The sequence below is a fragment of the Taudactylus pleione genome, unplaced genomic scaffold, assembly GCF_031769625.1.
Source record: "Taudactylus pleione unplaced genomic scaffold, aTauple2 ptg000021l, whole genome shotgun sequence".
Lineage (NCBI taxonomy): Eukaryota > Metazoa > Chordata > Amphibia > Anura > Myobatrachidae > Taudactylus > Taudactylus pleione.
This window is the reverse complement of record NW_028284423.1, coordinates 6340073-6412161: the sequence shown is the minus strand read 5'-3', so window position 1 is coordinate 6412161 and position 72089 is coordinate 6340073. Positions and strand designations below refer to the sequence as shown.

The following is a 72089-nucleotide window of genomic DNA, read 5'->3' as shown; positions in this document are numbered from 1 at the left end:
CAAATCCTAACAGTTGGTCATATAATGTACATTTTGTTGCTTGAAGTCTCTGCGGTCCATAAGTTGAGAATGCATGTTGCGATCTCTACATCAATGTTACCAGAATACTGTTGAGAGAGTACGCATCAGTACAATAGCAAATATGGCTTATTTATCACGTATAAAACCTTAGTTACAAAATAATCTTTATTTTATAGCAATTATAGTAAATGTGCATGCTTGAATATTATACCTTAAAGCTTATGGAACCTTGTATGTGGATATGTAATGTGTGAGTATGTGGGGTTTGATGTAAAGACGCTAGTTAACTTGGGGCAGATGTGTGTGCATGAAGCTAATATTCGGCGTTTTATCCTATGCATTCGCTAATATGCGACTAGTTAACTGCTTAATTGTGCGTATTAATGTGTGTATGAGAAATGGTGTAAGATGCAATCGCATGATGCTAATAGTAATATCGCCACATGTACTAAAGTGTGAGTTTATCTAAAATGGCTCTTGGGCGGCCATTCGCAAAATGACGTCTTGCGATGTCAGTTCCAAGATGGCGTCCTGCGGCCAGTCGCAAGATGGCGTCACTGCGATTCAATTTTAAACTGATCTTGTCTCAGCCAATAATCCAGCTTCGACACTATATTGAACAATTTAATATTAATAACATGTATTTGCTCATTTGGTTCTATTTGCATTAGAATATGGTTTCATTAGAATTGTTATCTTATGGAAGACTACTGTGCCCCAGTGTTTTCTTCTAATAGTACCAGCGTTCTTACTGTCCTATATGTGTGTCTCCAGCACCATCGCCTTGGTGTGTCTCCAGCCTATCCCCTCTCATGTGTTTCTTCAGCGCTATTCCCCTGCGCCTCTCCATGCCACCCCCAATTATCTCTGGCACCATCCGCCTGTGTCTCCCCACAGTGCCATCCTCCTGCATCTCCTAGTCGCTATCGTTCTGCATCTCAGTGGTGTCTTCCTGCCCTAGCACAGAATAGCCCTTCTTTCTCACACACAGATCATCTCTTAGCACAGAATACCCCCCTCCCCCACAGATCATCATCGCCTCTGCCCCTAGTATAGCAGACCCCCTCTCCCCCAGATAGATTATCTCCCCTGCCCCTAGTATAGCACACTCCCCCTCCCGCACAGACAGATCATAATCTCCCCTGCCCTTAGTATAGCAGCCTCCCTCCCCCAGACAGATCATCATTATTTATTTATTTACTAACAGTTTCTTATATAGCACAACAAATTCCGTCGAGCTTTACAATTTGAATTAACATACTGGGTTGTAAAAGACATACATACATAAAAGATATACATAAGGGTAAGAGGGTCCTGCTCGCAAGCTTACAATCTCATCTCCCCCACCCCTAATATAGCAGATCCCCATCCCCACAGACAGATTATCTCCCCCACCTCTAGTATAGCAGAGCTCCCATCCCCACAGACAGATCATCATCTCCCCCACCCCTAGTATAGCAGAGCACCCCTCCTCACAGACAGATCATCATCTCCCCCACCCCTAGTATAGCAGAGCACCCCTCCCCACAGACAGATCACCATCTCCCCCACCCCTAGTGTAGCAGAGCCCCCTCCCCACAGACAGATCATCTCCCCCTAGTATAGCAGCCTCCCCTCCCCCACAGAAATATCATCTTCCCTTAGAACAAAATGAGCCCACCCCACATACAGATCATCTCAGTATAGCAGCCCCCCCGCCCTCACCCACAGAAAGATCATCTCCCCTTGGCACAAAATAGCCCCACAGACAAAATAACCCCACAGACAGATCATCTCCCCCCTAGTATAGGAGACCCCCTCCTCCCCACAGAAAGACCATCTCCCACTAGTTCAGCATCTCCCCTGCAGATCTCCCCGCCCCCTTAGACAGATCAACTCCCCTCCCCCTTAGACAGATCTCATTTTCCCCTGAGCAGGGCCCCCACCCCAGACATCCCAAGTCCAGTCTCCATCTCCGAGCCCCATTGCCCTGCACTGCTGCAGCTAGCCAGATTGTCTCCTCTCCGCTCTGCCCTCTCCGCAGGCTGTGAAATTAAACTTTACACTTCACAGCTTGAGGGGGGAAATAGTAGAGAGGAGATGATCGGGCTAACAGACTCCCTGGGCGGCCCCCCACCCCCACAGTAACTTACCTACCTCACGGTCATGCTAATGGCCGTTGTCACCTGCGGGCCATGCCACTTCCCATCTTGAGGCCTCTGCAGTGAGTGACACCGACAGCATGCTGGGTGGGGCTTATATAGGCTGCCACTGTCCTCGCGAGAGAGACAGAGCTAACAGGCAGCCGGGTGCCTGTGAAAGTGAGTCTGTACAGGAGCAGGCGGGTGACGCAAATAAAGGAGCGGGGTCTCACAGAAAAATGGCCCCACAACCAATTGGCCCACCAGGATTTTTCCCGCAGAAAATACCTGCCAATCCGCCCCTGACTGCAGCTCTCAGATAGTGCCAGCTTTGTTTTCCTGTCTTATTTTACTGCAGTGAATCCTAAACTGGGAGCGGTGACACCCTGGGGTGCTGCATGGCACTTAAATGGGTGCCACAGGGCACTTGCAGGGGTTCCACAAATTAATTGTCCAGTACCAAATAAAATTATTGTTGGTCAATGTGATAGGCAAAACCAGTTCTGGTGGCTGCCAATCATAAAATATATGGACAAACAGAAGCACAACCTTGTCCACCACCACATAATGAACCTAAGGATGACAAGTAAGCACAATTTACTTAACTTAATAGTTTTATTGAGTTCTCAATAAGAAATTTTGGTATAAGGGTGCCATGGAATAATTGATACTATGGGGTGCCATGATTCAAGAAAGTTTGGGAACTACTGCTTTACTGTATTCACTGTCATTAGTGAACGTCTACTATAACAAATCAAATGATATTTATTCAATTACAATGAAACTTGAAAAAGAATACTGTAACTGTTTTAAACTAGATTTTATCCTTAATAAATACTAATTGGGTCTTGTTTGGCTAGACATACAGTAGGCTTGATTTTGTCATCATTATAATCATATTGTTATAAAGATAAGTGTAATCCTTCCATTTTATTGCCATCAGACATTACTCAGGCACATTTACTATGTTTATATGGGGCTTAATTTCCTGCCTGCAGCCAAAATTATTTAATACAGTATACTATTCCTGATGAATAATACCAAATATGTTTTCCTTTCAGCAGCTTCAGAAAAGCATATTTCATATATAATTAAGAAATAAAGACTGGATTGTACACTGGAGATTTTTTCCAGTCTCCTACCCCTCCATTATATGAGTTTACTGGTCTCTAATAAAAATCATTTGCTGCTCTAGAGCAGAGTAATTGCTAAATAGATGAGGTAGCTATAACCCATATGCTTCTTCATTTTATTTACTTGTCAACTCTGGATTTACTTATGCTTGTGTTCTGCCTTATTCTCATCTATTATCCCACTGAGCTAGGGCACACATGCTCTGTTTGTCCTATTTGGTGCTGAAGGCAGGGACAGCTGAAGGGGTGGACTGACAGGGCTATTGCCCTGGGTGCTGTGGTCTAGGGGCACAGCCGTGGTCCTCCCCATTTGGCGCCATCTAGTCTGGCGCACGCCGGGTGCGTAGGCATAGCTGCACTTACTATTGCAGTCAGAAGTGAACATCGAGACATCATGTGGTTCCGCGATAGTCTCTGTGGGTTTGGTACGTGGCTTAATGTATGATGCAATATTGAGGAGAGACTTTGCTCACTTCTGGAAGTTGTGGGAAAGCCAATTTTGCACAGAGGTAAATTGCCCTGACTCGTTTGAGAGGGTTACTGGCGTAGTAGCAGAGTCAGAGATGTTCCCTTTTTCTAGTATGATTGGCGAACTAGAGAATGTGGAGCGTGATGGTGGCTCACCAAGTAATGTGCCTCCCACTGAGGTGGGTAGTGTTGTTGAGCCAATTGATCATCTGCCTGATTTAGAGTTCAGAATAGAGGTCTTTGCCGTGGAGCACTTAAATGACCCTACTCTGGTAAAAGCCAGGGAGAATGTCAAGGTGATCAATGGTAAACCCATGGCAGTATGTCAGGATTTGTTGTATAAGGTGACTAAGAAGTGGGAAGATATTGTGGAACAATTAATAGTTCCCAAAGCATACAGAAGAACAGTGTTAGATCTGGCCCCTAGTCATATAACGGCTGGCCACCTAGGGGTAGAGAAATCCACTGAGTGAATTATACAGAGGTTTTTTTGGCCCGGGGTCCATAAAGAGGTATCTGACTATTGTGCATCCTCCCTGAATGTGAGAATCATGCTCCAAGGCCACATTTCAAAAGTCCCCTAGTTCCGTTACCCATTATTGAGGTTCCGTTTGAATGCATAGCTATGGATTTGGTTGGGCCATTAATGAAATCTGCCCAGGGCCATCAATATATTCTGGTGATAATGGATTACACTACCAGGTACCCGGAAGAGATACCATTACGCAATACGTCAACCAAGACCATTGCTAGAGAATTAGTCCATGTCTTTAGCAGGTTGGGTATACCTAAGGAGATCCTGACTGACCAAGGTACCCCATTTATGTAAAAAATCATGAAGGAGTTATGCCGCCTGTTTAAAATTGACCAGCTAAGAACCTCTGTACCATCCCCAGACCGATGGGTTAGTGGAGAGGTTTAATAAAACTTTAAAACACATGCTAAGGAAAGTAGTGGACAAAGATGGTAGAGATTGGGATTACTTGTTACCTTATTTGCCTGATTTATTGTACGGGAGACATCCAAGGGGATTACTTGACATTGCCAAAGAGACATGGGAGGGGCAGTCCAGTCCGTATAAAACAGTTATTGAGCATGTTTCTCAAATGCAAGAAAGAATTGCTGCTGTGGTGCCGATAGTAAAAGAGCACTTGGAACAGGCCCAACAGGCACAGCAGAGGGTATACAACCGCAATGTTCACTTACGCAACTTTGCTCCTGGGGACAGAGTGTTGGTGTTGGTTCCCACAGTAGAAAGTAAACTTTTGACTAAATGGCAAGGAGCCTTTGAAATCTTAGAAAAAGTGGGGCAGGTCAATTATAAAGTTTACCAGCCAGGGAAAAGAAAGCCAGAACAGATATACCATGTAAATCTTATAAAACCCTGGAAGGATAGAGCAGCACTGTCAGCTGTTTGAGCCCCTCCAGTAAACCCTGGGCCCATAGTACCTGAAGTGACAGTGGCAAAAACCCCGTCAGCCAATCAAAAGCAGGAAGTTAAGGAATTTCTGATCAGAAATAGGGTGCTGTTTTCTGACCTACCAGGGAAAACCATGCTCATTAAACATGACATAATCACTGACCCAGGGGTTAAGGTTAACCTAAAGCCCTATAGGTTACTAGAAGCCCAAAGAGAATCAGTGTCGAAGGAAATTAAAAAAAATTTAGAGTTGGGTGTAATTGAAGAATCGCATAGTGAGTGGTCAAGTCCCATTGTGCTCATTCCAAAACCCGACGGGAGTGTGCAATTCTGCTATGACTTCCGGAAATTAAACAGTGTGTCAAAGTTCGATGCCTACCCTATGCCTAGGGTGGACGAACTAATTGAAAGGCTAGGGACAGCCAGATATTTAACTACTCTTGACTTAACCAAAGGGTATTGGCAAGTGCCATTAACTGAGAACGCCAAAGAAAAGACAGCTTTTTCTGCACCAGAGGGGTTGTTTCAGTACAGGATTGGCTACATGGGGCACCTGCTATCTTTCAAAGAATGATAGATAGGATTCTAAGACCCGATAGACAGTATGCTGCTGCTTATCTGGATGATGTGGTCATTCATAGTCCTGATTGTCAGTCTCACTTGCCCAGAGTACAAGCAGTGTTGGACTCCATCTTTAAGGCAGGTTTGACAGCCAACCCAAAGATGGGTTGTCTGGGGATGGAAGAAGTCAAGTACCTTGGGTACACCATTGGCAGAGTTTTGATAAAGCCACAGCTCAATAAGATCAAGGCAATACAAAACTGGCCACGACCCCTGAATAAGAAGCAGGTGAGAGCCTTCTTAGGGATCTCTGGGTATTATAGGAGGTTTATACCCAATTTTGCCACCATTGCAGTCCCACTGACTGACCTTACAAAAGACAAACAGAAAGTCATGGTGGAATGGGGTCCTGAAGCAGAGAAGGCTTTCCAGAAGTGAAAAATAGTGTTATGTACCCAACCAGTTCTGATGACCCCTGATTTTGACAGAGAGTTTGTGGTACAAACTGATGTTTCAAATGTAGGCATTGGAGCGGTCCTGTCCCAAAGCAAAGAGGGTGAAGAACACCAGATTTTCTTCTTAAGCCGGAAATCAAATGTACATGAAAGAAACTATGCTACGGTCGAGAAAGAAGCATGGGCCATAAAGTGGGCGTTAGAGACTCTCAGGTACTACTTGTTGGGAAGCAAGTTCAGATTGATCACTGACCATGCCGCTCTGAAGCGGATGTCAGAAAACAAGGACAGTAATGCGAGAATAACGATATGGTTCTTGGCATTGCAAACCTCTAAATTTACGGTAGAACACAGGCCAGGAAGCCAGCTGGCCAATGCAGTTGTTCCGCCTCACAGGTCGAAACAAAGGGGGGGGATATGTGATAGAAGCACTGGTAAAGTAGTCAATGGCGGGTACATTTGTCCTAGGTTTTTGGCCTATGTGTTCTAAAAAAATTCCAGGAGAAGTCTGTTTTGTAAACAGACCAGAGTATCGGCTTTTGGAAAATCTGGTTTGGGTCCTGGGGGTGTGGATGTGAGGAGAGGGAGGGCTCCATCCACAGGCCACTCCAGGTTTTGGGCCTTTCATCCTGGTAGCAGGCTCATTAGGTCTTACACCTGGAACTGGCTGATGTAAGCTGTGTTCAGTTGTAGCTGAGTGTCTCATACCTGGGAGAGTAGGCCGCAGGTCACCTTGCTCTGAGACACTCTTGGCTGTAAACCAGCAAGGTACTGTGGATGGGGATTTTGTTTAGTGTTCTGATAGTGAGGGAACTTACTGTCTAGTTAGAACCCAGACGGGTTAGGATTTTGTTTATGTTTTGTTTTATTTATGTACCTGGCACAATAAAGACTGTCTCCGACCAGCTTGTACGAGAACCCTAGAATTGTGTCCTGTTTCTCTGGCTGCGGTGTGTGTAAAGAGGGAGTCCGTCTACCCCAGGGGGGGATCCCTATCCCGACTGTGTCACAAGATATATATATGTATATATATATATATATATATAATGATCAAGGGACATACAATGGTAAAACAACAATAGTTTGAACAATGACTTTACTGAAAGCATGAAACACCCACATAAGGTAAAAATATTTGTGCAAATGTGATACTCAAGTAAGTAGTATTGTGTCGTACAGTGTCTTCCTTACCAAAACGTATTATTCTGTTCTGCAGCTACAGTGCAGGTTCCACTGTTACTCAACAGAGAAGTAAAGCAGGATCGTTGCACACAGAAAATATTACAATATATAATAACTTTCACAACAATAATGTTTTATACAATTTATTTAACTGGAAACTTGACTTAGTAGACTTCTTTTGCTGAAACAACTTCTGGTTAATCAGCATAACCTTTCAATAAATGCTTTGTAATATTACACTTATGCAGTTATATTATCCCTATAATAAAACACTTCTATAGCAAAACAAATTTCTTATACTTACAACCAATTTAAAGCATTGCACAATAACAGATCACAGTGTCAACAATATTTAACATGGAACAAGGCAGTCATATATATTAACTTTAACTTGGGGGCCCTATAAAGTAAGATATATTAGTTCACTACGATGGAGCTCGGTGGTGCACTCGCCAGGACGTATTTCCTCCGTCTAGACTCTATCAGAGTTACGGAGCCTGTGATTTATATATGTTACACAGCACATACTGTGTTTGCTAAACTGTGCTGAATTAAGGACTAAAGTGTCTTAGTTTTACATAGAAATAGTCGCAACACACTGATGTGATCTCAATTGAACCTTTGTAAACATCCAAGCAGTAGCAACAAAGTTTAATTTAGTACTGTGCTCCAGAAAGTCTCTAAGAATAATATTACTGGAAAGTTTGCTGGCTGAAAAGATGTTAATAAGATTCTGGTGCTGTTTCTTGGTCAGGGCTGAACACTGTACCCTCTCTGTACTGACTGGGTACTTTCATTATACTGCCCAAGTCCTGGCTCCTCCTATGAGGCGCAGCTATTAGCTCTGTGCAACCAGCTGACTGACTCTCTATAGTTTTTCTGACACACTCAGAGGAACTGTCTGTTACATTATGGCAGTAACTCCTCACTCTGTGGTATTAACAACACTGTTATGGGATGTAGCAAATAGTTGAGGCTCTGCTTTGTTCAGCTAAAGGGTTATACTGTCTCTGGCATTGTCCCTCTCTAATATGGACTTGGGCTGTGTGTGGATAGTAATGCAGGACTACCAACCTGTACCATACAGTACACTAACACTGGCTCCAGCTGGCAAGATGTCCTCTTTATCTGTTGTCATTGCTCTCCCCAACTGATTGGATGCCTTCTTCTGCCGCCCACCGAGTGTTTGTCACAGGAGAAGCCCTCCGGTCACCGGGAAAAACCACTGGGAATCCGGTGAAGCACACACACCGTGCAGCTCTGCTCCCACCGGCAGTTACGTCACCACATCGCAGCCACCAACTGCCATTTTCTCTAGTTCAAATCCTTGAGCCTGCCACAGTACTCACTGGTCCCCTAATGTCCACCATGGCTGAGGGGGCAGTGCAAAAAGTCCCTGGACTCTAATGAAAACAGTTAAATCATGCCCTATATTAGACAAAGGCAGGATTCACATTCTAACATTACACATTTGTAGGAACACCTTAGCATGGGTATGCACGCAGGGTCTTGGTGGGGTGCCACACATGTAAGAAAAACAGCCTCTGGTGACTCGCACCTCTATCTCTGCATTCCTTGCTGATAACCTCGAAAGTGGATGTGGTGAAAGCCTCCTTTTTAGTGCCAGTGATGTCACTTCCACATACAGCTCTGCAATCCTCCCACATGTGTTTCATCACTATATGGACTTCGTCAGCGGGTGTGTCCAACTCGAACACCACTGATGTTTATATAGCAGTCCCAATCAGCTAATTCATTACACTAACTTTTCATCAATAACGCAAGACATTTCAATTACAACTTATTTGACAATAATGATAAAATAACATATACAAACAACACAGGGAGGGTATTTTGAATAAGTTTGACATAATATTAAACAATATTAAAACTTTAAATAGGCACCATGTCTTTGGTTATCACATAAGAGACAATATAATAGTGACACACAGGTGTCATTTTCTTGGTTATCATATAAGCAACATTGTCATAATAATGCAATAGTAATACACAGGTGCCATTTTCTTGGTCATCAAATCAGCAACATTTTTATTTAATACTGATACGCCATATAATTGATTATATTAGATCCTAGCATAGATTTTTTTTCTAAAAATACCTACCAATAAAACATATATGTATTAATATAGAACTTTATTTTTCATCGCAATATTATCATCTTTTTTCTCATAAAAGATATATAAAATTATTAACAGTACTCATCCCTGTTTACATAAATAAGAAAATATTATACTGTATAAAAATGGTATCCAAAAAGTAATTACTAATTACATAGAACCACAATAAATAACTACTCATAGACAATGTTATTGGGAATCATAAAGAGATGAGAACAACCAACAACTAAGTAATTCAACACTGTCCAAATAAACAAAACCAAGAAGAAAAGAAGGATAAAAACATCTTTAGTCCATTAAAAAAGGATGGGGTATATTTACTAAAGTGCGGGTTTTTATAAGTGGAGATGTTGTCCATAGTAACCAATCAGATTCTAGCTATTATCTTTTGGAATGTACTAGATAAACGATAAGTACCATCTGATTGGTTGCCATGGGCAACATCTCCACTTCTAAAAACCTGCACGTTAGTTGATATACCCCTATGTCACACCCTTCATTAAGACCATAAAAGAACTAATGTATCTCATTTATGAATCTAAAAGGTTTCATGTCTTGCTAATTTCTTTAAACTGTCCCCTTTTCTCTCATCTTGAACTACATGTTCAATAGATTTGAACGAGAAATTGGTCAAAAATGATTTTTGACACTCTGCAAAGTGTCTTTATTTTATTTAGAATATGCTCTAAGATACGACGCTTAAGCTGTCTTTTGGTTTTGCAAATGTATTTTTACCGCATTGGTATTCAATTATATATACAACAAAGATGTTTGACAGTTCATCCAGGTTATTATATCATTGTTTCTCGAGCTATTACAATTTCCAAAATTATTTTTGCCTTTACTACAAAACTGACAAACCTTGCAGTGGTTACAGGGATGGAAACTTTTTATTTTGGAATACAACTGGGCGTAGATTTAAGTGTAGGAAAAAGGCTAGGAGCTATCGAACCAATTGTGGTTTCTTTGGTAGTACTTTTCCTAACACAGGGTCCAAAGAAGGACATCCCAATGTTTGTTTCTGATCTGTTTTTCTTTACTATTAGAAGTGGTAGTTAAAGGAACAAAAAATGAATTATTCCCAAACCTATCCTCTTTCTCTTTACAGGTAAGTAGTTCATATCGTGGAATCTTTCTCGCTCTTTCCATACTTTCCTCAATAAGCTTCTCTGGATATCAATTTTCTATAAACCTTGAGCTTTATATTCCTACTGTACCTGTTTAGCAAATTTCCTTTCATCTAGTTAAGTCTAAGGCCCATATTCAATTCCAGGCGAAAACCGTTATCGGCGATAATTTATTGCCGATGGCGTCATTTTGCCTACTGTAATTATCCCCGTATTCAATTACAAAGACTTTTCGCTGGTGCGAAAAAATGGGGATAAGTTTTCTCCAGCCTTTAGCTGGCAAAAAAGTGCAGAATTGGGGTTTAGGGGTGCAGGCTTAAATAAAATAGCCTGCACCCCTGTGAATGCCCCCTAAAAACAATGTGTGTCAAAAAAAGTTTAAAAAAATCAGGACACCCCAAAAAAATTATTTGAATTTTGGGGTTTGAAAAAAAAATGGGGAACCAAATCCTAAAGTAGCTAAAAAGATTCCAGAGTGGTTCCAAAGCATGCGACAGGTGTTTTCTTCATTGCGGGTAGTAGCGGCAGGTGCATTTTTGAAGAATTTTTACAAATAATTTTAAGGACTTAAAAATATGCATGCACCCATTTTCATGTACCCCAAATTTGATGGGCATAGTTATTTTTCCAGCAAAAAAATCCTAAATGCTATTTTTCATCAATTCTTCACAGGCGCATTTATGCACCTGCCATGGCTATTTAAAACCCAACTTCCCTTCAGCAGGTAAAAATGGGGGGTACCCATACTGATCCGTCATGTCTGGACATCTTTAGGGGGGCCAAGGATGATTTCCCGAAAATTAATTTTTTCGGTGCTTCAAGTTTCGCCGGGTCCCGTTTTCCCGTCCATAGGAATTAAATACGGGAATAATCGGGCACACGCGTGATACTTTTCCGCCTGGAAAACAGGCAGGAGGCGAAAAGTCCAGCAGGCGAAAAGTCTGGACTTTTCGCCTCAAATTGAATACGGGCCTAAGTCTAACAAAGTGCAAACAAGGAATATTGGATTTCCACTTTCTAAGATGATAGCTGTTGTAACGAACATAACTGTTACTATCAACTAGTATAATGAAAGTATATGTGTAAATTTTTCCACCTATTTCCCAACAGGACGTATCAAGGACCAAATCCAAAAACTCTATTTTACCACTGTGGAAGTTATGGGAAAATTTAAGATTATAAGCATTTGTGTTGAGATAGGCCAAGAAATCCAAAAATATCTCCCAGCTCCCCTCCCACACAATCAAAGCACATTGAAAACAAGGATACTTTCAATAAAGTAATTTTTAAAACTTACAGTACTTCACCATTGTGCGCACCTTATTCTTTATTCTCCACATTACAGATACGGCATTTGAGGATGGGCTAAGGAGGAGTGCTTCACTTTTGAGTGGGAACTTGTGCAGGAAAGTGTAAAGTATAGATGTGTAAAGATAATAAATAAGTGTTTATATAGTAAGAAAGGATTAAAATTACATGAATAATAAAATTGTTTATTATTTCTTATTTTTTATATATATACTGCTTTATTTTTTGGTGTATAGTTTACATTTAGTGGCTGTGTTTTAGCCACATTGTTAGTGTCTTAATACTGTTTGTCTCATTATATTTATGGTACTCTTACATCTATGGTATCTTATCTACTAGATAGGGGATGCGGTTATTATACCTATGGCCGGGATGCCGGTTGCCGGAATCCCGATCAGCTCATGAAGACCGGTGCCGGAATCCTGACAAGGCTGGAGATGCCAACGTCGAAGGTAGGGAGGGTTAATGTTAGGGTACAGTAAAGGAGGGTTAGGGGTGAATATGGCAGGGGAACACTACTTAGCGTTCCCCTGTCAGGATTGTCGGCATTGAGAAGCCGCTATCAGTCTATTGACAGCCGGCATCCCCAATATCGAGATATCATAATGATTTACTTGTCCACAAAATTTTACACTGTTCTTATTATACTCTGGGATCGGATTTGAGCTGATTTACTTGTCCGCAGAGTTTTACAATGGCATAACCTGTATTTGTTTATTGTCTACCTCCAGTTCATGCATTCCACCATGCAAGAACAATTTGTATGAGTGGATCAGGAAACTGCAACAACCATTGCTATTTCTGGTATTTTTGCCAGAACTGCCTGATGGCCAGTCTGGTTGTGCTTTTATACATACTCCATACATTACACACCCAGAGCAGGTACAGTGTATATATATATATATATATATATATACCGTATATACTCGAGTATAAGTCGACCCGAATATAAGCCGAGGTACCTAATTTTACCACAAAAAACTGGGAAAACTTATTGACTCGAGTATAAGCCTAGGGTGGGAAATGCAGCAGCTACTGGTAGCAATCCCCCCCTTGGTACTGCCCCCAGTAGAGAGAGATGTAATTAAAAAAAAAACACTTACCTGAAACCCCGCTCCTTGTCCCGACGCTGCTACTGGCTCCTCCGGCCGCTTTGCATTATGGGAGAGACGTCGTCATGACGGCGTCTCTCCCATTACCCACTGTGGGAGCCGGAAGATGGCTCCCGCAGTGGGAGCAGCAGCAGCCGATGAGAGTCTGACAGACTTTCATCGGCTGCTAATTACAACAAACACACAGCTGCCGGCTCCGGCGGCTGTGTGTTTGGCACTGTGTATTGCTGACCGAACTCCGTCCGGTCAGTGCTACACACGCGGTGCAGCTGTGTCACAGAGACACAGTCTGCACCGCGGCCCGCATGGTACGCTACTCATCTGCGTACCATGCGGGCATGACTCGAGTATAAGCCGAGGGGGTGCTTTTTCAGCATGTGCTGAAAAACTCGGCTTATACTCGAGTATATACGGTATATATATATATATACACCTCTAGTTTTCAGGATACCACTGTTGAGTGCCTGTAATGTAAAATGCCCTTTGTTTGTATAAGATATGTATTTTACTGTATAACTATGTATGTATGAGATGCTTGTAACTGTATTTGGTGATATGATTGTATTGGGGACTGGCATCGATATGCCTCATTCTTGGCCAAAACGGACTGCCCTGATTCCCCCCAGCTAGTGGACTTTTCCCTCTGCCTTGAACTATTAATAATGGTGGGGCGCGAGGCAAGGACTTCCCCACCGGACTTGAGAGGGAGAGCCCAGCATGTCCTCAAGCCCAGTTGCAGTGTACAACATGGAACCCCAGCGGGAAGGAGAGCCGGTGCGTGTACAATACCCGGAGGAAGGTTATATATGTGGCTGCCTGACTGGTTGCATCGTTGCCAATTCCGCTTATAACAAGCGGAATTGGGCTTGTTTTTTTGGATGGTTGCTTGTTGCTTGTTTTTGGGCTTGACAGCCAAGTCCCACTACTAAGGTGAGCAAATGTTATATAGCTCTTTCACCAATCCATTAACGTTTAGCTTTCTGTCTGTATGTATATCTCTCTGTATATGTAGTTATATAGATTTGGATAACTAGAATGACTCGTTTAAACGCTCAATAGAAGTTACATTTTCCAATATGTCAGTTATTTTGTTTTGCTTTGTTTGTTTAAATAACTCTTTTGTCCTGTACTTTACCACGCACAGAGGACCTGATTCAACAGTGCACACTAGTTGTTCAGGAATCTGCACAGGACCCATTCTGCACATGTGCAGAACGGGTCCTGCTATATCGCACAGACACCTGTATGCATTTGCCTGATTGACAGGCAGAGGAGTTTGTGGGGCAGATACGCCCTGCGTTCCTGGAAACGGGGGCATGTTGCCTCTGTTTTCTGCATTCCTGGAAACAGGGGCATGTAGCCCCCATTTTCCAGGAGTGGCAAGGCTAGGATCTGTATCCATGGACGCAGACTTCCTGGTCTTGCATGATGACAGAACACGGCCAGCTTCAGCTACCGCGTCCTGACCAAAGGTGCAACCATCGTGATCGATGGTTGCAATGGTGATCCCAGACTGCAACCTTGGTCGCAGCCTGGGATTGCAGATGCAGCAAGGAGATTTCAGGCACCTTCTGCTGCATTTGCATTTTAGGAAGGACAGAATTACAAAGCTGCTTGTGTGCGGCTTTGCAATTTCATCCTATGCCGAATCAGGCCCCGAGTGCCCTGCGATTTATTTTGCACAGTCGAGTCTATTCGTAGAGCAGGGAAATGCCGTGTTTTGCAAATATTTATATGTATTTTAATAAAATGAACAATAACTTTGTGGTTTTCATTAAATTACCCCCACCCCCGTATCACCATATTACGTTGGGCTTATGTTTTGGACTTTATCAGATTGGATTGGGCTTGTTTTGGGCTTGTTTTTGACTAAAGAGTTGCTTGTTTCTCATTTAAGAGTTGGCAACAGTGACTGGTTGGTGGGCAGTCCTGAAGTGCCGGTGAGGGGATTGCAGCCGCCCCGGGGCACTTACCATGAAGCTGCAGCCAGAGTGAAGAGAACTGGCTGACTGAGGAGCCAAAGTCCGGGAACTGACTTCCTGGACAGCGGGGAAGCTCCGCAGCTTGATTGACGGCAGCTGCTGGAGGTGGAGCCGGGACGGACCGGAGGAAAGCCAAGCCAGCCCTCCCCACAGAGCCAGTAGGCAGTCAGGAGGCCAGTCAGGGGTGGCGGCCAAGTAAGGAGGCTGGTGCAGGATGGAGCTGACTGAGAGATGCCCACTGCTGCATGAGTGACTTCAGGGGAGGTCTGTAATTACACCAAAGGCAACATCTTTATGCCCAGTTGATGAAGTAAAAGTCACAGTCTAGTATCTAGGCTAGACTAGGAAGCTTACCACTCTTTATAACACAGCATCTCCCATATAAAGTTTAGTCCGCACAGCTACATATATCTACTCAGTAGAGGGACCAAGACTATAAGCACCCAAGCTACTCTACACTTAAAAATTGTTTGCAGATTCAGTTCCCTGAGCAGCCCGTTGATCACCCTAATTAACTGTCAACTGCCCCCTTGAGTTGCAGATGCACCACTTATAGACAAGCATCTGCACTTGTTACTGGACACTTAAATTATCTCCTATTTATTGCTCCATTTACCAGGATTATTTAGGGTCAACTTGGAACTACATTAGTTATATTGCTACTTCAGGATTACTTTCTGGCTACCTTAAGCCATTGTAACTAAGTAACTCCGCCTGGTTGGTAATAGGGAGCAAACAACGCCTCATTAGGCAGCGTAGCTTAATCAAAAAGACAGCACAATAGAGGAGCATAGAACTACACAAGTACCAGCGTGCACCACCTCTAAAGTATCACCTGGCCAGCAATGAGTACAATGTTTTAATTTGAATAAGTATACAATTTTTAGGTAGATTATATGTTCCTTAGAATGGGACCTGATTTGATGTGTTTTTGATTTATGTTGCATGCCATGACCTAACCAGTTTTTGGCCCGACAGATGCACAGGAAAGACTGTTCCAGTATAATAAAAACATTATTTTGTGTATTTTATGTACAACAACTGTGATTGCATACCTTTGTTCAAATCTTATAACGTTATCAAAGTAATTGTTAAAAATAAAACTAAAAGTGTTGAAGTACCAATTGACTTGTTACATTGTGGGAAGACCAAGAAATTGTACCTCATAGCAAAAGGTAATCCCTAGAAGTGTTACACTGTTAGAAGATCTGTGACACCCCATAGCAGGTTATTACATATATATATATATGCTATTATTACTTATGTACTCTGTAAACACACTGTATACATTACACACCCAAAGCAGGTAAATTGGTCTGTTCATATACACTCTTATATACTGTAATGCATGGGTTTTTTTTGGGGAGAACGGAGGTGGTGGACGAGAAAATGGGAAAGAGAGAGGAGGGTGTGGGAAGAGAGAGAGAATGATGGTGTGTTGAAAGAGAGAGAATGGGCGGGACACTCCTCAATGCTACCTAGCAACCTGGTGAATGTCAGGTCTAAATATGTATATCTACACTATTTTGACTCATGTTGCAAGGAATCTATTCCCCTAAATCATGTCACATTGCCTCTGCTCATAGGAATGTCTTCATGGTCCCCCCCCTCCCCCACCACCACCTTTAATTAGTATCCTGCATTCATGTTCAATAGAGATTCCCTATTGCAAAGCAAATATACATTTTCTGTTTGTCATTGTATTATAGAAACTAAAGTGCCTAACCTTCCTCTATTAACTAAATGCACTCAAAGCAGTGTTCATATTACCTCAGTATCTACAAATAATGCTACACTAATAGCATTGAATGACACTGAGTAAATGACAATGAGAATCCTGCTGTTACCTCTTATTAATTGTAGACATAACAGGATACGGATTCTTTAGCTCACCAAGTACTGTACGTACAGTAATTAAGTCCATTAATCAGACAATTACTCGTCATCTGCATGATGGAATGATCCTCTGCTTTCCCAGCTGCTTGGTAGGTCCAGAAACTTTTATTTGTTGTGATTATAATAAATAGTCACATTTCAATAACTTGGCCTTGTGAATTTATCAACTCTTCAAAGCTTTTCTCCATGTAAGGCTGCATGTACTACATGTTTACGAAATGATGAGAAAATATACAATATACATAATGTAATATAATTCCCTTTCATCTTTATAGGCTTGTTAATCACTGAGTGTTGTAGCTTTGCTCCTCATTTTTCTTTGACAAGCCCTAATAAATACATGCTACCGTCTCATTGTAAGTAATATTTCCTGCTGTAGATGACTATTAACTTTTTTTTATACTTTTAATTTTCCAAATTATTTTAATAGATATTTTGAATTTGTGGCACCTGTGCTGCAACATTGCTGGAGTTTCCACTCCTCCCTAGTGTAATATTCTGTCTCACTGTACTGCTCCAATGCATATGTTTACATTCAGTACATATATGGGTGCAGTCTGTGTGGGGCATACAGGCCCCTCTTTACGCACACCCTGCGTTTGGCCTTTAAAATGATTCCCGTTTTAAAAATACAGGAAGACTCGCAGAAGATCCAACACTGGCTGCAGCTCAAACCCTATTACATGAGCCCCTGAGTTGTACATACGTTTTGGTCTGTTATTTACACCCAGTTGCAACTGCTGTGAGTGTTCATATATATTCTTAATTCCTTTTAAGTCCTATCACTTTCATTAATCCGTAAGCAAGCAGGTCTTTCTAGTCTAGTCTTGTGAGCAGGGTCATAAATAGGGCTGTTCGACAAGGACAATGGTTCTAAGGTTATTGATATTGTAAGCTAATTTGGTTACTACTGAGGGCCGTTATACCAGAAGCTAAATTGTTTATTTACAGCTATGATTATGATTGGCATTATTTTCAAGAGTTCTTTGATTTTGGTTTATATTCATGTAGTCTATGCCTTTTGGTTAATTAAGACGTAATACATATAAAGGCTAAGGTACTTTTTTTTTGTTTACTTTTACAAAGCTTACTCTAAATGCCTGATGAAGAAGCTTGTCAGTGATACATGTTTGGTAGACCTGTTCCAACGAGACTGTCTCTTGGTATGATTGACATCCTATAACATGCTTCCTTCCTGCTTGTTTCATATTAAGGGCGGTGTCACACTGGTGCTTTGACAAAAATGGTTTTCCAGCCAGAAAAGTATTATCATTTAGTGCATTAAAATCACTTGTGCTGCCACATTATTCCTCTCCTGGCACATGGATACTTGCATGCATCGTATTCATAGCTTAATCCCTCGTGTGTGCATTACTTAGGGGTATACAATCTATTCTGTTTGACTACACATAAGACACACAGCTTCAATACACATTTTAACAGTTTTACTATTTATCTGGGTGATACATTTTCAGTTATACATATTGTATACAGTATTGTTATTCTTCAAAGTGTTTTTTTTTTGTTTTGTTTAAATGAAAGCATCTCCTTTAGGGTATACAATTGGGAAGCCGGCTGCCGGAATTCCGGCAGCCGGCGTCCCGACTGCTTTATCCCCCTACTCACCTTACCACGATCGGATTTCCAGCGCTTTCGGGCTTCCGCTGCCGGGCAATGCTGTTTTGTCGGGCTGCCGCTGCCGGGATTCGAACTCCCGGCCATGCGGCAGCCGGGATATCATACCGATTCCGTGTGTGACAAATAAATGAATAGAGGTATGTTTGTTTTTTTGCTATTTCCTACAGTATTTCAGTGTTGATGATTTGATTGCAACTTTGTGGTGTACAGAGCATATAGCTTTCTGGTGATAATAACCCTTTCTTGTTTCTGTGAGTATATTTGCCTCCTTCTTCTGTTTTGGGATAGAGGAACACCCACAGCCTCCAGTTGCCACCATGAGATTGCACTGTTTTCCTTGATGGTGTCAAAAGAGAATATGGTTAATACATTCTCTGGATGTCTTGATCTTTGTATGTCCGCATTACTATTATCTTTGTTGTACTGTATGTTTTTCTATGTATTGCAGAGAATATGGTTTAATACATACTCTGGATGTCTTGATCTTTGTATGTCGGCATTACCAATATCTTTGTTGAATGTTCTTTCTCTGTACTGCAGTGTCTTATAAATAAAAAATATTTTTAAAAAAGAGAATATGGTTTAATTCATTTTTCAAGAACCAAGGTATTGATTCCGCACAGGACTTAAAAGAGAATTCCATGTATAAGTGAAATAAAATACCAACAAATATCAGATGCATCTAGTGCAACAGTTGCTACTGTAGGTAGCTTTCCAAAAAGTTGGTGGTGCACCAGGGAGTAGAGTGCGGTTATACTCAAAAAAGGGGTTGATCCAACAGATGTGAATCACAAAGCTAAATTCCTTTTTGGTTCACTCTTATGAAGAAATTGTATTAAAACGTAACATTTATTAAGTTTTCATAAAACATTTTCCACATAGACGACAAACAACAAAAATATTCAGTAACGGAGGTGAAAAGCTCACATGAGCCGATATAGGCGAAAATTCGTACATTTAATGTCTACAAGACACTTTCAAAATAAATATATTCCAGTATATAGTTGATAATTGATTGTAATGAAGTCATATTTACTGTAATGGAGATCCGGTTAATATACCGACGGAGGCGATTCCGGCTGTCAGAATGCCGGCGTCGGAATCCCAACACCTGTCAGAATCCCGGCGCCGGCATCTCAACCGCCAGAATCCCAAAGGTAAGAAGAGGGGTTAAGGGGAGGGTTATGGTTAGGGTTGGGAGGTAGGGTTAGGCACCATGGGGGGAGGGTTAGGTTTAGGGTGCCAGGAGAAGGAGGTTAGGTTTATGCAGTAGGAGAGGTTAGGGTTAGGCGCCAAAGAGGGAGGGTTAGGGTCGAGAGGGGGGGAGGGTTAGGATACTGATCTACAAAGTGTCGGTATTCTAACCCTGTTGGGATGCCAGCAGCAGGATTCTGACCGCCGGGATCCAGAATGCAGGGATCCCGTACCCATCCCATTTACTGTATGTGTATTCATCAGTGTCTTCTCTACCTTCTATTTATTAATATAGGTCTTCATTTAGCAACTTGTCAGAGGTTTTTTTGTGTATATGTGCATAACTTCATTACATAATTAGGGGTTAATACGGTTTACCTTTATCTACTTTTGCATGAAAATCAGACTATGGATTAGCTACATAGTGGATTACTTATTTGTATATACTAAATGGCATGTAGCTCACTAATTGGTTACACAGCTGCTGACTGATTTACATATGCCCAAAATCCTTATAAGGAAAGCTCCAGTTGCATTAGCCTAACTGAATGTGACCAAACCGAGGCAAAATGTGCATCATCACAGTGCCGCGCTTTCGGGTATGCGTATAGTGCTCACATGACCTGGATGCAGCAGGACACAGTCATACAAATAGAATCTCTGCACAGAGGCTGCTATAGATCTGTCTCTTCACATACACCACCGTCGATCAAGGTATTTCAGCACGCTCTCTTATTTGAAGTGTACCAGTGACTGCTCCTACAATGTGGCATTTACTACATCACTTCAAACAGCAGAAGCAGGCACACTTTCTTACTCCCATTCATGCTGGGTGAATTACTCTCTCATTGGTCCATCCACTGCCTGGACACTTGGACCAAAAGTAGTAATGAGTCACCGCTATAGCATTGGGTTACTCTCTCTCTCCTCTTATATCCACCACTCACATGAGATTTAAGTTATGCAATGCAGTGGAAATGAAAGAGTGGAGCAGTGTATTGATGATATATTTTCTTATGCCTTGCTCACCTTATCTTAAGGCAGGGGTGGGGAACATCCTGCCCCAGGCCGTATAAGGCCCGCAAAATAATTTGGTCTGGCCCTTCCAAGGCAACCGCATGCAGGACTTGAAATTCAAGAAATCCAGGAGCTTTTTTCACAGCAATCATAATTGTGGTGGCCGGGTTGTGGCTCTTTCAGCATTGATACCACAGTGACACTACTCAAGTGGTCGGATTCTCCCCCTCAGCAGGCTGTGGATGTTACTATGGCAGTGCAGTGGGCATACAGGGCTGTTATCAGCGCCGACGGGCTGGTTACATCAGTGCTGGTGAGAGGACCTCAGGGCTGCCCCTCCATCTTGCCTGTCACATGATCAGGAATCATCAGGACTGCCCCTCCAGACTGTCTGGTGACATAAAGACACACAACCTCCCCCTCCTCTTGGCTGCCCAGAGCCCATCAAAGGAGTACCGTATATACTCGAGTATAAGTCGACCCGAATATAAGCCGAGGTACCTAATTTTACCACAAAAAACTGGGAAAACTTATTGACTCGAGTATAAGCCTAGGGTGGGAAATGCAGCAGCTACTGGTAGTAATCCTCCCCCCTGGTACTGCCCCCAGTAGTAATCCCCCTGGTAGTGCCCCCAGTAATAATATCCCCCCCTGGTAGTGCCCCAGAAGTAATCCCCCTGGTAGTGCCCCCAGTAGTAATCCCCCACCTGGTACTGCCCCCAGTAGTAATATCCCCCCCTGGTAGTGCCCCCAGTAGTAATCCCCCCCTGGTAGTGCCCGCAGTAGTAATCCCCCCCTGGTAGTGCCCCCAGTAGTAATCCCCCTGGTAGTGTCCCCAGTAGTAATCCCCCCCCTGGTACTGCCCTCAGTAGTAGCCCCCCCTAGTAGAGAGAGACATAATAAAAAATAAGAAAAAACACTTACCTGAAACCCCGCTCCTGGTCCAGACGCTGCTACCAGCTCCTCCGGCCGCTTTGCATTATGGGAGAGACATCATGACATCATGATGTCTCTCCCATTACCCACTGCGGGAGCCGGAAGATGGCTCCCGCAGTGGGAGCAGCAGCAGCCGATGAGAGTCTGATAGACTGTCATCGGCTGCTAATTACAACAAACGCACAGCTGCCGTTGCCGGCGGCTGTGTGTTTGGCACTGTGTAGTGCTGACCGGATGCGGTGCAGCTGTGTCACAGAGTCACAATCTGCACTGCGCCCCGCATGGTACGCAGCTGAATGAGGCGCTCTCCAATATGTGATGCCCTACTCCGCGGCGTAACAGGAGAATGGCCTCGAGTATAAGCCAAGGGAGAATTGGTCACTCGAGTATAAGCCGAGGGGGGGCTTTTCAGCACAAAAAATGTGCTGAAAAACTCGGCTTATACTCGAGTATATACGGTAACTAAAATTATGGGAGGTGGCGGCAATTACGATGTGCAGCTTACCTTCTGTAATGGGGTCGGCCCGCCCCTGCATATGATTACATGATGGGACAGACATGTATGCTTCTCATTGACCTTACCAAAGAGAAGAAGTTCCAGCCATCACATTAGGGTGAGTTCATTAAATTTTTGACCAAAAATAGTAGGTTAATTTTTAAGTTGATCATTTTGTATGGCCCGCAAATGAAGTTATAAATACCAAATGGCCCTTGGCAGAAAAAAGGTTCCCCACCTCTATCTTAAGGGGACAACAACTAGTATGATCTGAATGTATAAGATCATAACAGATCAAATTCATTTGTATATAACACTGTTGTGATAGAGACATTTTCAGTGGTTATACTGTATATCGTACTAAAAAGCATCTACTATTGCTAGCGATCACCTTACTTTTACACATCGCAGGGATGGGATCCTATAAGAGCCCATGTCCCTGGACATGATTTTTGTTGAATTCTGGCGATCCCTAATTTCATATTGCTGCAAGAAGTGGAGATAACAGAGCCCCAATAATTCATAAATATGCCCCAGAGGGGGGTATCCGATTAGATGTGTTTTTTCTGCTATTCTCCCAATAATTTAGTTTTTGCGGCTATTACGATAAAAACGTCTACTTTCGTAGTTTTCTCTGTATCCAATTGCAAGCAAACTTCCATAAAGATCTTACAAATACAGACCAATCGTGGGATTGGGGAATGGGAACTTATCGCACTATATAAGTGCAACTTTGGCGTAGTCCTTGCACCATTTTGACCAGCATGTTTCCATTGTTTGCCTACACTGCATAATTTTCCCTGAAAATGTTTATTCCACTTTAGTATATTCACTGTATGTGTTCTCTTGCAAAATTAATTTTCTATTTAAATTGGCGGTGCATAAAAATGGATAGAAGTATATATTTAGGTCATTTTAAGCCACTTTAAAAAAAAAAACTTAAAATACACCTGAAACACCCACCGGCAAACTTAAATACACCAGTCCCACTCATACAGCACCCCCATATACCTGGCCAACATCAATTAACCCATTTTCCTGCACTTTGCACTTTGTTACCCCAAAAATGACATGTCATTACTGACCAAATTAACCACTTGCCTGGCACGGTCATATCAGATACGACCGCACCAGGCCGGGCTTTCCCTGACATGGTCGTATCTGATACAACCAGTCAGAAGTGCCCACTCGGCGGCTGCGGGAAGCTAATCTTCCCACAGTCGCCTACATCAGAGGGACCTCACAGTCCCTCTGCACCCATGGCTGCCCCTCCACAATGTCCCAATCACTGCTGGCCACAGTGATCGGGACCCGCGGCATGCCCCCCCTGCACTCCTGCAAGCGTTCCATATACGCAGTGGCTGATGCTGTGTCCCGATCACTGTGGCTAGCAGTGATCGGGTAGCCAGCGCTGCATCTTCCCCATTCAGCGTGGCTGCCTGCTTACCTTTGTGTGGTCACCCCCTCCATGCAGCGCTGCGGCGGCCCATCCACCCCTCTCATCCGGCGGTTGATCCGTGTCCTGGCCGTCTTCCCAGCTGGCTCCTACCAGTGCTGCGGCGGCTTGGCCACCCCTCTCAACCCAGCAGTTACCTCCCAACACTGCGGGTGCTTGGCTAGTGGCCACCCCTCTCATCTGGGTGGCCGCGGATCTGTGTCGCCGGCCATCCTCCCGGCACTGCGTCCACTTGGCCAGCCCTCATCTGGGCGGCTAATCTGTGCATGTCCCCAGCCATTCCCCCGGCACTGTATCAGGTTGGCTGTGTCAGGTTGGCCACCCCTTTCACCCGGGCAGCCGCTGGTCTGTGTCCCCCCGCTCCTCCCAACACTGCATCATCTCGGTAAGCCCTCATCCGGGCAGCTGATCCGTGTCCCCGGCGCTGCTGTCCATAGTTGGCGGCACCCATACTCTATCCCTCCCATTCAAGTTCCGCCTCGGGTCCGCGGCCAGTGTTATATATATATATATATATATATATATATATAAATGTGTATATTTTAGGGGTGAGCGGGTTCGGATTTCTGAAATCCGAACCCCCCCGATCCCCCCCGATCCGAGTCCGATCTGAGTCAGGCTCGAGTTTTCCCGCCTGACTCGGATCTGAAATCGAGGCAAAACATCATCATCCCGCTGTCGGATCTCGCGGGTTTTGGATCTATAAAAGGTACCCGCGTCGGCGCTATTTTCTCACTTGGCTGTGGACAGTGAAGAGGGAGGGTGGGAGTTAGGGCTGGCTGAGCTGTATAGTGTAGTGTAGTGTTGTGCTGTGTTGTGCTGTGCTGCGCTGTGCTGCTGTTGTCCATAGGGGCTGTGTCCACTCCTCCAAAGTAAATAGGGGCTGGCTGTGTTGTGCTGTGCTGCTGTTGTCCATAGGGGCTGTGTCCACTGCTCCAAAGTCCATAGGGACTGGCTGGGCTGTGTTGTGCAGTTTGTTGTCCATAGGGGCTGGCTGGGCTCTGTTGTGCAGTCAGTTGTCCATAGTGGCTGTGTCCACTCCAAAGTCTATAGGGGCTGGCTGGGCTGTGTTGTGCAGTGTCTCATAAAGGCTGTAGTCCTAAAGGGGTGCTGTAGTGTTGTCCAGGGGGTGACCTTCCATCAGGGGTGCTCCCCCCAAGTGCAAAAAAACCCCATAGTGCACGCCAAAAAAATATAATAAAATATTTTCTGTCTTTGTGAATTGAGTGCGCAGTAGCCGCACATGCATCAGCATGCGCCTGTCATAAATCAAGGGCCAGCTGGCTCGTCTGTTAAAGGGTGGTGTAACCCATAGTGCACGCCAAAAAAATGTTATCAAATATTTTCTGTCTTTGTGAATTGAGTGCGCAGTAGCCGCACTTGCATCAGCGTGTGCCTGTCATAAATCAAGGGCCAGCTGGCTCGTCTGTTAAAGGGTGGTGTAACCCCCAAAGTGCGCTCCACAAAAAAGAAACAATTCTTTTTTTTCTTTGCTTGTGTGCGAAATGTATGTGCAGTAGCCGCACGTGCATCAACAAAGGAGCAGCGCCAAGCATGCGCCTGTGTCCAATAAGTGCTCCAAAAAATAAAAAACTTTTTCTTTTCTGTGTTTGTGACTTGTGTGCGCTGTAGCCGCACGTGCATCAACAAAGTAGCAGCGCCAAGCGTGCGCCCGTGTCATAAGTCAAGGGCCGGTTTGGACATCCGGTCCGGACTGAAGGACGTGGCAACAATTTCTGACATGTCTACTGTCACTGCATATGATACTGTCACCACTGACAGAATGGTGGAGGATTACATTGGTGACAGCATCCAAGTAGGGATGTCAGACATTCCGTACCTGTACTGGCAGGAAAAAGAAGCAATTTGGAGGTACCTGTACAAACTGGCTCTATTTTACCTGAGTTGCCACCCCTCCAGTGTGTACTCCGAAAGAGTGTTTAGTGCAGCCGGGAACCTTGTCAGCGAAAGGCGTAGGAGGTTGCTTCCACAAAATGTGGAGAAGATGATGTTCATAAAAATGAATTATCAACTCTTCCAGGGAGACCAGCCTCCAGAACTTACAGAGGGACCTGTGGTGGTGGATTCCAACGGGGACAAATTAATACTCTGTGAGGATGAGGATGTACACAACACTGAAGAGGGTGAAGAATCGGTGGATGAGGAGGATGAGGACGACATCTTGCCTCCGTAGAGTTGTGCAGGGACAGATTAATTGCCAGTTTGTTTTGTGGGGGTCCAAACGAACCAATCATTTCAGCCACAGTCGTGTGGCAAACCCTGGTGCTGAAATGATTGGTTTGTTAAAGTGTTCATGTCCTGTTTGGGAGGGCCCATTGACAATTCCATCTTGCACCTCTTTTTTTTCTTTGCATTATGTACTGTTTGGGGCCTAGTTTTTCAAACTGCCATCCTGTCTGCCACTGCAGTGTCACTCCTAGATGGGCCACGTGTTTGTGCCGCCCACTCGTGACGCTTAGCATAGTCATCCAGCTACCTCGGTGCAACCTTTTGGACTAAAAACAATATTGTGAGGTGTGAGGTGTTCAGAATAGACTGGAAATGAGTGGAAATTAATGTTATTGAGGTTAATAATAGCATAGGAGCAGAAAACCCACAAATTCTGTGATTTTAGCTGTTTTTATGCATTTTTTTCAAAAAAATACAGATCCAAAACACAAAACCCAGAACCCAAAACACGGAAGGGTGGTTTTGGCAAAATCAATCCAGATCCAAAACACGAAGAAAGATCCAGATCCAAAACCAAAACACAAAACACGAAAAGTGGCCGGTGCACACCCCTAGTATATTTACAGTCAGGTGCATAAATATTGGGACATTGACAGAATTTTCATATTTTGGCCTCTATTCACCACCACAATGGCTTTGAAATGAAACAAACAAGATGTGCTTTAACTGCAGACTTTCAGATTTAATTTGAGGGTAATTACATCCAAATCAGGTGAACGGTGTAGGAATGACAACGGTTTCTATATGTGCCTCCCAGTTTTTAAGGGGCCAAAAGTAATGGGACAAAATAAACAATCCTAAATCTAACTTTCACTTTTTAATACTTTTGTTGCAAATCCTTTGCAGGCAATTACAGCCTGAAGTCTGGAACACATAGACATCACCAGACGCTGGGTTTCATACCTGGTGATGCTCTGCCAGGCCTCTACTGCAAATGTCTTCAGTTGCTGCATGTTCTTGGGGCATTTTCCCTTCTGTTTTGTCTTCATCAAGTGAAATGCATGCTCAATCGGATTCAGGTCAGGGGATTGACTTGGCCATTGCATAACATTCCACTTTTTAGCCTTAAAAAACTCTTTGGTTGCTTTTGCAGTATGCTTAGGGTCATTGTCCATCTGCACTGTGAAGCGCCGTCCAATGAGTTCTGAAGTATTTGACTGAATATGAGCATATAATAATGCCCGAAACACTTCAGAATTCATTCTGCTGCTTTTGTCAGCAGTCACATCATCAATAAATACAAGGGAACCAGTTCCACTGGCAGCCATACATGCCCACGCCATGACACTACCACCACCATGCTTTACTGATGAGGTGATATGTTTTGGATCATGAGCAGTTCCTTTCCTTCTCCATACTCTTCTCTTCCCATCACTCTGGTACAAGTTGATCTTTATCTCATCTGTCCATAGGATGTTGTTCCAGAGCTGTAATGGCTTTTTTTAGATGTTGTTTGGCAAACTCTTATCTGGTCTTCCTGTTTTTGTGGCTCACCAATGGTTTACATCTTGTCGGTGAACCCTCTATATTCACTCTTGTGACGTCTTCTCTTGATTGTTGACTTTGACACATATACACCTACCTCCTGGAGAGTGTTCTTGATTTGGCCAACTGTTGTGAAGGGGTTTTTCTTCACCAGGGAAATAATTCTTCTGTCATCCACCACAGTTGTTTTCCATGGTCTTCCGGGTCTTTTGGTGTTGCTGAGCTCTCTGGCGCGTTCTTTCTTTTTAAGAATGTTCCAAACAGTTGATTTGGCCACACCTAATGTTTTTGCTATCTCTCTGATGGGTTTGTTTTGATTTTTCAGCCTAATGATGGCTTGCTTCACTGATAGTGACAGCTCCTTGGATCTCATATTGAGAGTAGACAGCAACTGATTCCAAATGCAAATGTCACACCTAGAATCAACTCCAGACCTTTTACCTGCTTAATTGATAATGAAATAATGAGGGAATAGCCCACACCTGTCCATGAAATAGCTTTAGAGTTGATAGTCCCATTACTTTTGGCCCCTCAAAAAGTGGGAGGCACATATAGAAACTGTTGTAATTCCTACACCGTTCACCTGATTCGGATGTAATTATCCTCAAATTAAATCTGAAAGTCTGCAGTTAAAGCACATCTTGTTTGTTTCATTTCAAAGCCATTGTGGTGGTGAATAGAGGCCAAAATATGAAAATTCTGTCAATGTCCCAATATTTATGCACCTGACTGTACATATATACTACGGATGGCCACAGCCCATCGATGGTTTGCAAACCATCGATAGTCTATGACAAGTGTTTTTTTTTCCATCGCTGACGGGCACCGTTGCTGCACCAACTATGGCAGCCACCAATTGATGTTAAGGAAACATCAGTGGCTGTGGTCTCAAACCATCGATAGTTTCTATTGATGGTTTAATTCATTGGCCACCGATGGTGCAGCTGTCAATGGCTATCACTACAGTATACCATAAAATTTGCTATTTTTATGGTATACTGTGTGTAGATTTTTTAATTTTTTTTATAAAATCGTGCTGGAAAAGATTTAAAAAGATCTTCTTGACCTAATTCAATAATAAAAAAAAACGATTTCGGAGCGGATTTTGGGAAAAAAATATTGTCAGTTAAGTGGTTAAGCTAATTAAAAACAATATTTTGCCTAATTAGTAATCAAGTAATGTTTCTCAGCGGTTGTGCACCAAGCATATCGCTCACAAGCGGGTTGATGGTCGGACAGTGCGCACGCGTGGCGTGCGCAATGCGCATGTGCGAGCCTCGAAGCGAGTGAGAACTTCAATCGCTCCAGGGCTCGCTACAAAATGGGGCGGCTGTCGATGTTGATCGACAGCTCGCCCCGTTTTGTAGGCGGGGGGGTGGCTGGACAAACGGAGGCGTTCCCGAAGGAATGCTTGCCGTTTGTGGGCGGCCCTACTGACATAATTCGTGAGGTCAGTAGTGAACTGCCTGCATCGCCATGCCACTCGCAAAAGCTGTGGGTGGTCACCCACAGCTATGCGAGCAGCCTGGAGGCAGAGTTTTTTTTTTTTTAAAAACGCCCTGATTCAGAGCGAGTGCTCACAAATAGCGAGCGCATCGGAATCAGGCCCCAAGTCCTGACATTTTTAGCCACAAATAGGTGTTTTGCACAACTTATCACCTGCTTAGAGGTGGTAAAAAGAAATCGCAGATAAAACCAGGCCATACGCTCAAAAAATTCTCACTCGCTTGTAATTGGATAGCTTTTATGCAAAAAGGCAGTGTTTTACTATGGAGAAGAGTTTTCTCCCAAAGGAAAATTAGAGAAAACTTCTCTAGAGAAGACTTCTCTAGTTTTCATGAAAATCATGTAATAGGACAGGGAGAAAAGTTATCTCTCAAAATTGTACCATGTCTGCCATGTGACCGCAGGTTAATGGGAGAAAACGAGTTATGGCATCTAATTGGATACCCCCTACGCATGATTAAACTGTGAAAGGCCTATTACACTCTTCCTTTTGCCTCCCAAAGTTTAATTTGTCTATTGTTTGATAACTCTGGTGGGCAGCCCTCAATCGACTCAACTGCCCACTCTAATTTGCCAACAAGTTGTATACCGTAGTCAGCTCTATATCAGCTGCATGTAATACACCCTACACATCATCCAGTCTCCAGGTAGCTACATGTAGTACACCCTACACATCATCCAGTCTCCAGGTAGCTGCATGTAATACACCCTACACATCATCCAGTCTCTAGGTAGCTACATGTAGTACACCCTACACATCATCCAGTCTCTAGGTAGCTACATGTAGTACACCCTACACATCATCCAGTCTCTAGGTAGCTGCATGTAGTACACCCTACACATCATCTAGTCTCCAGGTAGCTGCATGTAATACACCCTACACATCATCCAGTCTCCAGGTAGCTGCATGTAATACACCCTACACATCATCCAGTCTCCAGGTAACTACATGTAGTACACCCTACACATCATCCAGTCTCTAGGTAGCTGCATGTAGTACACCCTACACATCATCCAGTCTCCAGGTAGCTGCATGTAATACACCCTACACATCATCCAGTCTCCAGGTAGCTGCATGTAATACACCCTACACATCATCCAGTCTCCAGGTAGCTGCATGTAATACACCCTACACATCATCCAGTCTCCAGGTAACTACATGTAATACACCTTAAACATCATCCAGTCTCCAGGTAGCTGCATGTAATACACCCTACACATCATCCAGTCTCCAGGTAGCTGCATGTAATACACCCTACACATCATCCAGTCTCCAGGTAACTACATGTAGTACACCCTACACATCATCCAGTCTCCAGGTAGCTGCATATAATACACCCTACACATCATCCAGTCTCCAGGTAGCTACATGTAGTACACCCTACACATCATCCAGTCTCCAGGTAGCTGCATGTAATACACCCTACACATCATCCAGTCTCCAGGTAGCTGCATGTAATACACCCTACTCATCATCCAGTCTCCAGGTAGCTGCATGTAATACACCCTACACATCATCCGGTCTCCAGGTAGCTACATGTAGTACACCCTACACATCATCCAGTCTCCAGGTAGCTACATGTAGTACACCCTACAACATCATCCAGTCTCTAGGTAGCTACATGTAGTACACCCTACACATCATCCAGTCTCTAGGTAGCTACATGTAGTACACCTTAAACATCATCCAGTCTCCAGGTAGCCTCATGTAATACACCCTACACATCATCCAGTCTCCAGGCAGCTACATGTAGTACATACTACATATCAACCATTCTCCAGGTAGCTACATGTACTGTAGTACACCCTACACATCATCCAGTTTCCAGGCAGCTACATGTTGTACATACTACATATCATTCATTCTCCAGGTAGTTACATGTAGTACACCCTACACATCATCCAGTCTCCAGTCAGCTACATGTAGTACACACTACACATTATCTAGTCTCCAGGCAGCTACATGTAGCACACCCTACATATCATCTAAAGGGGTATTTACTAAGTTTTGTTAGGAGATAAAGTGAACAGAGGTAAGGTACCAGCCAATCAGCTCCTAACTGCCATGTCACAGGCTGTGTTTGAAAGATTACAGTTAGGAGCTGATTGGCTGTCACCTTACCTCCATTCACTTTATCTCTTAACAAAGCTTAGTAAATAGACCCCCTAGTCTCCAGGCAGCTACATGTAGTACACACTACATATCATCCAGTCTTCAGGTAGCTACATGTAGTATACTCTATACAATGGTAGTGTATACTACATGTATTAATAAGTGGCCACAATTCTGCATTAATAAGTGGCCACAGTTATTTTCCCAACTTTATAATTAGAGAACTGGATGATGTGTGGTAAACCCAAATGAATTTATATCTGTTGTTTTGTGCAGATGATGTTTTAATGGCTCTTGGGATGCCAGCACTGTTTGGCAACCCTTAGATACAAAATTGTTGATGGTATTGCCCCATACAAGAGAGGTAGAGATAGCAATAAAGCTTTATTACAATTATAGAGAAATTTAGCTTTCAATTAACTACTGTCCATCCCTTGGGTCTAAATGAAGTGTTGTCTTACAATAGTTTCCATTATTTATTTGGCTGTGGATTAACAAAAATAAAATAAAAAAGGTCGACAGTTTCTAGATAGACACCAGATGTTAGGCAGTCAATAGGTGTACTGGGTCAAAAGGTCGACACACTAATGGTCGACATGTACAAATGCTTGATATGATCAAAAGGTCGACATGAAAATGGTCGACACCTTTTTTATATAGCCCTAATCTTCACCCTAACCCTCCCTTGCTGCCTAATCCTAACCCACCCTCCTGGTGCCTAACCTTTACCGTCAGGGTAGGTGTCTGATCCTCACTGTCCTTTCTAGTGCCTAACCCTCCAGTAAGTGCCTAAACATAACCCTCCCTCCTGGTACCTAACCCTAGCCATTGGGGTAAGTGCCTAACCCTAAACATTGAGGTAAGTGCCTAACCCTCCGGTAATTGCCTAACCCTAACCATTGGGGCAAGTGCTTAACTCTAACCGTTGAAGTAAGTGCCTAACCCTAACCATTGAGGTAAGTGCCTAACCCTCCGGTAAGTTCCTAACCCTATAAAAAAAATCATGGGTCGACCATTTTGATGTCGACCTTTAGACCCTGTTGACCATTTTTACCTGTTGACCTTCTTACATGTCGACATTTAGTGTGTCAACCTTTTGTCCCAGTCAATCTATTGACTGTCTAACATCTGGTGTCTATCTAGACAATGTCAACCTTTTTACTGTTTGTCTATACTGTATATTGGAACCCATTTAATTATTTATTTATTTATTTATTTATTTATTTATTAGCTATTATTTATTTAGTGCACACATTTTCTGTAAGAATGTTTGGCCAGTCAGATCAGTTCATGTCCCAGTGGAGCTTGCAATCTATATTTCCTACCACATATACAGAATATGGTTAATTTTTTTGTTAGAATATTATTAACCTACCAGTATGTTTTTTGGATGGTAGGAAGAAACCTACACAAACACAGGGAGAACATACAAACTCCACAGTTAAGGCTTTGGTGGGAATCAAAGCGAAGATATCATTGCTAACCATTACAACAAACGTTCTGACCTTTAGATAATAGATTCTTGACAGAGGTTCCCTAGTGAGCCGAAACATGCGTTGACAACGAGGAATCTGTGACTTTGTTTATCCTCCAAGCTTTTGAGGTATGTTTGCTGGAACACAAATTGTTTTGGAATAATAGATTTTTTACCTCAATGCTGCAATATTTGATATTTTTACTACCATTTTATTGTTCATGCATACGTTTTTTTATATATGGCATGATATACATCAATGCTATTTTTTGTTATTGATATTCATTGAAGCTATCACTTTTCATCCTATTTTTAACTTGGATCTGTGTTAATCAAAATAAACAACTTTTTTTTTAACTATTCAATTGATATATTGAGAGATATTTTATCCGGTATGGATTATATGGTGAATCCAGTGGCGTATCTATAATAGGTGCAGTGTGTGCGGGGCACACAGGCCCCTAGGTCCAGGGGGGCCTCGCACACCCTGCACCCATATTATTTTAAACTTACCTGTCCGTGGTCCCGCGGCGGCTGTCAGCGCTGCTTAGAACACCGGAAAAATGTCCGCCGCTGTCATTCTCCCGGCGTTCTGCGCATGTGCAGTAGACTCCGGGCACACTCTAGTGCCCGGAGTCTACTAACGCTCCGGTGGCTGGCCAGCCGCGTCAGTCGGCTGCCGACAACTGGGGGAGAGGAGGGGGCCCCGAAACGGGGAGTGCACACGGGCCCCCTACTCTCTTAAGACGCCCCTGGGTGAATCAGTGTTGAACAGCCCTGCTGGGTCAAAGAAATCTGGATGTGCAGGATCTCACTTCCCTCAGAGTGAGTTTAGGTACGTTACTTTCATATAAAAAGATACCTTTTGTGTTTATTTTCATTCTATCATAAGTGAGTCATGGTACAAAGAATATACATCTCATATTTCCAATAACACTGGGTGAAGCTGAAGCTTAAAGATACCGTTTGAGGAATTGTTATCCATTTCCTTCTGTGAGTGGGGTACGCACGTTCAGCACGTGGGGGTGTTGCATGTGGATACACTCTGTCTCTTTTTTGTATATGACAGAAAGTATAGGTGACTGATACATTGGTAATTCTTGTTTTACATGCTATACTTAATGCAATGAGGAGAGGATACACGTCCGAACCCACAGAATAATCAAAAGAGACAAAACTTCACACGAGGAGCTACAATTCTAAGGAATGTATATTGATTGTATATTTGTGACATTTCATTTATCTTAAAGCGCCCAATTTTGGTTCCCCTTTCCCATTTTTATGTGTGTAGTGATTGTCATTGTGGAGTGGGTGACAACCACACAGATTTGGGGAACATTTGAGGCTGCTCTGTGCAGTTCGGTTGACGCTCCTAGTTCTCTTTGTTCAGATTCTTGATTATACTCATTCTGAGTCAATATCTGATATCATTGTTTAGTCTTCTGTATTCATGATTTAGGTGGCTGTTCCTTCAGCTCTATAAGTATACTCCTAATATAAGAGTGATATTATTCTGTATCTACAAGTCCCTGAGTGTGATCCATCTTGCCTGCACTATTATACTATCTAGAAAGGGCACCTGGGCACTTCATTAAGTATTTAACTCGTGAGTGTTTTCCCACACTTACTGAACAGGGTATTTTATTTGAAATCAACTTACTCATCCCCTACACTCATTGCAACCACTCACTGGAGGCCATATTAAATAATACACATTCTTTTTAACCCTGTCCATCCATGCCCAACCCTTTTTAGTGTGCATACCTTGACAGTTGAATGGGGCCTACATGACTCAGTATCAGTCTTTGAGTGGCATGGCAGGAGTGCTGAAAGGGTCCTCTGATGAAGAAAAGCTGGAGCAGAATGGGCTGAGAAATAGCAGGAGGAGCAGGGACAAATGCTTGGCTGTATTATAAGGGCAACATGACAGACCGTCTAAGTGACGAAACTCGGCATGGGGAGACATCCTCTTTCCTATATGGATAATACCTCTTCCTTATCTTTTATAACATGTGCTGATACTTACCTTTACTATGGTCACATGGGGAGTTCTGTCTATGTGAAATGATACTGATGAAATGGCGTCCCTTATTGGAAGGATGCAGATAATGTTGTCCAATGACATTGTCCAGCACATGTGCATGATCTGTGAGCTAATAAGGCACATGTAGCAAATACAGCGTTGTAGGCAACAGTAAAGAAATGTAAATATGTTTAGCATAAAACCAGCTCAATCCTGAGAATAAGTGGACAGAGTTGGACCTCTTGTTTTCTTTCATTGATCTTTTATTCAGTTTATTTTCTCTTCTATGTTTTCTTTGCATAATTAATTTATCCATTTATTTTTCTTTGTATCATTTCAAAGGAAATAGTGATCGAATTGTATAAGATCACTTTCTTTTAAGAATTAATATAATAAAATAAGATATGGAGAAATATATGTTAAAATAATCACCCACCCTTAATTAAATCCCATTTAAAAGTTTGAAAAACTTAAATCACCCACCCTTAACTAAATCCCAAATAAAAGTTTAAAAAAATCCAGTGATTATCAGATCTTCAATCTGTAGTTCTTTCATCCTGGAATTAAAGATCAAAATAAATTTTTGTTAAAATTAAAACATAATTTCAAAACAATATGTAACAAAGCATTAGCTGACATCAATTATGTTCTGTAGATATCTAGGTAACACTGAGTCACCGTGCAGTAAAACATATATAGCAGTAAGATAGTTTCTCAGTGAATGCAGAGCATTGTCACCACATCTGCTAAGCAGTGATATTATTATCCCCAAAGTGGGACTATTTTAGGAAAAAATTGTTTCATTAATAAATTTGAATGCTATTTAATGTAAGGGATGTTTAAACATGGGTGCTAATGCTTATCCCTTTATCTAAAAAGCAGGGCCTCAACATTCCGGGATTTAGAAAAGCAACAGCAGATAGTGAATCTACATGAATATACAGTCAGGTGCATAAATATTGGGACATTGACAGAATTTTCATATTTTGGCCTCTATTCACCACCACAATGGCTTTGAAATGAAACAAACAAGATGTGCTTTAACTGCAGACTTTCAGATTTAATTTGAGGGTAATTACATCCAAATCAGGTGAACGGTGTAGGAATGACAACGGTTTCTATATGTGCCTCCCAGTTTTTAAGGGGCCAAAAGTAATGGGACAAACTAAACAATCCTAAATCTAACTTTCACTTTTAATACTTTTGTTGCAAATCCTTTGCAGGCAATTACAGCCTGAAGTCTGGAATGCATAGACATCACCAGACGCTGGGTTTCATCTCTGGTGATGCTCTGCCAGGCCTCTACTGCAAATGTCTTCAGTTCCTGCTTGTTCTTGGGGCATTTTCCCTCCAGTTTTGTCTTCATCAAGTGAAATGCATGCTCAATCGGATTCAGGTCAGGGGATTGACTTGGCCATTGCATAACATTTTAGCCTTAAAAAACTCTTTGGTTGCTTTTGCAGTATGCTTCGGGTCATTGTCCATCTGCACTGTGAAGCACCGTCCAATGAGTTCTGAAGCATTTGACTGAATATGAGCATATAATATTGCCCGAAACACTTCAGAATTCATTCTGCTGCTTTTGTCAGCAGTCACATCATCAATAAATATAAGGGAACCAGTTCCACTGGCAGCCATACATGCCCACACCATGACACTACCACCAGCATGCTTCACTGATGAGGTGGTATGTTTTGGATTATAAGCAGTTCCTTTCCTTCTCCATACTCTTCTCTTCCCATCACTCTGGTACAAATTGATCTTTGTCTCATCTGTCCATAGGATATTGTTCCAGAACTGTAATGGCTTTTTTAGATGTTGTTTGGCAAACTCTAATCTGGTCTTCCTGTTTTTGTGGCTCACCAATGGTTTACATCTTGTGATGAACCCTCTATATTCACTCTTGTGAAGTCTTCTCTTGATTGTTGACTTTGACACATATACACCTACCTCCTGGAGAGTGTTCTTGATTTGGCCAACTGTTGTGAAGGGGTTTTTCTTCACCAGGGAAATAATTATTCTGTCATCCACAACAGTTGTTTTCCGTGGTCTTCCGGGTCTTTTGGGGTTGCTGAGCTCTCCTCCTGGAGAGTGTTCTTGATTTGGCCAACTGTTGTGAAGGGGTTTTTCTTCACCAGGGAAATAATTATTCTGTCATCCACAACAGTTGTTTTCCGTGGTCTTCCGGGTCTTTTGGGGTTGCTGAGCTCTCCGATGCATTCTTTCTTTTTAAGAATGTTCCAAGCAGTTGATTTGGCCACACCTAATGTTTTTGCTATCTCTCTGATGGGTTTGTTTTGATTTTTCAGCCTAATGATGGCTTGCTTCACTGATAGTGACAGCTCTTTGGATCTCATATTGAGAGTCGACATCAACTGATTCCAAATGCAAATGTCACACCAAGAATCAACTCCAGACCTTTTACCTGCTTAATTGATAATGAAATAACGAGGGAATATCCCACACCTGTCCATGAAATAGCTTTTGAGTTGATAGTCCCATTACTTTTGGCCCCTTAAAAAGTGGGAGGCACATATAGAAACATTTGTAATTCCTACACCGTTCATCTGATTTGGATGTAATTACCCTCAAATTAAATCTGAAAGTCTGCAGTTAAAGAACATCTTGTTTATTTCATTTCAAAGCCATTGTGGTGGTGAATAGAGGCCAAAATATGAAAATTCTGTCAATGTCCCAATATTTATGCTCCTGACTGTATATGAGAATAATGGGCAGTTCATATATTTGGTGACTGCCCTGCTCAGTCAGGACTTTATCCTCACTGCAAGGACAGTTGTCAAGGATGCACAGGGGTGCCGAGCAAGCGAGTACTACTTAAACGTATCTGAGCCGGTTGGAGGGGCTTGATGGGGGCCCGAGTGAGTGATCGCCCTCAATGCTTTGCCCACTACCGCTGGCTGTGCTGGTATAGCAGTGCAGCCATAGCGGTACTTTGGGCAGTGAGAGAGTGGAGATTGCTGTAATCTCCTCTTAGTGCTTGATGTGCCATTGCGGCTGCACTGCTATACAGGCATGGCCAGTGTTAGAGGGCAGAGAGGAGATGTGTTGTAGGTAGGGGTGATTGTACTGATCGCCCCCCTCCCCTGGAGCAACCCCCTTGTGCAGAATAGTTTCTTAAGGTTTTTTTGGAGAGAGGGCATGGCCACTCCTCCTGGATTTGGCCATGCCCCCAGTACCCATACCCATCAGAGCCCTCGATGGCTCTGGGTATGCCCCATATGACACCGCTCTTCTCACAAATGACAAGTTGAGAGCATCTAGAAGTAGTGAAAACAGAACTGCCCATATATTTTAAGCAAATGGGAAGGGGTTAGAGCAGAGCTCGGGAACCTTTTTTCTGCGGTGGGCCATTTTGATATATATATATATATAACATTATTTGCGGGCCTGGTGCAGGCCACACCCCCTCTGTGTGAAGTTACATAGGGGCAGGGCCACAATCACTGGTCATTACAGCAATGCCTGGAGCAACCTGAGGATGCTCTGGGGAGCTGTAAGGGCAGTGGTGTGACCATCTGAAGCGGTTTAAAGATGCTCTAGGCGGCACTGCTGCATAGATTCTGGCTGCACGTTGCCATTCTAGGCACCCTGCTAGTCAGATGAGGCTAGTAGAAAAAAAGCTCAGAGGGCCAGACCAAATGACTCCGCGGGTCTTAAACGGCCCCCGGGCCTGAGGTTCCCCATCCCTGGGTTAGAGAGTGGTCACACACTGGTTAACAAGATCCACATCTTACACTGTGCCAGAAGGAAACAAAATCACTCAAGTAAAATGAACAGGGTAGTTATTCTTCTTTCCTTCTTCCTCTCCGGTGACTGGCCATACCTCTCATGTGACTGGCCACACCTCTCATGTAATTGGCCACTCACATTTTGCAGGAATCTATCATTGCTTTTGTCTTGTGGGCCCACCAGGCCCTAGGTCAATGAACACTGTAGTTAAGAAACCCACCGATGTCCAGCTCATAACAAACCCCTTACCCCACCACCACTCCTCACTCATAAAATACTATTAGCTCAACTGTAATCATTTGAAGTAAAGGATTTAGGGGGAGATTTAATGAAGCTTGGAGGGAGATAAAATTGGAGATAAATAGCACCAACCAATCAGCTCCTAACTGTCACTTTACAGACTGTATTTGAAAAATGACAGTTAGGAGCTGATTGGTTGATGTTATTTATCTCCAATTTTATCTCCCTCCAAGCTTTATTACAGGCTACCAGTGTCATTTTCCCTAAAAGGCAACTTGTGATGCGCATGATCAACATTTACCACTTGGGCACTTAAATAAGCTGCTTATGCTAACTTCTAACATGCTAATCAAACCTTCCTGTCTTAGTTGCCTTTGGACCAGAGATCTAGGATCTGCACTGTATAGCCACCAGAGATCTAGGATATGCACTGTATAGTTACCAGAGATCTGGAATATGCACCGCAAAGCCACCAGAGATCTAGGATCTGCACCGTATAGCCACCAGAGATCTAGGATCTGCACTGTATAGCCACCAGAGATCTAGGATCTGCACTGTATAGCCACCAGAGATCTAGGATATGCACTGCATAGTCACCAGAGATCTAGGATCTGCACTGCATAGTCACCAGAGATTTGGATTGTGCACTGTATAGCCACCAGAGATCTAGGATCTGCACTGTATAGTCACCAGAGATCTAGGATCTGCACAGTATAGCCACCAGAGATCTAGGATCTGCACTGTATATTCACCAGAAATCTAGGATCTGCACTGTATAGTCACCAGAGATCTAGGATCTGCACTGTATAGCCACCAGAGATCTAGGAACTGCACTGTATAGTCACCAGAGATCAGTGGTCTGCACTGTATAGTCACCAGAGATCTAGGATCTGCACTGTATAGCCACCAGAGATCTATGGTCTGCACTGTATAGTCACCAGAGATCACTGGTCTGCACTGTATAGTCACAAGAGATTTGGATTGTGCACTGTAGAGCCACCAGAGATCTAGGATCTGCACTGCATAGTCACCAGAGATCTAGGATCTGCACTCCATAGTCACCAGAGATTTGGATTGTGCACTGTATAGCCACCAGAGATCTAGGATCTGCACTGTATAGTCACCAGAGATCTAGGATCTGCACTGTATAGTCACCAGAGATCTAGGATCTGCAATGTATAGTCACCAGAGATCTACGATCTGCACTGTATAGTCACCAGAGATCTACAATCTGCACTGTATAGTCATCAGAGATCAGTGGTCTGCACTGTATAGTCACCAGAGATCTAGGATCTGCACTGTATAGCCACCAGAGATCTATGGTCTGCACTGTATAATCACCAGAGATCACTTGTCTGCACTGTATAGTCACAAGAGATTTGGATTGTGCACTGTAAAGCCACCAGAGATCTAGGATCTGCACTGTATAGCCACCAGAGATCTGGGATCTTCACTGTATAGCCACCAGAGGTCAGGGGTCTACACTTTATAGCCACCAGAGGTCAGGGGTCTGCACTTTATAGCCACCAGAGGTCAGGGGTCTGCACTTTATAGCCACCAGAGATCTGGGATCTGCACTTTATAGCCACCAGAGATCTAGAATCTGCACTGCATAGTCACCAGAGATCTAGGATCTGCACTGTACAGCCACCAGAGATCTACAATCTGCTCAGTATAGCCAACAGAGATCTATGATCTGCACTGTATAGCCACCAGAGATCTAGGATCTGCACAGTATAGCCACCAGAGATCAGGGGTCTGCACTGTTTAGCCACCAGAGATCTAGGATCTGCACAGTATAGCCACCAGAGATCTAGGATCTGCATTGTATAGTCACCAGAAATCTAGGATCTGCACTGTATAGTCACCAGAGATCTAGGATCTGCACTGTATAGCCACCAGAGATCTAGGATCTGCACTGTATAGTCACCAGAGATCAGTGGTCTGCACTGTATAGTAACCAGAGATCTAGGATCCGCACTGTATAGTAACCAGAGATCTAGGATCTGCACTGTATAGCCACCAGAGATCTATGGTCTGCACTGTATAGTCACCAGAGATCACTGGTCTGCACTGTATAGTCACAAGAGATTTGGATTGTGCACTGTAAAGCCACCAGAGATCTAGGAACTGCACTGTATAGCCACCAGAGATCTGGGATCTTCACTGTATAGCCACCAGAGGTCAGGGGTCTACACTTTATAGCCACCAGAGATCAGGAGTCTGCACTTTATAGCCACCAGAGATCAGGGGTCTGCACTTTATAGCCACCAGAGATCTGGGATCTGCACTTTATAGCCACCAGAGATCTGGGATCTGCACTATAGTCACCAGAGGTCTAGGATCTGCACTGTATAGCCACCAGAGATCTAGGATCTGCACAGTATAGCCACCAGAGATCAGGGGTCTGCACAGTATAGCCACCAGAGATCAGGGGTCTGCACTGTATAGCCACCAGAGATCAGGGGTCTGCACTTTATAGCCACCAGAGATCAGGGGTCTGCACTTTATAGCCACCTGAGATATCTATATAAATGCTATGTTTGTATACAACACATTAAATTGGAGAAATTGTATCCTATTGGATAACATGATTTATAAGCCTTTTATAGTGATAAACTGAAATCTCCAACTTCAGCAGTTACAGTAACACATCACACTGTGAATGTTGCAGTCATATTGTGCTCAGGCAGACAAGCAGAGGGGATTGACTAGAGTTATAGTGCAGTGATGTATCTTCAGAACTTTTCTATATACACTTAGATCTGGTGCATCCGTTCCTACTATTGTATGTATTCAGCAGTGTTGGGTTCTGGCTCATTGGAAAAGCAGCAGACCACAACCTATTAGGACATGAGGGGCTGTGTTGCATCAGACTGTTAGTCGGATTCAGCTAGGATCGCAACTGCTAATACACACGCAATCGGCCGATTGTTGTGTACTATGCATGCGTATGCATCGCAGTGCGTGCACGAACCGGCCACTGCGATCATATGCAGACCCAACGCAGAGTATTTGACAGGAGGTACTGTTTGTGGGCGGTGATGGGGGGGTGGTCGGTGAAATGCAGGCATTGCGGTGATGTGCATAAATTATCCACTGCGATGCATTACGCAACCTGAGTACTAAGGGTGCGATAAGGTTAGCAATTTCTGAGTAAGGTCAGAGCTTGTGCAAGTGTGTGAGGCTGCGATTGTACTTGGTGTTACCTATGATTTTGCAGTCTTCCTAACAATTATGGATGTGTGTAAGGTAAAGTGGGCGTCCTTATGTTGTGCTACGGCGGCATGATGATCGCAATGGTTTTGCATATTATCGCAGTGAGACTGCGTGCAGAATCGCTATTGCATTCACAGTTGCGATCAGTAGTGAATCAGGCCCTGTATCATGTGCTTATGGGCAGCTGGATGGTCTGTAGAGGATCTCATCTCCCTGGTGAAAGGATGACACAGCTACTGCTCTGGTGCTCATTACTGCCAGTAATCAGAGGGGATGGCTTTGCTCAATTGGGTAAAAATAGTCCTGGGCCAGATTACTTTGGGGACACTTAGGCCCAGCATTATGGGGCTGATTCTGATTTGGAGGCAGCATTTTATACTGCTGGAAATAGCGAGTTCTAGGATACTGTGCATGTGCAGAAGACAAATCTGAGTTGGACGATCTTGGCTAGATCCCTTATTGTGTGAAATGGGCAGGTCAGAGCGGTAACTGGGCGGCAATGCTGTGGTCGCATGCAATAGATCTGTCTCGTGGGAGTGCTGTGGGCATGTAGCTGGATTACCATGCTATACTGAGTCATGCGTACAGTGAGGGGAAGTCATACATTTCCGCTTAAGTGAAGACAGGAGAAACTGGTCTGTTTATTAAACGCACCCTGCAAGCAAAACCTATCAGTCAGATCCAGTTCCTTTCTATATACATATGAATTGTGCACATGACCACAGTCCTCTTACCTTTGGGTTTTTTCATTTCCAGTATAGTTTCTTCTAAGGCTTTTATTTGTGCCTGTGAAGTGGATGTATAAACCAGAGTACATGAGTATCTTAGTAACAGCTACATACTTATTATTATTATACATAAAATTACAAATGTTATACCTAGATTTTTTGTAGTAACCTGTCACATTTTGGGGGGAATTCAATTAAGGGCGAATCTGTGCGCCCCGGCCAAATCTATGTGGCAGACTCCGCACTTGGGATCTCACACCCTCTAAGGCAGAGAGCACTTTTGTGCGAATTGAGAATTTGACCGGCCGGGCAAAGTGAGAGAGATGGGGTACCATTGCCAGCGTTTAAACACCGCGGCAACAGCAATTTCAACCCTTCACCAGCAATTGAATTTCCCCCAATATGTTGTGAGGTCTGTAAGCAATCATCATCTCTTGCACATCCGGTGTGACCTCAGTTTGGAAGTGTGTGGAGAAAGAACAACCTATAGATCGTTCAAGCAGAAAAGTACTTGAGGAGATAAATGTGCTGCTCTTGTGGGAGGCAGTGACACGCCCACTTATGTCATTATGTTAGTGGGGGCAGGGTTATATGTAACAGGGACAGACCTTTATGTGGTGAGACACGGAGATAACAGGGGGTGCCAATAGTGCTCAGATTATCCACAATACTATAGGATGGGGGAGGTATGTAATCGTAAAACCACTAACAATGTTATATGGGACTTATTTATAAGGTAACAGCACAGTCACATTAGGAATATAATTTTCCTGTATTTGCACAGTGATATACTGTACATAATATATTGCAGAAAAGCATCTGAACAATGACAATGGATAACATAGTAAACTCTGTTTCTTTATGGCATGACACAATAGTCTCTGTGTGTTTTGAGGTAATCAGATGACCCATTAAAAGAATTACTAAAAATGATCTACAAAATGGGAGAATATCAGCACCTAATTTGCAGACACAGCTCCAAACACCAGAAAGTACAGTATGTGGGCAGACCACGTACGTACTCCAGTGTCAAAGTGATTTGCTGCTTTCATATAAAAGGTGGAATCCAATTAACTGTCGGGTTTAACCTGCAGCTAATAATTACCCGCATTGGTCGATTCACTCAGCAGGGTTTACCCCACGCGTTATACCCATAAGTGGTCTTACCCGCTCAGTTTCAGGAGTGCAAGGAAAAAAAAAAGGCTTCCCCTGAGATTTAACGTGCGGGAAGGACCCATTGATTTTGCATAACCAATAGGTAGCATGTGTTAACCCCTGGTTTACCATGCAAGGAAAATTGAACAGTTTGTCCTTGCGTGCCGTTATCAATTAGCTGCAGGTCATAAACTGCGGCTAATTGAATTCCCTCATGTGTGTCAAAAATAAAGTCTAGTGGAGGCTGCCATTTTGTCAGCTATGCTAATATTCAGGAAAATGTAGCCTATCAAGTTACTAGGAACAAGGACCTTATAACTAACTTATATCTCCATGGCCTGTAAAAGCCATCAAAAATGTAGTTGATAATCGTTTTGTTAACAAAAGAGCATCATATAAGTCGTTGTCTTCAAATATGTTCTAATTGGAAGTTTGTACCCCCATATACACAGTGTTAAGGGGCCTATCCATTAGATGACTTTTTAAACAATTCGACCAAAACCAGTAGGTTTTGGACACATCGTTCAGAAAGTCGTCTAATGGATAGCCGGCAAGGACCAGCGATGCACGTGCACGCTGGGTCCTTGCCGACCCCAACTATCTGCCGAACATGCTTGTCAACCTGACAACACTCATCAGGTTCCACATGTTTGCAGATAGGGAGGTCGTTCTCCTGCACTGAATGACGTTTAGTGAACGCCGTTCAGTGCGGGCACCGCACCTGGCGACCTGAAGGACTGAACGCTAGATGTTCAGTATTTCAGGTCACGTAATGGATAGGCCCCTTAGACTGTGCTATACAGGAGACCACTAAGGTCCTGGATCCACTAGAGAAGCCGCTGGTAACTTTAACGTTCAGCTTCCAAAAACTAACCAATGAAACAACGCATCAGCATATTCTAAAAGTGTCATGTACTGTATAGGAATCATTGGCCCTGATTCAGAGCCACTCGTAAGCGGCAGCTCGTTCGCTCCGAGCGATGTTTGCCCAACTGCGCATGCGTACGGATTGTTATACGCATGCGCGAACCAGTCAGTGCGGTCGAAATTCATGTGCTCGCAAAATAGCGAATGCCTGATAATTTGAGTGACAGAATGAGGCGTATGTGGGTGGTAACGGGAAGGTGCTTGAAAACGGGGAGTGGAAGTCCGATGCTTAAAGGTCAAAACGGGCGTTTTAAGGGAGTGCATAATTAATCCAGCAGCGTCATTGACCACGTCACTTGTTTTTTTTTTAACTCAGAACTGCTCGCAAAATAGTGGTTGAAAAAACCAACCACAAGAATAGCGAGAGTTCATACGCTGGTCGATGTACTCGATTAATCTAATAAATAGCGGACATGACGTATGGTGCGAGCGGCCAGGGGGCGTATTTTTCAAATTTACGTTCGCATGTTTTGCTCGCTCGTTCAGACTTAGAGGCGTGAACAGACCGCAAAGTGCGAACGGTTCATTTGAATAGCCACCCCTTTTTAGAAAACGAACGACCGCAAATAGCGAGAGGCTCTGAGTGAGGGCCATTGTCTCTACAGCAGAAATAACCATGGACAGCTCACACAAGGCTTAGGGCAAAATTACCATGAGTGTAAAATTTACCTGAAGCCTCTCGATATGGCTATTTACTAATTTATTCACAGACGAATACAGCATTAGTCTCTCCTAAAAACAAAACATGTGTGGAAGAATGGTTATGGTACTGGGCAAAACAATAAGGAAACATTTTATTGAGAATACATATGTAATGTTAGCAATCTATGTCATAATTCAGTTGAACCACTGACACCAGGGGGTATATTTACTAAAGTGCGGGTTTTTAGAAGTGGATCAGTTTCTAGCTATTATCTTCTAGAAGGTGCTAAATGAATGTTAAGTAGATGCTGATTGGTTGAACATCTCCACTTCTAAACACCCGATTTAGTAAATCTACCCCCAAAAGTTTTTTCTCAAACAAGACAACAAAGTTAAGACCCAGCTTACAAATGACAATGTGTTATACATGTGGAAAATACAATCAACATCAATTTCTCCAGTAAAATAAAATGCTAGAAAACACATTTCCCCAATTCTCCTGTGCTCTCTGCCATGAACTGGTGACTAACTCACTCAGAAAACATGGGCGTGATTCAGAGATGTACCCTATGCAGATGTTTTTGCAGTGAGTGATTATCAGCTGTCTGTGCATGCAGCTCATTCGCACTGTTCATGCATCAAGGTACATTACATTACCATAGTCGCATGCAGTGAGTATTTATTCTCAGTGTAATTGACAAACACATAGTGTTTGGGGCTGATAACAGGGAGTGTCGGCTACAAAACGCAGGCATGTCGCTACCGTTTCGGGGGGATGTCACATCCTGCAACTACGATCCCGTATGCCGTAAACATGGCTCCAGCATCTCAGTTACCATGGCCATTCTGCACGACCATAGATTTACTTCAGTACTCCTAACACTGAATGATCTGTGACCGATGCTGCATCTTTGCATGCAGATGCAGGGATTACAAATAAGCCGGTGGGTGCCTAAATACATATCCCGGTGGCTGCGACATTTGCATATTTCCACAGAGCAGCTGCATACGGGATCGCGGCTGCGGTGACAATAGCGTACAACTCTGAATCAGGCCTACTGCTTATAGTACAAAATCCTGCCAGAAGCACAGAGAGCATGAATGTGATAGGAACTGGCTGACTGCTGAATCAGGTGCAATGCTGGACCCCAAGGAGAGTAATGCTGGCTACACACATAGCGATATTTTACCCGATCTGGACGATTCTGACACATTGGAATGACAGATCGTGTAAAATATGGCCAAATCCTGAGTAAATCGTGAGTCCCCACTCACAATCGCGATACGCGTCCCCACTGGTCGCACATCGCATCTTCAGATCTGCCATGCAGTAGGGCAGATCTGACAATCTAGGAGGCGATGCACTGTGAAAGTCTGGATGCAGGAGAGATCATATGAAGATTGGACACCAAATTGTGTGCAGATCGTGTGCAAAGCTACCGAGGAGAGTTTCAAGGGAAATCGTACACAAATCGTACACATCGGCTGATCGTGTGCAGATCGCCATGTGTGTGGCCACCTTAACAGTCAGTCAGTGTAATTCACTTTTAAATTAAGCTAAAAATTTGTTATCTTCATCAGGACTCCCATGACCCATGAACATCTCTGCAAATATAACCAGGGAATTTATATTCTTATTATAGATGTGCTGCAGGTCAGGCTACATTTGGATGGTTTTTTAATTACTTAAGCTGCATACACACACAACGATTATTTTAATGAACGATTTGAGTAAACGATTTTTTCCCTTGAAAAAATTTACTAAAATCGTTTACTAAAGTTGTTCATCTACTAAATGTCATGAACGATTTTTATGAACTACAAAAGATTTTTGCATATTCCCTTAATGAAAATCGTTGAGTTGACAAGTCTGACTGAACGACAAACTACAAACGACAAACTACAAACGTGAACGCGCATGAACGATAATCATTCATCGTTTGACTCAGAAAGTGAACGATTTTTGCCATCAATTATCGTTAAACGATATCGTTTAACGATTATCATTAAAAAAAATCGTGTGTGTATGCAGCTTTAGATTTAAAAATGTATTGTGTAATGTCTCACACATTTATGGATGTTTGTACTCTTTGTTAACTTAGGGCCTGTTTCACTACGGATCGCTATTCCACTTATACGCACGCACTGCTGTTGCTAATATCAACAGTGATATGTAAATGGGTGCATTCGCATGGTGATCGCAGCCTGACATAAGGATGCCCACTTCCCCTTACTCACATTATATACTTTGACAACATAGCAAAACAATCGGTATCATCGAGTAACATCGGACCCATACGCACAGTTAAAGCAGGTCAGACCTCACTCAGGAATTGCTGACTTCTGCGCACGCTATGAGGCCTCAGGCGGCGTCTGGTATCGCAGTGGCTAAGTTATTCACTTTCATACAATGGCGTTGAAACGCACTGGCGCATCTGTGTTCACCAAACCATCCCCCCATCAACACCCAGAAACGGCACTTCCTGCCAATCACTCCGTCATGGGTCTGTGAATCCTCTGCGATCGCGGTTCTGAACGCAGCGTCTGGCTCGCGCACTACGATGCCTATGCATGCGCAGTGCAAATTAATCGACCGATTGCGTGTTCCTTGCTGAATCAGGTTCTTAGTAACAATTTGAACTGAGAATATAATAAAGGTATGAGAAGGGGATATGTGTGTTTTGTCTGTATCAATGTGGTCACTTAAACAAAACACATATATGGCCACAGGTGGCAGCATCTTTGTTAGATATAACAAGGAACAATGGCCCTCATTCAGAGCCACTCGCTAGCGGCAGTACGCTCGTTCCGAGCGATGTTCGCACATCTGCGCATGCGTACGGATCGTTATACGCATGCGCGAACCAGTCAGTGCAGCCGAAATTCATGTGCTCGCAAAATAGCGAATGCCTGATAATTTGAGTGACAGGATGAGGCGTATGTGGGTGGTAACAGGGGAAGGTGCTTGAAAACGGGGAGTGGAAATCAGAACGCAGGCGTGCTTAAAGGTCAAAACGGGCGTTTTATGGTTGTGCATATTTAAAACAGCAGCGTCATTGACCACGTCACTGGGTTTTTTTAAGCCAGAACTGTTCGCAAAATTGTGGTAGCAAAAACCAACCACAAGAATAGCGAGCAGTTCATACGCTGGTCGATGTACTCGATTAATCTAATAAATAGCGGACATGACGTATGGTGCGAGCGGCCAGGGGGGCGTTTTTAACAAATAAACGAGCGTATGTTTTGCTCGCTCGTTCAGACTTAGAGGTGTGAACAGACTGCAATTTGCGAACGGATCATTTGAATAGCCACCCCTTGTTTTTGAACGAACGACCGCAAATAGCAAACGGCTCTGAATCAGGCCCAATGAATTTACTTTGTGCACAACACACACTCTAGGGGCACAAGATCTGGAGCTGTCAGACAGTTATCCAGGCTTGCTGTGCCTGTCCTAACTCCCGCATCCATGTTAGTTATTGCTCATTGCTTATTACATAATGGCAGCATTTTGGCTCTTGAACTGACCTTTCTTTAGTTTTCCAGTAAAATGCCTTATGTCCATGGAAGGGACAGAAAATAATGGCCTAGTGCGCAAATGCAAACAAATGGTCCAAGCCCTTCAGTATGCCACAATAAAACATGGGTGTGATGAGAAATGTAAAGACATGGTTTGTCTTATGTAGGAGTGGTTTTTAAATATATAAAATCTAGTTATGTCAAAGAGCTATAATAAAATACAAATGACTAAGGGCCTGATTCAGATTTGGGAATAGAGGGCCTGATTCAGAGCCGCTTGTAAGCGGCCGCTCGTTCGCTATGAGCGATGTTCGCACAACTGCGCATGGGTCTTAATGCGCAAAAAAGTCATTGCAGTCGGAAATCGAGCGCTCGCAAAACAGCAAGGGGCTGCTAATTTGATTGACCGAATGTACCGTTTGTGGGTGGTAACAGGGGAAGGTGCTTGAAAATGGGGGGAGTGGAGATCCGAATGCAGGCGTGCCTAATGGTAAAAAGGGCGTTTAATGGGAGTGCATAATTAGTAAAGGAGCGTCATCGACCACGTCACTTGGTTGTCTTTTAGCCTGAACTGCTCGCAGTGATTGCGGTTGGAAAAACCTACCACAAGCACTGCGAGCAGTTCAGATGCCTTTCGATGTACCCGATTAATCAAATAAATACCGGAGATGACATGTGATGCGAACGGCAAAGGGGCGCATTTTTCGTTCGCTCGCTCAGACATAGAGGCATCAACAAACCACAATGAGCGAGCGCTCAATATAAATAGCCGGCACCTTTTTTGGAATGACCGTCCGCAAATAGCGTCCGGCTCTGAATCAGGCCCTGAGTGAGATATAGCAAGTAACTGTGCATATTGGTAAAACCATGCAGCACTGCAGGTGGATCAGATGTAACATGTGCAGAGAGATTTAGATTTGGGAGGGGTGTGACAAAATGACATCAAAATTGCAGTGTAAAAATGAAGCTGTCCAGCATTTCTGTGCTACATGCAAAAGAAGCCAATATTTACCCTGCATGCAAAATAAATGTATGTATTTGCTCCCATTGCATTGCAACATGGTTTGTCCAGGTACACAGTTAATTGTTATATCTAATACCCCTTTTCCACCTAAATTCCGGGTCTGACCCAGAGTTGGAACAAAGTTCCTATCCGGATCAGACCCGGAATTTTGCCGGCGCCGACTCAGGATATTCCCGAGTCAGCGCCGCTCACACCGCAGTCGGGTTTGCATAGACCCGGCTTTTGCGGAGTGAAAGTGGTCGCTTGGAGATGATGTAATCTCCAAGTGCCACTGAAGCCGGACCAATCGGCCGGCTAGCAGCGCACTCCAGGTCATAGTGACCTGGAGTGCGCTGTTCTCACAGCAGGGTTTCATGGGCTACGCCCGTGTTAAACCCTGCTAGTTACCTGGGTTGGATTGCCGGGTCACTCGACCCGGCGATCCAACTCTCTCCCCTTTTACACCAGGGAGCTGCCCGGTTTAACCCTTCAAAAACCCGGGTTTAAGCTCCGGTGTAAAAGGGATATTACTCTATTCCCAAAGCTGAATCAGGCCCTAATTCCCCATTTACAGTAACTCTTATTTAATGCATAGTATATTGTAATACAGGGAGCATTCTCAAAACCAGTAGTGAAAACACAATACATGCTAGTCACTAACTACAACTCATGCTAATAACAAAGTACTAAATAATACCAAATCTATACTGGAGTCCACTGTAAAATACAATCCCATTAAAGTGAAGGTCCTCTAAATTTCTAGGGGCTTTTACAATGCAGTCCGACCCAATCTTTGGTGGCGTTATAGTGCATATCATTAAAATCTCTGTTAGCTTTATAATGGCCAAAATCTCTGTTAATTAATAAATCAGACCCCAGATCTCTGGTGGCAACTCCTAAAAAAATTATTAACACACTGCAGTTCCAAATTTTAGCTGTTATCATACACTCTGATTGGTGCATAGCTCTAGTCACCCACTAATCACTTTGTAGGAACCTCCAAATGCTCTGATCAGTGAATGTCCAATACCACCCACTAATCAGTGTGCCAGGAGTCATCAGCTTGGGATGGCAACATAACTAATACCCCTTTCAGACAAAGAAAAGAACCCGGTAAGTTTCCGGCTCTAGCCGGATCGATCCGGGTTTTTTTTCTGTCTGAAAGGGTCAACACGGGACCTAATTCCCGGTACTTCGAGCCAGGTATTTACCTGGGTTTTTCCCGGGTCTTACAAGGGTTGGCGGCTGTCTGAAAGGTGCCGACCCGGGTATTTCTACTCCGGGCATAGTAGGCAGCGCTTATTGGCTGAGATGGCGGTGCACGGGCTGCACTTTTCATGACCTCATCTCTGTGTGCCATAAAAGCAGTCCATTTATTATGACACACTGTATATTGCAGTAATAATCTGTGTTCTGTGTGAAAGGGATCGACCCGGAAATTTCCCGGGAATTTTGTGCTGTGTGAAAGGGGGTTAGGAGCAAATTCCCGGGTCCTTCCTGGGCTGAAAGATATGGGAAAAACCCAGGTTTTAGGGATCTTTCTGTCTGAAAGTGGTATAACTGTGCAGCTAGTGGCCCAAGAAGCCGGCAGAAGATAATCCCTTGCATAAAACTTCTGTGGAGTATCCATCCATGAATTACAAGTAAGATGGCCCAAAAATGTACTGGCCTAAACCACCTCAATTTTCTGGGAGGCAAGTGGCTTTTATATACTCCTTATACACACAGCCTGCAGGTACTTTTATACAATATTTTCAATCATTTTATAGCTCAAACAAAGTTTGTGTACATACATGAAATTCATTTATATTTCATATACACCTTACACACAGAGCCTGAAGGTAATTTTATACAACATTTTTAATAATTTTATGTCTTAAACAAAGTCTGTGTACATTGAACCATAAAAAGTCAAATGTTCCACTGAGTCATGCAAAAACAAATCCGTATTTCTGAATATTATAATATGGGAGACTCAACCTGCATATGTACAGTGTATATATACAGTCAGGTCCATAAATATTGGGACATTGACAGAATTTTCAGATTTTGGCCTCTATTCACCACCACAATGGATTTGAAATGAAACAAACAAGATGTGATTTAACTGCAGACTTTCAGATTTAATTTGAGGGTAATTACATCCAAATCAGGTGAACGGTATAGGAATTACAATGGTTTCAATATGTGCCTCCCACTTTTTAAGGGGCCTAAAGTACTGGGACAAACTAAACAATCCTAAATCTAACCTTCACTTTTTAATACTTTGTTGCAAATCCTTTGAAGGCAATTACAGCCTGAAGTCTGGAACGCATAGACATCACCAGACGCTGGGTTTCATCCCTGGTGATGCTCTGCCAGGCCTCTACTGCAAATGTCTTCAGTTCCTGCTTGTTCTTGGGGCATTTTCCCTTCAGTTTTGTTTTCATCAAGTGAAATGCATGCTCAATCGGATTCAGGTCAGGGGATTGACTTGGCCATTGCATAACATTCCACTTTTTAGCCTTAAAAAACTCTTTGGTTGCTTTTGCAGTATGCTTCGGGTCATTGTCCATCTGCACTGTGAAGCGCCGTCCAATGAGTTCTGAAGCATTTGACTGAATATGAGCATCTAATATTGCCCGAAACACTTCAGAATTCATTCTGCTGCTTTTGTCAGCAGTCACATCATCAATAAATACAAGGGAACCAGTTCCTTTGGCAGCCATACATGCCCACGCCATGACATTACCACCACCATGCTTCACTGATGAGGTAGTATGTTTTGGATCATGAGCAGTTCCTTTCCTTCTCTTCTCTTCTCATCACTCTGGTACAAGTTGATCTTTGTCTCATCTGTCCATAGGATGTTGTTCCAGAACTGTAATGGCTTTTTTAGATGTTGTTTGGCAAACTCTAATCTGGTCTTCCAGTTTTTGTGGCTCATCAAATGGTTTGCATCTTGTGGTGAAACTTCTATATTCACTCTTGTGAAGTCTTCTCTTGATTGTTGACTTTGACACATATACATCTACCTCCTGGAGAGTGTTCTTGATTTGGCCAACTGTTGTGAAGGGGTTTTTCTTCACCAGGGAAATAATTCTTTTGTCATCCACCACAGTTGTTTTCCGTGGTCTTCCGGGTCTTTTGGTGTTGCTGAGCTCTCCAGCGCGTTCTTTCTTTTTAAGAATGTTCCAAACAGTTGATTTGGCCACACTTAATGTTTTTTCTATCTCTCTGATGGGTTTGTTTTGATTTTTCAACCTAATGATGGCTTGCTTCACTGATAGTGACAGCTCTTTGGATCTCATATTGAGAGTTGACAGCAACTGATTCCAAATGCAAATGTCACACCTAGAATCAACTCCAGACCTTTTACCTGCTTAATTGATAATGAAATAATGAGGGAATAGCCCACACCTGTCCATGAAATAGCTTTTGAGTTGATAGTCCCATTACTTTTGGCCCCTTAAAAAGTGGGATGCACATATAGAAACCGTTCACCTGATTTGGATGTAATTACCCTCAAATTAAATCTGAAAGTCTGCAGTTAAAGCAGATCTTGTTTGTTTCATTTCAAAACCATTGTGGTGGTGAATAGAGGCCAAAATCTGAAAATTCTGTCAATGTCCCAATATTTATGGACCTGACTGTATATATATATATATATAGCAGTAAGCAGGCAGGTGGCTCTCCCCAGACTTAATAATTAAGGTAAAAAGACATGTCAGAATTATTAAGTCCGGAGAGAGTGCCACCTGCCTGCTTGCTGTTTACCCCACACTGTGTGCAGCACGGCAGTAACACAAATCAGATTGGGAGTTCCTGCACAGCTGAATCTGTGTGTGTGTTTGTGTGTGTACATATATATATACATACACACACAAATAAATATATATATATTATATATATATTATATATATATATATATATACATATACACACACATGCACACTTATACAAGGTCTGTCTAAAAAGTTCGGTGATTGGTCTGATATATCTGTATGCAACGCTTGCAACAAGGTCGCTCATGCGCGCTGCATGATTGGACATGTCTGGACCTGCCCCCAGTCGGGCTTTGCCCGAGGCCGCCACTGCACTGCCATTGCATTCATTTCAACAGAGTGTCCCGAGCAGTGTGCGTCGAACAGCAACGGAGCTCATCTTCCACCGATTCCTTGCCACTGCGAAAGCGTGCAAACCAATCGTACACACATTTTCTACTCACAGCATCCTGCCCGTACACTTTCACCAACATTTTGGGCGTCTCTGTTGCCGATTTATCCAATTTGAAGCAGAACTTAATGTTGTATCGTTGCTCCATTGCTGTCCGACACACACATGCTCGGGACACTATGTTGAAATGAATGCAATGGCAGTGCGGTGGTGGCCTCGGGTAAACCCAGACACGGGGCAGGTCTAGACCATACTTGCCGACATTCAGCTCCCTCCTTCCGGAAAGGGAGCTGAATGCCTGCAAACAGTGGGGGGCATGGCCGGGCAATGGGTCCATGTTAGGGGACAATGCGAAAATAAAGGCATTGTGAAGCAGGGGTGGAGCCACGATGATGCGATTCAGCACGAATCGCATCATTGGGCGGGGGGGCAGGCAGCAGCCGGGAGGCTTGTCTACCTCTCCGGGGGGTCAGGAGCGGCACCTGATATTCGGGAGGCTCCCGACCAAATCGGGAGGGTAGGCAAGCCTGGTCCAGACATGTCCATGCATGTCAGCGCACTTGAGCGACCTTGCTGCAAGCATTGCATACAGATATATCAGACCATTCACCAAACTTTTTAGACAGACCTCGTTATTGTAACAGGACCAGATTAGGAGTCCCTCTCCTCCTCTCCTGGGGTAGATGGACTCCCTCTTCACACACACGGCAGCCGGGAAAATAGTACACCAGTCTGGGGTCTCGTACTAGCTTGTCGGTACCAGTCTTTATTGTGCAACAAAAAAGGAAAACAAAACATAAAAGTAAATCCTAGCCATGTCTGGGCACTAACTAGACAAGAGGTTCCCTCTCTAAAGAAATAGTGGGGCCTACTGCCTCTACCATCAACACAAGCGTATGCCCAAGACTTACAGGTAGTTTTCAGCAAGTGTCTCTAAGCCAGCCAGTCTGCTTGCTCTCCCAGGTATGAAACCCTAGCTTACAATCACACACTGCCTATATCAGCCAGTTCCAGGTGCAGAGCCTAATCAGCCTGCTAACAGGCCAAAAACCAAAACCTGGAGTGGGTTGTGGATGGAGCCCACCCTCTCCTCACATCCACATCCCCAGGTCCCAAACCGGCTTTTCAAAAAGCCGATACTTAAATCTGCTTCACTGCAGACTTTCTCCTGGGGGTTTTAGAACACATAGGGCAAAAACCTAGGACAAATGTATTAACCACTGACCACTCTACCAGTGATCCTATCACAATATATATATATATATATATATATATATATTTCCATATATTTGTTATGTTATTCCCACTTATTTGTATGCTGACTGGCTGGGGTGGCAGAATCAGTGGTGCCCTATAAATATACAATGATGATGATGGGAAATTAGGGTAACCAAGCACTGGAAATTTAATATATCAACTTACCCGCATATCCGTGATAATTATATTGTTTTCAAACAAGGACTGGTGTGTTGTCACTAACAACATTATGACTCCTAATAATGAGAAATTTAATGACACAATGAAGAAGAAGTTTATATAATTATTCTTTAGCCCTGAAATTATACAATGAAAGAAACATTAAGGGCCTGATTTAAAGTTGGAAAAAAATTTTAAACAAATTTCCACATATCCTGTAAACAATATGTAATTAAAACGGTCATGTAAGTCGCACTGACAGCCCCTACACCCGGAGAGGTGACCCCAATGTGTGCAAGTGCAACTGAAGCACAATAAAGGCCGATAAATACTGATGATGAGCCCGGCTAATTCAGAGGCACATACAGCAGCATGTCTAAATTGACACACATATAAAATGTATCAATTAACTTCATTTATACACTTTAGATCATTTATACCCACATGGTCTGTATAAGCAAGCAGCAGGTCACAGTGGCCTTTTCATGCTAGCTAATCAGTGCAAAACAATCAATGCATTATCTGTAAAAATAAAGCCACAAATGGCCGTGATGACTACTTTCTGTGTCTTCTTATGCTTGTGTTTCATGAGAATATGTATGCTAAAGGCAAAGAACATGAGAACAAGTAATTACATGTAATCAACACTATCAATATTTGGAATGAATGAAGCAAATTATAAAGTTAGATTTCATTATTTCAGCAAAAACTACTAGATAATGGATATAATCAAGGACTTACCACAGAAAATCACCAGACATACAAGGATCTTTATGCTCCTGAAATACAGAGTGGGAATTATCAATAAATTATATGACATAAAAGTAAATTTTTCTGCTATAAAAACAAAAATAGTGAAACCCTTTAACCACTTAACTGGCTAATTTTTTTCCTGAAACAGTTCAGAATTTGTTGTGTTTTTTTATGATAGAATTAGGTCAAGAACATCAATTTAACACTTGTCCAACACAAGTTTATAAAAAAAAATTGTTACAGTATACTATAAAAATAGCCATTTTCAATGGCTTAATGGAACAATCAATGCAAATATCTATTATCCAATAATCGATTTTTCACTGATATATCGATAATCGATATATCAGAATATTGCAGCACACGAGGGGGGACAGGCACAGTGATAGGAGCAGAGCAGCTCCTTCAATCCAATACCCCAACAGCTGCAGAGAAGGGCAGCCGCTGAGTACGTACAGGAGCAGTGCATCTCCTTCAATCTAATACCCCTGTGGCTGCAGAAAAGAGCAGCCGCCGGGCACAGTGACAGGAGCAGAGTGGCTCCTTCAATCCAATACCCTGGCGGCTGCAGAGAAGAGCAGTCGCTGGGCACAGTGAGGCGCCAGGTATGTACAGTAGCAAAGCGGCTCCTAAAATCTAATACTCCAGAAGCTGCGGAGATAAGCATCTGCCGGGCATACACAGGAGCAGAGCGGCTCCTTGCAGTATATTACCCCGGCAGCTGTTTCTGTCTGTAGCCGCCGGGTGGGGGGTATCACTTGGCCGGTGATCACTGCAAACAGCAGTGATCAGCAGAGACTGAGTTAGGAGGTGCAGGTGCAGAGGGGCCAGAAGGTCCCTCTGAAACTGGCTGATGCTGGAAAGCATTTCAGACTGGTCGCATCAGATGCGACCATGTCAGGAAAAGCCCAGTCTGGTATGGTCGCATCTGTACGAGTGGTTAAAAAATAAATAAGTGAGTAATGAACTGGATGTCTCCAGGCTACTGTGCATTTTGGGTGTCCTTGTTTCACTCTATCTCTGCTAATTAGGTTACCTAGGGTTGGACTTTTCTGCAGCCGCTGTCAATGTTTTAGAAAATATGTTGGTGTCCATTGTAGACTGTTGTGTCTTATTCATCGGGTCAGAAGCTGGTGACGCTACGGAGTGGTTGTAGCTTCCTGTTAGTTGAACAGGGTTGATGTGTGCACATACCAGTGTTTATGTTTTCTTTTGGAGTATCCCCTTCAATATCTTGGTCATATACATACATTCCCCTTTTATTGCTTGTGGGAGGGCTTAGTTATTACTGGATCCATCCGCAAATCTTTGCCTGTTCCCCATTTCCTGTGCTTCTTCCCCCTTTTATGGAGGCCCACTTCTGCCTACCTTTCCTCAGCTCTGCCATCCAGGGTTCTGTTGATTCTGGCTGAGTGTCAGTCATGCCTCTCTAACAGTTTCTGTGCAAATTCATAATTTATTGGTACAGTGTGTTTCTTACACCTCCCTCTCCCCCTAGAATTAATTATGGAGACCGTGATCAGGTTGGCCCCTAAAGTATTCAGTCTTGCCCTCTACCCTGCCTCCCAGTCTCTCTCTGCTGTGACATGATACACCTACCTCCCCATTCATTGTCTGTGCTGGGTTAGGTTCAGTGACACACTCCCATGAAGACAGTCACTGCGTGGCAGGAGACCTCTGTCCCTCCTCCTCTTGGTCTCTTTCTGGTTTTCATTCCAGTCTACTCCTTTGGGACCCGACACTGTCAGCTGTTGAGCAATGCTGGATTATTTTTACCATCTATATTTACTTCTTTGTTTGCCTGTATTGCATCTGCTGATGTGCAGGGTGTGACTTGGGTGTTGATTCTGGAATGCACACTTTAGCTTTGGGTCTTCTGCTTCATTCTCTGGCCTGTTCTCACAGTCTGTGAAATGTGCTGTGTGGTTGGGTGTGTTTCTTACTGGCCCTCTCTTTGGGCGCATGCTCTGCATATGGTCGGGGTTGAATCTGTCTTTGTTTTGCCATTGCTGGTATTGGATATTTTTTCAGCTACCTTCTATCTGCCTTTACTAGCATTACTTTCAGCTTCATTTAGGTCCAGCCGGTTGCTTTGATATGTATCCTGCACACCTTGGTTGGCTCATGGATAGATCTCCCTACCTTCAGCAGGGTTCCTCATTCTTTCTGCATTTGCTGTGTTCTTGTGATATGAGTTGATGTGTATGTTTGCATGTTTTTGTGGTTTTGCCACCCTTGGAATGTGCAGGCTATTTCTTTGCAAGTCATGGTACATGCCCAGGGATATGTGCTTTATAGGGTTTTCTTTTATATTTTAGGTGGAGCATCACCACTCAGTTTGTCAGGCGACCACTACTGGGAGACAGGCTTCTTTGGTAGCTCTGTATTCTGGAGTTATGTTGGAATGACTTGGTAGGGATTGATGAATGACAGTGTTGGGTCCCTGGACGGTGGGTTTTCAACTTCAAGGGCTATGATTTCATGATTGTGGGGGCATTGACCTCATCTTCCACAATAGTCTGACCAGGCTAAGATCTGTCGTTGGATGATGAGGGTACACAATGTCTGGACTGACTTGTTTCTAAGCTGGTCTGCAGGTTTCCACACGGTCCTGCTGTCATTAAAAGGCTGCTGAGGTGGGTTAATACCAATGTTGTGATACAGCTTGGTGGTATGACTTGTAGCATTTGTTGCCATGGGTTTGTACAGGCCTGATGGCATTCATCATTATTCTATGTTTTCAATAGCTTGTTTTTCTTTGGGAGGTTGGCTGTTTTAGGTCATTTGGGTGACAGGCTGCGGTTCTTTGAACCTGGCTTTTTGTGGTAAAGCACTTTTCAATGGCAGTAAATATAATTGTAGGATTGTGAGGCACCTTCCTCTTTGAAGTAAGATGAATGGTCTAGCTCTTGAGAGAGGACCTGGGCGGGTACATAAGAAACACTCAATCTAGTACAGGAATGGAGTTGGCTATTTTCACAGTCTAGTCTACAGTATGTGAGGGGTGGAGGTATGCCATTCTATTATATCTTCCTTTTCTGCAATACTAAATGTTGACATTGCATTCTCAGGAACTCTGGATTATTTTATTGTCATTATTAAATTGATTACCCTTAACCGCCAAACAAGTGTTGTGTCTTTATTTTAGCACAGGGTAAGAAATGGGAATGCCTGGTTTATACTTTTTCTATTCATAGGATAGTGTGGATAATATATATATAGTGATCTGATCTCTTCAATTCTTGGATTAAAAAATTACATATTAAAATATTGTTTGTCATATAAGTAGACTCAGGGGTATATTTACTAAAGTGTGGTTTTTTAGAAGTGGAGATGTTGCCAATAGCAACCAATCAGATTCTAGCGATTATCTTATAGAAGGTGCTAGATAAATGTTAAGTATAATCTGACTGGATGCTATGGGCAACATCTCCACTTCTAAAAGCCTGCACTTTAGTAAGTATACCTCTCAGGGTCTATGATTTTTCAAATAATTACTCACCTCTCTAAAGTTCCCATGTGTCCTGCAACAACCAGATCTGAGGGAAATAAATACATATTGTAAGATACATTATACAATGTGTTACATATATGTGTACAGAGAGCTATCAGCTTCATGCAGCTGTTTATTTCGGACCTGCAGAATCTGTCCCAGCTGTATTACAATATACTGACTCATTTTGTTATTTTGCTGGCTATAGGATCTAAATCAGAAAATCTAATTTTAACTGACCCTGGCCATCTCATTATGACCAGACCATGACCTCTAAATTCTGTATTACTTTATTTACTGAAATATATGGGTTACCTAAAGCTCATCCTCACTCAGGAACCTTTATAAATATAATTATATACCAAAATTAATAGAATTATCTCTGAATTGCCCTGTTGGAGAGACCTGCATATTCCTCTCCTAGGTCATGCTCCAAAAACATTCCTACTCCTTGCCATGATACCCATCTTCCATAGCAAAGAAGATTACCTTAAATGCACAACTGCTTTCTCTCATTTTATATGGCACCAGAAGAAACCTTGCTTAGCGAGGAACCATCTTATTCAACCTAAACGGACTTGTGGCCTTGGTCTTCCCGACATTCTCTCCTTCTCCCATGGTGCAATGTTACAGTACATCTCGGACTGGTTACTAAACGTCTCACTAACAAATCATGGAGGGGGCAGTTTTTGGTCCTTACTCCATTATTACATTCCCTCCATCCTTCATACCACCTCCTCTCCAGGATCATTTGGCTAGGATTTCCATTAATATACGATTTCAGCAGAACCCTTGCAGCAGGTACATCCGACACAGAATCAGCCCCTATATGTGGCATTGCTTTGTGCACATTTGCTGACAACACAGAGTCACCCCCTTCTGGCAAATATAGTCACCTCAGCCAATACAGCTATTTTGTATAATTGGGTCTCTCCCTCCTTTCTCACATGGGATGGTCCAGGCAGAGCTCTTAGATCTGCTCTATTTGATACCAGGACATCCCTCAAGAAACTGATAGAGGGGTGATGTGCATCTACGCTTAATGGCTGCTACACAGGAATCCATCTTGAAAGTATTTGAATCTACTGAATGGTTTTTATTGTGCTAACTCTATATTTCTAGTTTTAACTATTTAATACCCAGGTATCCTGTCCACACTGGACACCATCACCTTATATCCCATACTATTGTGATGTCTGTATGTGGAATGCTTATACAGGTTATGTTTGCTCCTCCTGCTTGTCTGCGACTATTCACCTACATCCAATTGTTTTATATTCTTCAGACTCACTAGAGGTTCTATAATTCATTGATCCATCAGTATTGTACTATGTTAATTATTCTGGACCATTGTTTGTGCTGTATTTATTTGTTTGGTACAATAAAAATCTATAATTAAGTAAAAAATACCAGCTCCTATCTGAGTTTGCATCTTCGAGTATTTATGTCCTGAGTGGTTGTCATGTTCAAGTCACACTAGAATGACTTAGAGAGAAAATACTGATGCACTATATGCCATGACTGTTGTGGCAGGGCTATAACTAGGGTGGTGCGACCTGTGCCATGGCTAAGTAGCAGCCGCAGCAGACTCCTATGCCTGTGGGAGGATTGATTGAACTGATCATGCCACTCACTGGCTGTGCACCAGGCTGAGGGGCTCACAGCACCCCCCTCCCTAGCGCGATTTGTGGTGCTGCAAAAAAAAAATTTCCTAAGGGGGCATGGGCACAGCTCCCTCAGTTAAACCACACCCCCTTCACCCGGGCACTGAGCGGCTATGAAAACGCCTGAATAGCAGAGACAGGTTACCCACATTAAGGGCCTGATTCAGAGATGGATGCACTGCACTTGCTCTTCCGTTGGGTGCCGGAGTCGCGGCTGTAATAATATGCAAGTTCTAGTATCAGCCCTTCCTTTGGTGTACAAGCGTGCGTCTGCATATGCTATGACTGAGATGCCCACTTTCGCTGTCTATGCATGCTGTCATACTGCCGGTGATTCTTTAGACACCACCATCGCTTGCACCATCAACACTTGAGCCAATCTTATAGCAGGTGCAGTTTCACCGTCGGACTCTCACTGACATGCCCGCGACACTCCCATAACACGCCCATGAGACGGCCTTTTTCTGCATTCACTTCTAGCCACCTCCCAGCCCTGCCCAGGAACACCCATCACTTTCTGCCCCATTTCTTATACTGTCTGTCCCGATCAGTGGCGTCCCTACCTGTTGATGCATCCGGTGCGGTGCCGGAAAAAAGGGCATGGTCTCGTATCAAGGGGCATGGCCTCGCGGATGGGGGTAGGGCCACACATCCGAACCCTGGTTTTAGTCTGTCCGGGCAGTCCTGGAGGTGTGGGCTGCCCCCAGGGACCAGAATATGTAGTGTCGGCTGCCTCACTGTGACAGGAGCCGAGTGCTGCACGTAATTCTACAGTACAGCACCCGGCTCCTGTCACTGAGGGGGAGTCTGCACTTTGGTGTCACCCCTCGGAGGGTGACACCCGGATCCGGCCCGCACCCCCTTGTGACGTCACTGGTCCCGATCACAACAGCATATTTGTCCATAGACTATATGTCATGCAGGGGCTTTCAGCAACTTCTCACATGCACAGTTGCTAAACATCGCTCAACTACATGAATATCGGCATTGGCTGTGGATTGTGTGCGACTCAGAATCAGGTCCTTAGCAAGATGCCTGTGAGCTGTTATAGGGCGTAATGCATGACACTTTGCATTCGGGATGCAATGCATCCCAACGCTCTTCACATGCATGACGGCATTGATTGCGCCAGCATGCGTGAAGGAAAGCGCAAAGGACCGCTCTCTCGGTAAGAGCAGTCCTTTGCGAATGTGGGACTTTTGGTCTATGACCCAGAAGCCCCTCTGGTGTCATACTGCACATGCAGAATGACACATGTGCTGTGGGGGATGCTGGGAAGGATCCGATTGGATCCCTCTCACAGCACTCTGTGAAGAGAAGCCCATAGGCTTCTATAGGATAACGCCATCAGAAGATGGCGTTACCCACCACATCCAAGCTCTGGAATGCATTGCACTCCGTGGCTTGGTGCATATGAGAAATGCAGTCAAACCCGCATTTCACCGCATTTCTCCCCTCACTGCATCCTGCTCATAGTGTGATCAGTACAGCCTGGTTTTTGCGATGGGAACCTGCATTTTCAACCCCACATAAGCGGTGACCATCCCAGGCCAAAAGCGCTGGTGCTTTTTTCACTTTTGGGGGCGCTGTTATTAAGCTGCATTTTCTACTTTTCTTTAACAATGCAAAGATCTAAACTGTTGAACATAATTGAAAAAAGAAACAAGATAGTGAAATGGTGCACTGGTCGTATCTATATATAAAACTTAACTTTTAGTTATTTATTCATATAAAAAAATAGAATATATATTAATTAATTTATAAAACATCAATTAGGTGAAATATTCTTATTCTGAAAGTAAATGTTGGGGACTGTATGGATAGGTAACTATGAAGAATTGAGTATATTATCTTCTTGTAACATTAATTGCTTCTATTACACTGTAACATGGGAATTGGTATGTTATACCGCCGGACGTCAGCCCGGCGGATGAAATGCCGATGCCGGAAGACCAGCAGCTGAAGATCTCGACAGGGGAGCCTAACCCTCTCCCTCCCTAAGGGGTGCCTAACCCTAACCTCCCACCCTAGTGCCTAACCCTAACCTCCCCGAGGGGTTCCTAAACCTAACCCCCCCTCCCGGCACCCTAACCCTCCCGGGAGGGTGCCTAACCCTAACCTCCTCTTCCCCTATCATTAGTCCCATGCCGGGATTTCACTATCAGGAATCGAAATGCCGACCTCCGGCTTCCTAACTACATATTGAACCTGTATCATGGAATCTTCCACTGTGCAATCTATTATTGTTTGCAAAGATTCCTATATAACAATTTTGTTACTATCTACCTGGTAATTGTATCCAAGTGTCAAAATGATACAGTGTCTGTTCAGAGCTACAGTACCAAATATACTGGTTATTCTCCAGATGAGCTGCTCACTGCAATCCTATATTAATAATACAATCTTCTAGTTTTATCTATCCCAGTTAAACCTACTAATTATATGTACAATCAAGTTAACGAACATGTGTGATCCTTCTGTAATCAGTTTGCCCCCAACCTTTTTGGAGGAGGGCACACAGAAATACAGGTTCACTTATTGTGGCAGCATTCAATGTGGCTTGAATACTTAATATACAGCTTCTGTAAATCTCCACAGTCCGAGGGTTAAAAGTACCCCTTATTAACTGGTATTAAGGGGAGATTGATACTGATAGGTACTGTATATAGGTCTCAAGTCAGATATAAAGATTTTTTGTTTGATGATAAATCACAATTATCAGTCTCCACATTCCGAATTATTATTATTATTATTATTATTATTATTATCATCATTTATTTATATGGCGCCACAAGTGTTCCGCAGCGCCTTACAAGGTACATAACCAAAAAAGTGACTTACAGTAAAATACAATACAACGAAGGACAAGGACATGGATAATATACATTGATACATTGGTGGCCATAACACCCAATTAAGCAACAGAGCATAAGCACCAAGTGTTAGGTGTCCTAGTGGTGAGTAAGAAGTAGATGAAAATAAAGTAAGGAGAAGCACAAGAGGGTAGAGGACCCTGCTTGCAAAAGCTTACATTCTCAAGGGGAGGGGCAGACAGACGGACATGATACAGATGGGGAAGACAGGGAGGAGAGAGCATGTAGCAGCAAGTTAGGATGAGAGCTGGAAAGCATTGATGAAGTAGTGGGTCTTGAGAGCCCGTTTGAAGGATTGTAGAGAGGTGGAGAGTCTGATGGGTAGAGGGAGAGAGTTCCAAAGGTGGGGAACAGCACGGGCAAAATCTTGGAGGCGGGAGAGGGAGAAAGTAATCAGTTGGCAGGAGAGGCAGCGTGCATTTGTTGAATGAATAGGACAGACAGGAGAGTGAAGGGAGATGAGGTCAGATATGTAAATGGGAGAGGAGTGTATGGGGCTTTGTAAGCGAGTGTGAGAACCTTGAATTGGGTTCTGAAGGGGAAGGGGAGCCAGTGGAGGGCTTGTAAGAGAGGGGAGGCATATGTAGAGCGTTTGGAGAGAAAGATGAGTCGAGCGGCAGCATTGAGGACAGACTGGAGAGGAGAGAGATGGAAGTTGGGGAGGCCTGATAGGAGAAGGTTACAGAAATCCAATCTGGAGATGACCAGTGAGTGTATTAGAGTCTTAGTAGCACCCTGGGTGAGAAAGGGTCTGATCCTGTAAACATTTTTAAGATGGAAATGACAGGACTGTGAGAGGTTCTGGATATGTGGTTTGTAGGAGAGGGAGGAGTCCAGGATAACTCCAAGACAGCGCACTTTGGGGCTAGAGGAGATAGTTGTGCCATCAATTGATAAAGAAATAGTGGGAAGTGAGGTTATGTGGGAGGGTGGGAAGATGATCATCTCACTCTTAGACATATTAAGTTCTGAATGATGCATTTTATTACGGGCACACTAACGGCCCCTCTCATTAGCTAGTGGCTAACTCGAGAATCTTAGTGGAAAGCAGCTGGTTTCACTAACAGCCTAGTCCATGGGGAAACACCTGGGCTGTGGGTTCACACACGGCCCTAATTAACAGTAGCAGCACCAGGGGAAATCTCCATGATAAGTACTTGAACTTCAGATGTACGAACAATACAAATAACTTTATTGTCACGAGTATACAAGCTGTCTAATGTTGGGTTGCAGCTAACTCAGGCTTCCCTTGGACGGGCATGCTCCGATGTTACTATCATTCTACAAGCACAGGGAGACCACTGGGCTGCGGGCTCACACATGGCCCTGATAGATTATAGCAGCTCCTAAGGAAATCTCGTGATGGAATATATATGCTTCAAATCTAGAGGTGATATAGGTCAGTTCTTTAAAACTTGGATATACAGTATGTGTGGTGCTGTTATTAGTTCACAGCTACCTCCTGAGTCCTTATAGGGAGCATACACCAATAATACTGACTTCATATATGAGGAGGTACGTGGGCTGCAGGCTCACACACGGCCTCAATAAAGAGCAGCACCATAGGAATCTTCTTTAAGACACACAGACTGATGGTATAGGGGCAATTCTTATGCTAGTATATAACAAACCCCCAGCTGACGCCGACTAGAATACAAGGAGACACCTGGGCTGCGGGCTCACAGACGGCCCTAATAAATAGCAGTACCGCAGGAATCTCCTATTAGGACACACAGACTGAAGGTATAGGGGCAATTCTTTTGCTAGTATGTAACAAATCCCCGGCTCACGCCAATGTACGTTTCACCAATTGCTTAATCATGGAGTATTGAGCATAATCCCATACAAAATGGAATGTAACTGGGAAAGTTGGTTGAGGAGAAGGCCACATAGGATGTTGGAGTAGTCGTAATGAGAGAACAGATAAATATTTTGGCAACATCCTGATTAAGAAAGGCGTATATTCTGGGAATGTTATACAAGAGGCTATGACAAGGCTATGCACGGACTGCATGTGTGGACTAAAGCTAAGGACGTGGTCAATGACAACAGCAGGCTTGGGGAACAGGGGAGAGAGTAATAATGACAGCTGTGAGAGAGACTAGGGCGGTTATTTTATAACTGGTGGCTTTTCCAAACTGCTGATTATCAGTGTTTTTTCCCACAGAATTTAAAACAGTAATATAGGTTTTGCCATATACTTCTACCCAACATGCCACAATATAGTCTGCTCTCCATGTCTCTCCATACTACCCCATCATGCTCCCCAATGTCCTAGCCTCCCTCCCCTGTCACTCTTCCTTCCAATCCCTACTTCCCCAATATCCTCTCCCACTTCAGCCTGAGCTACCAACACTTCATCCTACTCCCCTGCAGCCTTGATTGCTTAGCTTCCCTCCTCTCTGCTACTTATCTTCAACACTAAGTATAACTACCCCTTACTCCTTTTGTCTCTCAATTCCCCAATTCACTACAATGGTGTCGCTGCCAGGGCCCTCTGTCCTATGTCTCTTCTCTGTAACCTCTCTGTAGTCCTTGTTTGTCCATCACTGATTATACTGTGCCTACTCTCCCGAAGCCAGTTAGCCACCTGCACCCCCAGATGTGTAGGCACTTCTCCCACATCCTGCCCACTTCCTAGTGAAGCATGTGCTGTTATAATAATGTTTCGTACTTACGCAATGATTACCTGTAGGGAATTGTATTTATGCACCATTGTAGACACTTCTGGTGTCTCATAAATAAAAGCTAACAGTAATAACTTTGGTGGAGAGGAGGGGCCCTATTACAGGCATTGTTATGTTACTGTAGGGGCAACTACTACACTAGAAGTTACTAAATAGTAGATTCAGGTTTCAATAACCAATAATTGTAAAATTGGTTCCTCGCTCTGCTTATAGATTGAATGTATTTCTCTTTCAAGACAAATATGTTGTTTTAATTAGGTATTAATACAGACTTTTATAGTTAAATATATATATAATATATATTTAATTTAATTTTGCAGCAAAGTTAACATTTCTATGCTATGATACAGTTTTAGGTAATATATCTGTAACTTTTCTTTCATAGGACGGAATGGGTGTGAAGTCCCGGCAGCCGGAAGGGAGAAGATACCGACAGGGCAGGCAAGTACCCTACCCCTCTCCCCCCCCCCAACCCTCCCTTAGTGGTGCCTAATCCTAACCTACCTCCCTAGTGCCTAATCCTAATCTTCCCCCGGAGATGCCTAACCTTATCCCCCCCCTTACCACTCCCTAAACCTAACCCTCCCGGGAGTGTGCCTAACCCTGACCCCTCCCCTAGGGGTGCCTGACCCTAATCTCCCCCCAAAACTTCACCCTAACCATGCTAGACTTCCTAAACCTGACCCTCTGCCCCCCCACCCCACCCCCACGTCGTTAACGCTAAAGGCGCACCAGACTTACCTTCGTTTGGGCTGGCGTCCTCGGCATTCCGGAGTCGGGATTAAGATAGGTGTCGGTATCTTAAATCCCTTGGCTAGATTCTGATGTCGGTATTGAGACCGGCGGCAGCAACTACATCCCCATAGGACTGTATTTTTCATTGGAAGTTTAGTAGTTTTGTTAAGTACCACTACACATAACAGCAATACAGAATGCAGCTTGTCCATTCTTCCTCTCACCAGCAGCGTAACACTGCCAGCAAAGAGTTCACTTAATATGTATTGAGATTTGACCCTGAAGGGATCCTCTCCAGCTTTGCTGGTCCTCCATTGCTGGGTATAGGTAATGCCATCTCAAGTTACCTAGCACAGAAAAGCTAGTCTTTTTGCGCTCAATAAATTGAGTTAAGCTGTCTGGAAAGTGGGGTAAGACTTAAGAAATATCATTATTTTTTAAATAAGGAGAAGAGGTAGTAGAGCATTTTGCTGGCATTTACACCAACAAACTGGCACTTCACTGCTTTGCCGAGTCCCAATGTCAATGACTTGTCACTTTTACTGAAAAGTTCTTGCTGAAAGTGGAAATAGTAACATTACACTGTATTTTATGTAACAATGATTAAAAGCAACTACTTTATATTTAAAAGTATAAGCGGTCTACTTACTAAGCAGTGTTAAGAGACAGAGTCAAAAGTGATAAGAAAGTGATAAGGTGCCATCCAATCAGCTCCAAACTGTCATTTTTCAAACACAGCTGTGAGATGACAGTTGGGAGCTGATTGGCTGGCACCTTATCACTTTCTTATCGCTTTTCACCCTGTCTCCTAACACTGCTTAGTAAATAGACCCCTTAAACAGCATTGTTAGGAAAAGTGTGTCTCACCATTATGATGTCTCACTGGTAGAGGGTTGTTAACTAGATTCCTCGGGAAACTGAAAAGTTAAGAAAGATGTGACAAGAAAACAAATGAGAACTTGTTTTAGGAATGTTATATTAGGCTGTCAGTACCTATTGTATACATGTTCAGGTCAATGATGACTATATGACCCCACTTTTAGAGGGGCCACACAGTGGCGTAACTAGTCATTTGTGGGCCCCATAGCAACATATGTAAGTAATCCATGTACCACCCAATGGCAAAACAACCTCAATGGGCTAGATTTACTAAGCAGCAGCTTTTGCAAGTCGCCAATTCTTGGCATATTTGACCCCAAAATGTAAAACAGCAATGATATTACATGCAAACCTCACCTGATTTTACATTCAATATTACTGAGGATTTAAATTTCTGGGTTAAATCCGTCAAGAATAGTCAGATTGCAAAACTTGCTGCTTAATATATCTAGCCAAATGGCTCACGTATGCTAAAAAAAATAGCTCTTAGCACATACTTGTCTATGTTTGATTTCTCCTCACCTATTAGGTAATCAGGAATAAAGAAACTACATACCGCACTGTGCGGGTGTCATGCCGCAAATTAGACTACCAGAATATATCCAGGCCTATTCTACTATCTGAAACCGATTCTGTTAAATCAGGAAAAGGATGCTGGACAAAATATGTACAGTTGTTCCATATGAATGTCGATCACATGTTCTTTTGAATATATATAACAAGGTCTATTTAGATAAGATGAATGAAAATTACCGTCTAACTGGAATGGGCGCATCTCCAGCTCCAATAACTCTCCCACTTCTTAACTCCATTGTTCTGCAACTCACAAACTTCAGCTCAGTAACTGCTCACACTGCTGTGGCCTATCCACTGTCACCAGTAACACTGTTGTGTCAGCAGTGATGTCACAATGGCAGTATGTCACATGGCCTAACCACTGTCACTAGTAACACAGGTGTCAGAAGTGATGTCACAATGACAGTATGTCACACGGCCTAACCACTGTCACTAGTATGTCATAATGGCAGTATGTGTCAGACGTGATGTCATAATGGCAGTATGTCACAGTGTACTAAAGGAAAAATGTGTCTCCCCAGAACCAAATTAAAATTCCCACCCCAAGTAGGGAGTGTTATGTTAATATCGGGACAGCTGGGAGTTGTGTAAAGGAATATTTTACAGAGAGATACAAATATATTCAGTCAACTAGCCCTGATAACCTTTACATAACATGCAGCGCTCATCTCCTATTTTATATGACATACATATTTGCTGCTAAAATGCACCAATATTTTCTGTGGTAACCCATGCTTCTCCCCGGCTCTTGAAAATGCACAATTCAAGATTTGGAGGAATAAGGCTAATATTGCAATAAAAGACGTGTGGGGTTCTTCTCTGTTTTCAAATGTTAAGGTCTACTTATGGGTTGTCAAATCTCCACTTTTATATGTACCTACAAGTGAGACATTTTATGAATTCTCTCTCCCCTCCTATTTGTATGTCAAATAATGATGATGTTTTACAATCATCCTTTGTGATGTCCATCTCATTTAAAACGAGATACCTTTATTGGGACCTTATGATTGTAGATAAAACCAAACTATGGAAACCGTTGAATGATAAATGGCTTCAAGATTTTCCTGATAATTTCACTCCAGCACTGACCACTATGGAAATTCCCATAACATATCTCCCCTCTGCTAGTTTTCAAGAAGTATACTTTCATACTATGGGCAGTATTCAATTTGGCTGCCAGACTTAAAAATATGCTTGCACCTATTTTCATGTACCCCAAATTTAATGGGCATAGTTATTTTTCCCCCACAAAAAAGCTAAGTGCTGTTCTTCACTACCTTCTTCCAGGCGCATTTATGCACCTGCCGCGGCTATTTGAAAACCCAACTTAACTTAACCAGGCAAAAACGGGGTTACCCATAGTGATCCCCCATGTCTGGACATCTTTAAGGGGGTCCCAGGAACATTACCCGAAAATTCCCAAATTTTTTCGATACTTACCTTTCCGCGGGACCTGTTTTTGCTGATTCCTAATTGAATACGGGGATAAAGCGGGCACGTGTCCCATACTTTATCCCCGTCAAAACCTCCGATGTGGAGCGAAAAGTCCGGCACGGACTTTTCGCTCCAAATTGAATACCCCCCTATACACAGGGCTTACATACAGGCATAACTAAGGGGTGGTCCGGGTGTGCACAGGACCACTCATTAGCCAACCTTCCAGAAAAATTCTAATTACCCTTCACAGCTGCCTGCCCTGCCCGGTAACAAACAGGAGGACCGACTAACTGTACTTGTAAGTTGGTACAAGTACCTTCAGAGCTCCACCTCCCCTGCCTGTAATCACGGGGCCTTTCAGTGCACGAACAACGTGATGACGTCATGCCGCATATGCTATCTTTGTGCGGCTGCATGTGGAAGAGCCGAGGAGAAGCATTCATCATTGATTGCAGTAGATATAGAGTACTGCAGGATGACGCTGCAGTGTGTGGAGCCCTGGAGCATGGGAGAGAGACCCAATGTGACAACTGCCTGTCCTGGACCATGAAGGAAAGACAGACACTGCCTCAGGTAGTGCTGTGTACAGGCACACCTGCGTCTGGTACCTTCCTACTGGATAGCCAGCAGGGTACCAACCATAGATAACCAACAATAGAGACGGCACTCAGACAGCTTGATAAACAAATGACTTCAAGAACGTTATTGACAAAGGTTGAATAAACCAAATATGTTGAATAAGAGACATCTCCCTGTGATTTCCTAGTATATGACCCAGAGCTCGAAGTGGGAATTTAGAGGTGGGGGTAGGGAGATTTGAATCCAGACCCCCCCCCAACTCTCACTCCAGTAGCTGTCCTGCACTGGATGACACCCGTTGCAGTCACCACGAATAGTGAGCGCGCCTACCCTTTTAGCCCCTGCTTTTATCTCAGCCACTGCACCTGTCACTTATTGCATTCTCCCTGCCTGCTTCCCCTTCTCTCACCCCCTGTCCCTTTCTCTAACTGGTTCCCCCTCTTTCAACCCCTCTACACCACTAACTGCCTATTCATCTATCTCACCCCCTGCCCCTCTCATTAACATATTCCCTCCTACACCCTCCCCTCTTACCTCTAGCTACACTGCAGCTGGAATGGAGCCAGGGCCTGGAGCATTGGGTCCCTGCTGAAATTCAGTTTAATGTCCACAACGGCTGCCAGCCAATCCCGGCTCGCGGACCAGCTCACCGGCCGGCCGGATCTGTGAGCCAATGACAAGCTGCCACTTGGCAGCTTCTCATTGGGTAGCGCACTGTGAGCCGCGATTGGCTGGCTGTCAGTGCCGTTGCTAACTAGTGCAGCGCAGCCCTTACCCAAGGCTCCTGGCTCCATGCCAGCGCCAACGCCAATAGAGAGATGTGTCCCCAGCGGGACACATGACACATCTCCACACTTTGCTGTTCCAGCGCTGGGATCCCATACTAGATCCCAGTGCTGGTACACTTTCTGCCGCAAAAACGAAGTGGCGGTCGGAAGTGGCGGTATGTCACACCACCGTATACCGCCCCACTTCGACCACTGATATGACCTGTATGTGCCGCCGTTATTTGTTCTAGTAAATATATGTAGATATATATTTATTTATATATGTAGATGGCGGAACTCGGAGTCTCCAAATCATGAAAAAAGTATAACCTTTTATTCAAGTGTTTTGGGTAACATACTTAAACACAATAATTAATATAGAGC

General features: G+C 43.4%; 1 long non-coding RNA gene across 1 annotated transcript; it reads right to left on the bottom strand.

The window, feature by feature from the left end:
- Nucleotides 1-35063: 35063 nt before the first annotated feature.
- LOC148539691 (uncharacterized) lies at nt 35064-59573 on the bottom strand. The gene is made up of 6 exons (XR_015869913.1): nt 59518-59573; nt 56004-56041; nt 55269-55339; nt 45200-45262; nt 42455-42506; nt 35064-35068 (listed from the first exon to the last, which is right to left on the bottom strand). It is a non-coding gene; the product is annotated as an uncharacterized LOC148539691 (long non-coding RNA).
- Nucleotides 59574-72089: the final 12516 nt, after the last annotated feature.